We start from the raw sequence: 71,663 nt of genomic DNA on the forward strand, positions 1-71,663 counted from the left end.
ACTCCAGATGGTGGGCGTGGTGATGTACCATCGCCCCGCCCCCACTGGTTTTTTGGTTCTACCTTTTGATAGAATAAAGGTATTTCAGCGCAGTTTGTTTCATTGCATTACGCATGAAATTACACATTGATTGATATATAACATGATGGTATTATTTTTACAAACTGTGATTTTAGTCGTTAGTGACGTCACCTCCCCCCAGGGTGTCAACTTAGCAACATTTTATTGGAGCAGTTCTCAAACTTTTAGCACTGGGACCCACTTTTTAGAATGACAATCTTTTTAAAATGACAGGACCCATCATAAAGCAAATTAAAATAAACAGTTATAAATAATTAAAGTAAAAAAAAATAATTAAATAAGGGGAAGCCAGCCCTGTTCCACCAAGTGAATTTTCTCTGTAGCCTGCCTGCAATAACACCCCTCCCCTAAAAAGAATCAGTAATATTTTCACCCCTACCCAGTACCCAGTTCAAGTTCTTATATTTCAAGCATATCACTATCAGGACCCACCTGGTTTTACAAGTCTGAGAGCCCAAGCCTATGCCTGTCTACTCCAAAGTAAGTCCCATTATAGTCAGTAGGGCTTACTCCCAGGAAAGCGTGGATAGGATTGCAGCCTAAAACAGAAAAAGATTCACCTTACCCTGTCAAGCCTCTGTTTCATTCTTTTTATGGGGGTGGGGGGCTGCCTTCTGGAGCATTTGTTGAACTCCAGTTGCATCAAATCACGACCATTCAGGTGGCCTCACAGTTCCCTTTGCCTGACCTGCCCAGGAGGAAAGGCAGGAGGAAAGTTTGCTTACTTGTGAGTAAAGGCGACCATGTGGCTTAGTTTCGCTTTCCATAGGGTTCAACACATTCACCAGCTTGAAGGGAAGGACCTCTGGTGTTTTTTTTGGGCTGCATTCATTGGATCAGGACCATTCTTGTGTCTTTGGATTCTCAATGGACTAAGGCTCGCGAGTAAACACGTGATGCGGCTCGGTTTCACTTTCCATAGGGCTCCATGCATTTTTTGTTCTCTAGTTATTTGGCCATAACTTTTGATAGAAAGGAGATATTTCACTCTGGTTTATTGCATTGCGTTCTGCTGGAAATTCCACACCCAACGCTATATAACATGATGGGGTTATGCCTAACCACTGTGATCTTAGCGCGTCACCCCCCCAGTGCGTGTCACCTGATGCGGCCCACACCGCCCTAGCGACACCACTGCTGTTGCCTTGATCTTTTTGTACATTGACCCAGGCCTAGAGTTACTTCTTGGAAGCTGATGTGAATTTGGATTCTATTTGTTACACTTTGAGAGACCTGAACAGTGTCAGTCCTTAAACATCCAGCAGACCAACCTCAGTTGCCACTTTGGCAACATTTCCTTTTGGATGCTCCCCCCTTGCATGTTTGTATCCTGTTCTCCATACAGCTCAGAGCACTGCTAGTATGAATGCATGCTCACTATCATAAGGAAATATGTTAGCCAGGGCTAGAGAGCTGTCAGCCCCTGGGGGAACAATAAAAGGACAATTGTAATGGAGGCAGAAGTTGGGTAAGAGACAAAGTCATGATGTGGCCAATCCATTTCTTGAGGAATACAATCTGAGGACTGGGAAAAACTTGTTATAATGGTTTGAGAATCTCTGATCTAGGTATTGCTGTTCCTGACAACCACCTAAGTAGGAATGGACCCTCATTATTACACAAGTAAACTTTACAGTACTTACATAGCGTCAGAGCCAGGCTAGGGTCATGGAGCCACACTGAAATCCAGACCTGGAGTGTATGTTTCCCAACCCTGAGATTAGGGACTAGAGTGCAACAACAATAAACATACTGCTCTGTTCTCCAAGCAAAGACAGAAACCCAGCCCCTAGTATTTGTATTACATCTATTCTAGCCAGTCTCAGGAGCTGATATAGCATACCTCTGTGCCTGGAAAGGGCTCTGAAACGCAACCACCAGGCCCCATAACTCAGTGGGTTAGCTCCCAGCATCATACCACGAGAGTCAGGTCCCTGGTACATGTGGGCCCACAGAAAGCATAAAGCTTTGAAAGAGCTCTCACATTTATGTAACGCTCTGGTTATCCAAATGGTTGGGTCCCTTCCCACTCCTTATTATTCAGCTAAGTGAGATTTCACCATATGCCATTTCACAGATTAGGCATTTCTGTGTGTTTCAGGAAAGCTACTGTCAGGCAAGGCAGCATAAAAATGACTGTGTGTGTGTGTGACTGTGTATACATGTGAGTGAATGAGCGTGCAATTTCTGAGTCAAGTCCTGAACAAGCCTTCTGTATGCTAGATATTGCCAAAAGATGAGGAATCTCTCAGCTGACTTTGAGCTGCCTGTGCTAGCTGTTAAAAAACACTAGTGTCCTGAAGATGCAGAGCAATAGTGTGTGTGTGTGGAGGGGGGGGGAACACATTCCCTGAAAGTTGAGTGCTGCATGCTATTGGAGACATTGTCAGGGAATGGGGAGAAGCTTCTTAAAGTGGAGTTTATGCATGCTTTTGTAATTGGCTGAGGGAGTAAAACCTGGATGGATTGGAGAAGGGATACAGTGATGTAGTTGTTAGAACCTAATTAAGTTTTGAGAGTTGGGGGGGGGTTTAGTACTGTTTTAGGCATGACTGTGAGAATCCGACTGTGGGGCATGGCTATAGAGTGCTATGAAGACCACCTTCACTTCAAAATGTACCTGAAGGGTGCTCCTTATCTGCAAATCTTCCTGCAAGCCTGCAAATCTTCTGCAAATCTTCCTGTCAAGAACTTGCACTGAGGAAGTTTTAACACCCCCTTTTTAGACGAAAGATCCTCCTCTGGAATTTACTGCAGAGTTAATTGAGTCATCTGATTTCTGTAGCCCATTCCAGTTCTGTGGTAAGATCACCTTCAGAAACTGGTGGGGAGGGTTGAAACTGGGCAGAGGGAGGAAGGGCTGGAGGGCGGATCAGGTCCAGGAGGGGGGCAGGGATGGCAGAGGCTACCACCAAATCCTATCCTCCCCTCCCAAGCCTCAGGGCCTGACTCAGGTTTTTTGGTTCTTCTCCAGCTCAGGAGCTGGTGCAGATCTGAGTAGACCCATTGCGGCCACCAGGGTTCTACACCGGGTAAGGGAACCAACATTCTCTTAACCCAAGGAGTCCTCAGGTGGCTGCCCTGGCCCAGCAGGATACAACGGCAGCCGTTTCAGTGCAACTGTACCACACAGGGCAGCATAGGATTGGGCTGTCTGGCTCCAATCCTAAAGAGTAAGCCCCACTGAACACAATGGAACTTACTTTTGAGTAGACATGCATAGGCTTGTTCTGTGAAACTGCTGTTAGTTTTGCTGAATGTGATGCAGTCAAATTGGGACTTGCTTTCATTTAGAAATTTTCAGCAGTTCTGGAGGATACTGGCTAACTTATTTGATCCCAGTCTTGTGTAAACATCAAGGTTATGCCCATCACCTACATTCAACAAGATGACTGAAAGAGCTTTTCAGAAAGATGCATTGAAACAAATATATACAATGGGCACAAACTTGATGCTGGTGCTATGTTGCTGGGAACCCTAGGGCAAAGCCTTTCACTGGGCCTGCATTACCCCTTCTGCACCCTCTCTGATGGCACCACTGGTATTCAGAGTTCAGGGGTTGGTCTGGCCAGATGGTTCCTTTGATGAACATAAACCTCCAGTCAGCGTCCTACTTTGCCAGACTCTGGAGCAACCCTGCACACACACAAGCAAAGAACTGGAAATCTCAACAGCCCACAAAGCAACAATGGCTGATAAGATCCTGAGGTTAGTTTTAGTACATAGATAACTAGCATGAGACATAATGGTTATATATAAAGGTATCCAACAAATGCAGCCAGCTAGAAATGCTTCAAAGCAGAATCTGGTGGCACATATACAGCCTTCTTTTGTCCTATGGACTCTTCTCTAAAAAAATGAATATAGGAATTTAGATTTCTTTAGTTTAGATGGTTGGCAACCTTCAGTCTCGAAAGACTGTGCTATAAGCCTACAACACCTGGTATTCCCAAGCAGTCTCCCATCTAAGTACTAACCAGGCCTGACCCTGCTTAGCTTCCAAGATCAGATAGGATCAGGCATGTGCAACTGTTACCCTGCACATGCCTGATCTTGTCTGATCTTGGAAGCTAAGCAGGGTCAGGCCTGGTTAGTACTTGGATGGGAGACCACCTGGGAATACCGGGCGCTGTAGGCTTATACCATAGTCTTTCGAGACTGAAAGGTTGCCAACCAACAGTTTAGATGGGCTTTCTGTCTTTTCACCTGATCACTAGGTTGTTACTTTGTATCCAATTTCATCTGTAGCCCATTCTTACACAGTATGACTCGCTGCATATTTTTATGAATTCAGTGAGTGTTTCGTTTCAAAAGTGTGTTTTGTTTTTTACTCTGATGATGACGACGACGATGATGATTTATATGCTGCTTTAAAAAAATTCACAAAGTGGAAAGTAATTTGTTAGGAAGATGCTGGGCATATGTTGAATTTGGAGGTATCCTGACCCCCCAAGTAAGTTTTAACTAGCAATTTTTGCACATACATTATGTAGAAAACAATCTGTGAAGCAGAGGCTTTTGTGTGAGTCATTCCCAGCTTTGTGACGTGTGCTTTTCTAATTCCAATGACATCCTTTTCGTTATATGAAATAATTCAAACCATTTTTAGACATATTGCAATGCACCATAATAGTGCAGGAATGCAGCTTCATTGGCTTCTACATGCATGCTGTCTCCTGTCTTCCTGAATGCTGCATCCCTTCTCCACACTGCTTCCTATCTATCTCGAGAAACCTGGGCTCTCAGCAGGCAAAACTATAAAGTCAATGTTACAAGACAGTTGTGCAGAATGCAGTCATAATTAAGAATGCTCTTAAGTACATAAGTAGAGCCCTGCAGGACCAGACCAAAAGCCCAACTAGTCCAGTATCCCGTTTCCCACATTGGCCCATCAGCTGCCTCTGGGAAACTCACAAGCAAGAGAGAAAGGCAAACTTCTTTCCCCACATTGCCCCCCCAACTAGTATTCAGAGACACACTGCTGCTGAACCTGGAGATAATGCACAATGTTGTCAGCATGACTAGTAGCCATTGACAGACTGTCCTCCATGAATTTGCCTAATCCCCTTTTAGAATCATCAAAGGTTGTTGCCATCGCCACATCATGTGGCAGCAAATTCCACAGATTACTGGTGTTCAAGTAGCATTGATTTCAAAGTGAACATTAAAGATGTGCAAATCTCTCCCATTCTAATCAATGGAACTTAAAAGTGCCTATGTTTGGGGTTACAAGTCCCTTTGGGACAGAGAACTTCTTTCTCATTCTAGATCAATGTTTCTCAAACTGTGGGTCGGGACCCACTAGGTGGGTCGCCAGCCAATTTCAGGTGGGTCCCCACTCATTTTAATATTTTAATTTTTAATATATTAGACCTGATGCTACCATGGTATGTGACTGCATTTGGGGAAATGTTACAGATCTGTTCTTTTAACAGGCTATTGTGTATATGATAGTAAATGGGACGTACTCCTGGGTAAGTGCGGGTAGGATTGCAGCCTAATATTGTTAAAAATGTTCCTGCTCGTTGATGTCACTTCCGGTCATGACATCACTTCTGGTGGGTCCTGACAGATTCTCATTCTAAAAAGTGGGTCCTGGTGCGAAAAGTGTGAGAATCACTGTTCTAGATAAAGAAAATAGAAAGTCCCGCCCACCTCCCCACACACGCACACACCCTGTACCCTGAAGTGGAACAGTCCCTTTTGCTATCTCATTCAGCTGTACAGAGACCAGGCCACACAATCTGTGTGCAAAGGAGCCTTTTGTCTTTCTGCAGGAGAATCCTAAGTTCATCCAGAGCAGCAGAGTCAGACTGAAATATGCAAAACACCGGATGCCACAAAGAAAGATAAAATCTTGTTTCAGAAACTTGGTGCTGCTGGCATGGACAAAATGTACTGCTGCTTCCCACCATCTGTGTCACTGCAGTTCAGTGAAAACCTGCCCCTATGTTATGTTATGACCCCGTGACCTTCTAGTAATGGAAGTTTTTAAGGGCAGGGGGAACCACACTAAAATGCCAGATGTTTCCAATAAGTGAAGTTACAACTAGAACATAACGTACTGCACTGATATTCTATGTGCTTCAGTCTCAGCATACTTTAATTTTTTTCGCAAGGGTGTACTGGAATGAAAACCCCCATCAGAAACATTTGCCTCCCACAAGTCACTAGGGTACCAGTGCTTAAACAGTTACTCATGAACATTGTATTGAACTGTTCATCTGCAAATAATTTTTATGACTGTAACCTGTTTCTAAACTACTTGTTTACATGGTGTTCAGCCTGGTAATGTACTCTGCCTGCAGCTGGTACCTCTTCAAAGCAGTGGGGGAACATGAATTATTCTGTGGAGATAAATACTCCTAAAGTGTGTCACATTATTTTAGCAATCTCTACAGCTGAACCTGTAAATTTGGGCCTAAAGGATGGCTTACCATCTAATAGACCAGTGGTTCTCATACATTTAGCAACAGGACCCACTTTTTAGAATGAGAATCTGTCAGGACCCACCAGAAGTGATGTCATGACTGGAAGTGACATCATCAAGCAGGAAAATTTTTAACAATCCTAGGTTACAATCCTACCCACACTTACCCAGGAGTAAGTCCCATTGACTATCATTGTTAAAAGAATATACCTAGTAGCTCGTTAAAAGTACAGGTCTGTAACATTTCCCCAAATGCAGTCCATACCATGGTAGCATCAAGTCTAATATATTAAAAATAAAATATTGAAATGAATGGGGACCCACCTGAAATTGGCTTGTGACCCACCCAGTGGGTCCTGACCAATAGTTTGAGAAACACTATTAAATAGACATGATGCAAAAAAGGACAGGAAGGAAAGAGGGAGATAAGGAGGTACAGGTATAACTCTTGCATGATGTTATGTACTGACCAGACGGAATGTTCCTGGCAGGACACAGTGTGTGTGATCCGAGTAGTAGCTGGCCCCAGCCAGGTTGATGAAAAGGACCTCACCGTCTCACCTCTTCCACTGAAACAGCCAGGTGGAACAGATGGAGACAGTTCTGGGAGAGGAGAAGCCAAATGGTTGGCTTGAAGTGTGGAATTCCCATCTCATAGTTTATTCTCCTAAATATGCTCTTCTACTAATTCTCCCGGCTGTATCCTTTTTATGCTGTGTAGGTTTGCTGCCAGTGCTGAATGGATGGAACTTATCTGAATGACTGTAGCTTCCCTTATCTCTATAACATTGTGATCAGAGAAGCTGCCCTTGACAAACTTCTCCCTTCTGCAGACCTAGTGCAAATGAATCTTAAGACCAAACAATGAAATAGTTAATCTGATCTTGAATCACTGATGTGTGTAAGGATGCATGTTCAGGACTGTGCATGTTTAGGACTAAAAACAAAACTCAACCTAAACAACTACCCAAAGTCTGTAAGAAGATTTTGCAAAAGTGTCTTATATGCATTGGCAGAATATGAAGAGCTGGGTGGGGTAAGGCAGACTATTGAATAGGAAATAACTAATTTCTTGCTCATTTGTTGCCAGAGATATGGACACCACTGTGGTCTTTTGCTGAGCATTAAATACTTATTTCTTATTTCCTGCAGAGAATCAGAATCTGAATCTGAATCTCACCATACAAGCATATGCAACTGTTGCAAGGGGAATGCATTTTGCCATCACTTAAACCAGGGGTGTCAAACTTGTTTCATACCAAGGGCTGAACCACATTCATTATGACTGCTGAGGGCTGGAAGTGATGTCATTAGGCAGGAAGTGATGTCATTAAACAGGTCATTACCAAAAATAAGCACTTTTTCTCACTTAGGAACTCATTAGCTGCAAATGACAGAAGAAAAAATACACAAATCTTGATCATATTTCAAGATATGGGAGAGCCCAATTTTCATGTGGGCTGCCCTTGCAGTAGTAATACTGCTCAGCAGCTGAGAGCCTGAGGGCCAGATAAAAAGCTCCCACGGGGCCGCATCCGTCCCCCAGTCCTTATGTTTGACACCCCTGACTTAAACCATCCTATTGGTATTATTATTTTGCCATTATTTAAACCACACATTATTTTGAGTGTTGCACAAAGATAATGTATAAATACCAGTGAATGCATTGTAACACTGCTTCTAAAACATACAGGCTATCAAAAGTATTCCTGACACTGCAATCCTTTACACTTTTCCCTCTTTAACAGTATGTTTGCTATATGGATTTTTACTTATATGCATACTGCATATTAAGACCATCCCTATTTATTCATACCAAGATTCTTGATATAAATTCTAAGACCGTTTGGGGGGGGGGAAGGAAGGACAAAGGGCCCAATCCTATCCAATTTTCCAGTGCCGGTGCTGCTGTGCCAATGGGATGAATTTGCCTTGCATGCTCAGGAAGGAATTCCAGGAGGTCAGATTGAATTTTGGATTTCTCCTTCTGATCGGACAGAAATCCAGAAGAGTCCCCTCTCTTGGGTGTGCTCCTGCGGACTGTAGGGGAACTACTCTTCAAGACCGTTGAAGGGAAGAGGCACCCTCCTTCATATGAGATGCACTGCTTGATGGGAAGCACATCCTTGTGCTTTCAAGGCACATGCATTACACATTCTCTTTTACAACGAACCTGTTTCTGAGCTGTATTTCTACAAATTATGTGAATATGGGCCCTAAAGAAGATGAAAAAAACTTATGGGAAAAGTGGAAAAACAGGTAAAACGTAACTGAGTTGCTCATAGCTTGCAACTAAAGCTTGAGGTGCTAAACCTCATTATTGTGATGCTAGAGCTATATAATGTTATTAATTCTTGTTTATTCTATTTTATCAGGCCACAAAACACTTTCCTTATGGTGATAGTCATTTAGGGTGATTTTTGGGTGGATGTGGAACGGATTTGGAATGAGCTGGAATTTTTCACATTGAAATTAATGTACTTGTTGATGAAATTGTACTTGTTATCCAGATTTTCACGATAAGGGCCATTTTTAGGAACAAATTAGGTACAGACAACAGTGGAAGAGTGCACATGTGTACATTGAATTCAGTTCAATAGGACTTGCTCCCACCTAATTGTGTTTAGGATTGCAGCCCAAGTATCATTAATTTTAAGGAAAGTGTTTACACATTTAAATCCTCCAATTACACTCCAGGTGACCTAAAAGGTGTTAAATTTTGGTTGGATTTTGACCTTAATTTGTATCGCATGATGGGAAGAACTAGGTGCCCTTTTTCTTACATGCATGCATATATAAAAATTAGGTTGTACAATTGTACATTTAAAAACACCCAGTTTCATTATGCTTTGCTTTTTGTGTTTCTTTCCAGTGGTATATTGAGCATCATTCCATGGAAACTTAATCCTCTCTGCTTAATAATGGCTAAGCAAAACTATGTGTTAGCAAAACACAGCCTCTGAATGACTATTGGCTCCAGTTTCCTGGTAATTGTGGCCTGTCTGCATCCAGCTGGAGTTTAAAGTAGTAAGTGCTGATTAAACTGTAATTTATCCCTCCATTTGGTTTGTTTCACATGGGGTCTGGAGATTTGGCTTTTGTAAAGGGATGTTTAGATCTGTTTCCCCCCACATTCTGATAGCTGAAGGCTAGATTAGGCACTGTACTGAACACCCAGCTGCCCTTGAAAATGACCGCTGTGTGTTCTACTTGTAGTAGTTCTGTGATTATGCCCCACTTGTCTGAATGGGGAAATGTTCTCGGAGCTGCAGTGCAACACATTCAGTGTCCAGACTTCCTCTTGAGGAGAAATAAGTGACAATCTTTGTAACATGCACAATATACAGACTTGCACTTTGGGTAGACTAGGTAGCACATTCCCCTGCAAGCAACATCAGCTGAATAGGTTTCCTAAGGCTCCAATCCTGTACACCAGCCATTTTCAACCACTGTGCCATGGCATATTGGTGTGCCGCAAATGGTCCCCAGGTGTGCCACAGGAATTTGGGAGAGAGTAATTTTTTATTACTAGGGCCACTGGGGGATGTGAGCCCATTGGCAGCACAGTGTGCCTTATCAATTGTCAGAAAACTGGTGGTGTGCCTTGACCATTGTAGTACCTTGCCAGTGTGCCGTGAGATGGAAAAGGTTGAAAATCACTGCTGTACATACTTACCTGAGAACAAGCCTATTGAAATCAATGGGACTTAATTCCAAGTAAAGTTGTGCTGTACAACAGAAATTTTCAGACTGGGGCGTTGCAACACCCCTGCCTGTGGGTTCGGGCCTCTTAGCCCTGAAGGGGTGGGGGCAGCCAGGAGGCAGGGAGGAAGCGGCGAAGCGATCCCCAGGATTGCACTGCCCAGAAGGCTGCAGGGGCTTGGCTGTACTTATTACAGCCTCCTGCAGCCTCCCAGGGGTGCGGGGAGCCTTGCGCAACCGTTCGCAGGGCTCCCCGATGCTTCCAAAGTGAAAGTGGGGCGATGCGGCCCACCTCTGCTAAACTGGAAGCGAAGCGCGATTGCTCCACTTTCACTTCTGACGGGGCTGCAGGGACTGGGGTGCACCCACCAGTCCCTGCAGCAGCCTTCCCGGGGTGCGGGGAGCCCTGCGCAAGGTCAGGGAAAGTGAAAGTGAAAGTGGAGCGATTGCGCTCCACTTCTGGTTTTGCGGAGGCAGAGCGCGATCGCTCCACTTTCACTTTCCCTGACCTGGGGAGCTCTGCCGGCACTCGCACAGGGTGCTCCACTCTCAGCACTAGAAGAGAGCTGCAGGGACTGGTGGGTGCACCCCAGTCCCTGCAGCCCCCTGGGTGGCACAGTCCTGAGGATCGCGTCGCTGCCTCCCCCCCAACCCCGCTGCCTCCCTCTCAAGAACTTACTGTGGGTTTCAAACTCCTGGAGAGTTTGGAAACTGCAGCTGTATAGGATGGTGTAGAAAATTTTGAGTAGCATTTGGCTCTTCCTCTTGGTTTCCACTTTGGTCTACTCTTCCAGAATCTACAACTCATGCTGTCTTTGCCTGTTACCAAGGTACAAGTGAGTCACCTGGCACTCACAGTTCAGCCCCTCCACTCAGGTAGATGTACCGGATTCTAAGGGCCCCTAGAGGTTCTAATTCAGGATCATCAGGGAGTTGTTAAGAACCATTAACAAGCTCCTTGTTTATTAGCTCAGCAAAAGCCTAGGCTTTATCCTCCTTAGAATTCTTACTGCAAAGAGCTAGCCAATTTGAAGTCTATTATGCAAGAGCAGTTAATCCACCTTGAAATTATAATTCCCCAAAACATATTTCCCAATAGCGTATTATTGTTGTTGATGTTGATGTTATACATCTTAGCCTTATCCTGATAATCATTTGACTTATTTATTCAGCAAATTTTCATACTATCCTCATGGTGTACAAAACAGGAACTTTAAAAAATAAGAATGCATTTCATAACAAAAACAATTATAAAATCACAATGGAACAAAACAGTGGCACTTGAAACACCTCAAGTGTTGAGACCTCAAGTAGTAGCACCTGACATTATAACAGTTTGCAGTTCTCTGCTCTTGTTGCAATCCCTGGCTGCTGCTGCTGAAGGGTGCCAGGGAATGGGGGAACCTCATTACATTAGGATGTGGCTAAGCTATACTAGATACTGGGGGGGAGGGGGAAAGAGGAACTAGAAAGCATGGCTGTACTGTTGGCAGCCACCCCATGTTTAATGTAACATCTGGTTTAGACTCAATTAAAATTGGAGCCAGAGTTCCACCTGAAAGATTTACTGTAATGGGACGTCTGCAGTTCTGTGCACTTTCCTGGAAAGAAGTGGGACTTGCATGTGCGTAAACCTGTTTCTTGCATCTCCCTTATGAGGAAAGGCTACATCTTTTGGGCTTTTCAGTCTAGAAAAAAGGCCGCTGAGGGGACACATGACTGAGATGTACAAAATTATGCAAGAGCTGATAGAGTGAATTTAGTTGTTGGCAACCTTCAGTCTCGAAAGACTATGGTATCGCGCTCTGAAAGGTGGTTCTGGAATAGCGTCTAGTGTGGCTGAAAAGGCCGATTCGGGAGTGACAATCCCTTCCACACTGGGAGCAAGTACAGTCTGTCCCTGGCCTGTCTCCCTGGCTATGGGCCTTCCTTCTTTGCCTCTTAGCCTCAGACTGTTGGCCAAGTGTCTCTTCAAACTGGGAAAGGCCATGTTGCACAGCCTGCCTCCAAGCGGGCCGCTCAGAGGCCAGGGTTTCCCACTTGTTGAGGTCCACTCCTAAGGCCTTCAGATCCCTCTTGCAGATGTCCTTGTATCGCAGCTGTGGTCTACCTGTAGGGCGCTTTCCTTGCACGAGTTCTCCATAGAGGAGATCCTTTGGGATCCGGCCATCATCCATTCTCACGACATGACCGAGCCAACGCAGGCGTCTCTGTTTCAGTAGTGCATACATGCTAGGGATTCCAGCACGTTCCAGGACTGTGTTGTTTGAAACTTTGTCCTGCCAGGTGATGCCGAGAATACGTCGGAGGCAGCGCATGTGGAAAGCATTCAGTTTTCTCTCCTGTTGTGAGCAAAGAGTCCATGACTCGCTGCAGTACAGAAGTGTACTCAGGACGCAAGCTCTGTAGACCTGGATCTTGGTATGTTCCGTCAGCTTCTTGTTGGACCAGACTCTCTTTGTGAGTCTGGAAAACGTGGTAGCTGCTTTACCGATGCGTTTGTTTAGCTCGGTATCGAGAGAAAGAGTGTCGGAGATCGTTGAGCCAAGGTACACAAAGTCATGGACAACCTCCAGTTCATGCGCAGAGATTGTAATGCAGGGAGGTAAGTCCACATCCTGAACCATGACCTGTGTTTTCTTCAGGCTGATCGTCAGTCCAAAATCTTGGCAGGCCTTGCTAAAACGAACCATGAGCTGCTGGAGATCTTTGGCAGAGTGGGTAGTGATAGCTGCATCGTCGGCAAAGAGGAAGTCACGCAGACATTTCAGCTGGACTTTGGACTTTGCTCTCAGTCTGGAGAGGTTGAAGAGCTTTCCATCTGATCTGGTCTGGAGATAGATGCCTTCTGTTGTAGTTCCAAAGGCCTGAATAGAGCAGTGATTTTCAACCTTTTTTGTCTCATGGCACTCTGACAAGATACTAAAATTGTCAAGGCACACCATCAGTTTTTTGACAATTGACAAGGCACACTGTGCTGTTGGTGGGGGGCTCACATCCCCCTATGGCCTGAATAATAAATGACCCTCCCCCAAACTCCCGCAGCACATCTCTAGACCATTCATGGCATACCAGTGTGCCATGGCACAGTGGTTGAAAATGGCTGGGATAGAGAGACACCCTCTTTTCCCTCTCATATAATACCAGAACTAGGGGACAGCCATTAAAAGTGAGTGTTGGAAGAGGTAGGAGTTGTCTAAAAGAAAATGCTTCTTTACCTAGCATGTAATTTAGTCTGTGGAACTCATTGCCACAAGATGTGGTGATGGCATCTGGCCTAGAATTTACAGATTTGGAGGAAATGCCCATCACGGGTTACAAGTCATGATAGGTATTGCAAGCTTCTGATTTTAGAAGTAGGCTACTTTAAAATGCCAGATGCCGGGGAGGGCACCAGGACTCAGGTTCTATCTTGCTGTCTTGTGTGCTCCCTGAGGCATCTGGTGGGCCATTGTGAGATACAGAAAGCTGGACTAGAAGGTCCTTCGGCCTGATCCAGTGAGGCTGTTCTTATGTTCTTAACATGCATAGGATAGGCTTGCAAGAATGGCCCCTCCGCCCACTGAAGTTGCATGGGTGGCTTCCTCTCAGGGCAAGTATTGTAATTCAGCTGTATCTGTGCATTGGAAGCAACTAAATGATTGTATCATTCCTCATGCAGAATTATCCACACCAGTGGACGTTGACTAGGAGAAGACCCTGGGAAGCATCTCTCGGATTCTGAGGTGCAGTCTACGTCAGGTTGAAAAGCAAATTGGACCAGCCACAGCACCTCCATGGAGCAATCAGCACGAAATACAAAAGGACCATTGCATGCATGGAGTTGTTCTGTTATCAGTAGCGGCCTCTTTCATTCCAACTGAGGTTATCCTGGTCCTTCCATTGACATGAATGGGAGATGTGGAGTAGCTCTTTGCACATGTGCGTGGAATGTTGAATTGCTACGGATGGCTTTAAGACTAACATTCATAAGGTATAGCCCAAACTTTATTATTACTTTTAGAGTAGTCATAATATTTATTCGAGTTTCTGCCTGCCAAATCCCAGAACCTTCAAGTGGGTAACAATGCATTAAAATGTGTAAAATAACCATCATGTTAACAATTCACTTTTTAAAAAAATAATGCCTGTCAAAGGATCACCTGGTTATGGGAATGTTTATCTATTTTCATGAGGACAGTTTGAGATTGATACAATGTTGGTCTTGAATTTTTGGGCATGTAAAAAATTGTGTAAACATACAGGAAGACTGATGCGGAGGCTAGACTCACTTTGCAACATTGCACCTGGGTGTCTGCAGTAGTTTATGATTTGTAAGTAAAAGCTAGGCAACCCTGCTCAGCTTTTTCAGCTAAAAGCTCAGTCCTGAGCTTACATGATATAGTTAAGGAAACATTGTGGTGATTTGAAGTCCTGGATTATTCATTAAATTTTTACGCTTGCTAGCTTAATATGTTTGATTTGGTTCCCTTTAAAAATAAAAGACTTTCAGATACTGCCATAACAATGTGTTGATTAGTTCATTTCTAACATTTAGGTAGAGCTGGTCCGTGCATGAAGTGACCTGAAAATGTCAGGCTGAGCTGCACCTTGGAGGGCAATGGCAAACTGACAAGGGATAACTGCACCCCCACCTTTTTGCTTTCCCCGGTCCACCACTTGAATTGGCAAAAGGAACCACATGAATGGGCTCTGTGACCCCCACTTCCCATTCATTTTCAGTGAGCAGAAAACAGATTGGGGCAGCCATTAGAGGAAGGGGGAGGGAAGCTGCCATCACCTCCATGTTTCTTAAGAAAGCAACTGAGTGAGCAAAGAGAGGTGGATCACCATGTGATTTTCTTCCAACCCACACAAGGGGACTAGCATGCCCCACTCTTTCTGTTTATTTGAAATAACACAAGGATGGGAGGCAGCACTGGATGTGGAGGTAAGGGAGGAAGTGGGTGAGAAGACAGTCATGTCTCATTGCACTTCTAGATTGCCTCCTTCAGCCCCTCCTGCCTAGGTGGGTTAGAAGGAGGCAGTGGCAGCTACAGTAGCAGGTGTGGTGGATTTTGTGCGCTGCTTCAGGCATGGCTTGGCACGTGCATGCTTCTTAGTCACTACAAGGTGCTGATTTCCAATATAACTGCTTCTGTCTATTTCTCCTGAAGGTGGCTGAGCGTAAACTGATGGAGAACATAAAAGAAATGGAGGCTCAGAGGCATCCTTGTCCCCCGGTTTCGGACGATCAGCTAGTTCAGCTCTCTTGCCTTCAGACCATACCAGCGGCACCAAATCTCTCACTGAGTCCAGTGATTCTCCAGCCAGAACAAGCACTCTCTCAGACTATATACGTGAAAGCCCTCACCATACCATTTTATCAACCTATCCAGTCAGAATGCCTTCAGCGAAACAGCCAGCTGCCCACCAGCCAAACCAGCATCAATTTGGAGAGCAGTAATGTGCCTCTAATCCTGAGCCCACTTTTGAGTTCAGAGCGGGCAGATCAACCTCAAGCACTTGCTCAGAAGCAACCTCGGACAATCAGTATAGTTAGTGGTTTACCAGTCTTGTCACAAACGTCTTCCTCGTGCGCATCACTTGGAAGCCCTGGGAGAACCAAAAGTGCTGGGAAGTACCTCTGTAAACATTGTGGGCGTGACTGCCTGAAGCCCAGTGTTCTTGAGAAACACATGCGCTCACACACAGGGGAGAGGCCTTTTCCATGTACCACGTGTGGCATAGCATTTAAAACTCAAAGCAATCTGTATAAACACAGGAGAACTCAAACACACGTCAACAATGCCAGGCTTCCCTCAGAGTCTGACTGCAGTAGCCCTTTGAAAGAGAACGAGAAGGTCATCGACAGTGGTGGATCTCCACAAACCACAAAAGCCAATAACAGATACTGTGACAACAACTCAAGGGCAGCAACTAAACAAGCCATTTCAGAATCCACTGGTGTCATAACCAGTGAGAAGCACCCACTCAAAACTTCACTGTCAGCAGCAAGTGCTTTGTCCCTTGTCTCTGAAAGTCGGTGGATGACAACTGACAGCTCCTATAATGGAGGGGCAAATCAGAGTGAGAAAGAGGCCATGAAAGATCCAGAGGACCCACCCCAGAGAACAAAGATACAGGAGCAAAGGTCTCCAACAGTCAGACATAGTCAGCTGCAGAGGCAGCAAGCCACGTATTCCGAGAAGCTGTGGGACAGCAGATCTCCAGACTGCAAGCTAAAGAAGTGCGAGAGCACGGACTCGGGGTATCTGTCCCGCTCCGAGAGTGTGGAGCAGCAGATGCTCTCCCCCAGCCCACTCCACAGTGTTTGCAAACACAGCACGGAGTCCGAAGGCGAGACCACTCCTGGCAATAGCAGGTGCACAGCAGGAAATAGCTCAAGAGTGGATTTGGCTGAGAAAGCAGCCGCCACCTCAACGTTGGAGAAGAAGAAGTTAGAAGAGCATATCTCCAAACTGATCTCTCAGAATAAAGCTGTAGTGGATGACAGCCAACTGGACAATGTCAGGCCCAGGAAAACAGTCCTGTCTAAGCAGGGCAGCATCGACTTGCCAATGCCTTACACCTACAAAGACTCCTTCCATTTTGACATACGATCTCTTGACACCAACAGGAAAAAGAACCTTTCTCTTTGCTCGGCCAAGTCTATCTTCACACCTGTAGAGAAACCCAAGCCCTTGTTTTTCTACTCTGTCCCCACTCAGTTCTCAACAACCATAGACTGTGTGCCTGTTACCAGAAGTAACTCTTTGCCATTTGTTGAGAGCACAAGGAGGATGCAGGAGCAAGTGGATAGTTCAAAATTATCTTCTTTCACCAGAATGCCCCCAAACACAGGTTTCTCTGGTTTGTTGCACGGCAACAACTTTGCTACAGGTACAGCCGAGTCTCCTAACAGCCATCCCCGGGCACTTGTCAGGCAGGTGGCCGTTGATGACTTGCCCCAAAGTCGTGTGATAGAGTCTTTGCCGTCTGTGGAAGAGATGAAGAACCCTAAAAAGCCCGGAGCTGGAGGGGAAGGAGCAAACAGCAAGGGTAAGAAATCCAGTCAAAGGAAGCTAAAAATGTTCTCTCAGGAAAAGTGGCAGGTCTATGGGGACGAAACTTTTAAGAAAATCTATCAAAAAATGAAAAGCAATCAAGTGACCAAGAAACCAAAGGGAAATAAGATAGCGGACACTTCAAACCTCCCTTCAGATATCAAGGAAACAGCTATTTGTGAGGCAATTACTGTGCCAAGAGATGGCAGAAGCTCCATAGCCAGGAATCTGGTTACATCCCCAGTAGCCATTTCTCCAAAAATAAACTCTGAAGAGTCGGAAAGCCATTCCATTGGTAGTCCTTTATCACAGAGCGCTTCCTCCCAGGAGAGTTCAAGCAGCTTTGCAGAGTTCACGACAGCATCATACTCAGTCCGTGATTGTGAGCGCAGTGGACGGACTAAAACACTTTTTGGGCAGAGGTGCCAAGAGCTGCATGTGCTGAAGTTGGACCCAAGTGGCAACAGTCAGGCACTGCCTTTAAGTACCAGTGGCGAATTGAGGTTCCAGCTTTGTTGCACCAAAGGCCAAGCACATCATACCCTATTAACTGCTGCTAACCAGCAAAGGTGCAGTGATGAATCAGAGGAGAAATGCTTGCCAGGAGAACGTATTTCAACCAGCATAGGAGAAGACACCAGAGGAAAAGAAAGCTACCCACTTGCACAGGTGGCCGTACCACTGCTCCACAGCAATAGCAGTGAGCTTGTGCAGGAACCCCAAAAGTTGCCCTCGGAGAGAAAAAAGCTGAAAGTGGATGAGCTGAAGAGCAAAGAAAAAGTCATGTTACGAGTCAGTCTTGATCCCAATAACTCAGCAGGCAGAATTGTGGAATTGCTAGACCATTACAAAATTATCAATATTGCTCCAGTATTATCTGTAAACCACTCCGTTAAGGGAGAAAAGCAGACAGTAGTAGCAGGAACGAACACGCCGGGGAGCAGCATGGAATGTGAGAATGGCACCCAACATCCACCCAGGCCTTCCAGTGAGAGAGAGGATTCTGCTCACAATGCTGGTCCAGCAAGTGCATCGGCCCTTTCGTTTTCTGAACATCTTACAACTGAGATCACCAGTGAATACTTCTGTAGCTCCTACACTGTCCAAAAGGTGACAGAAAAAGCTTGTTCCATGATAACAGAGACAAGGATGTCATCTCAGAGTGGAGCCACGACACCGACTTTGTCCCCCATTCAGCCGCAAGTGTTGGATCAAGTCACTCCCCATCCAAAGAGGAATGAATTTCTTCCAAAGTATATCCTAAAATATCCAAAAGAGGGGAATACTGGAGGCATGCCTTTGATAATTGCAGGGAAACAGGAGAATATATCGTGTATTTCTCTGCCAAGCACGTCAGCCGCCACCCCTTATCCTTCCAGTAACAATAGCTCACTTGACACAAAGGCCACCGATGTATTTTTGTGCCCTTTGCAATTGGAACTGAGTCATCCAATCAGAACGACAGAATTAAAATGGGATGTGCGTACAACTTGGAAACCTCTGATGGCTTGTTCACCAACTATCCTAGAAACAACAAATATCACAACCAGAGTAGATGGGAGGCGTCCTCAGCAAATTGCGGGACTAGAGATGAAAGATGCGTGGAAAGGAACCAATAACGGAGACAACTCAGATGATGAACAACCAATGCACGAGGGAGGGGGGAGTGCCATGGTCCTTTCATCACGTGCTCCAGAGAAGAAAATATGCTTTACGTCTATGTATACTGGAGGCTTTTTCATATCGTCAGACATGACAGGGCGGAGTTCGGCTCTGCAGATAATACACTCAGGAAGCAGCTCAATAATATCAGTGTCCTCACTGGTTGAAAGGGCAGCTTTGTGCGGAGACACTGACAAGGAAATGAAGGAATGGGACTCGGATGCTAACGCTTTTCCAGCGTTGCAGGGTCTGCCCTCCTGCTCAGTTTCTAATTCCAGATGCCTTTGCCATTCCTCTGACATGCTGTATTGCCATGTGCTCTGCACTCAACAAAAGGACGTTCATACGCTGTCCCGACTGAGCTTAGGTTCTCGTGCAGGAAACGCAAAAATCCCAAGCTTGATTCCCTTCCCAACTCTAAATGCAGAGCCTCAATTGACTTGGTGTTGCCTAACCAAAAACCTCCCTGTGGAGCAAAAGGAGAAGGAAGACTCGGCTTATTTCTCCCTGCATACCTGCAGGAATGAAAATGCCATTTTGAAAGGCAGTTGCTCCCTTTACAAAGTGAAAAAATCCAGGAGACCTGCTGGTGAAGGCATGATACCTGGACCCTCCAAAGCACCACCTGCTTTTCTGCAGAAGCAGCAGATAGAGAAGGTAATGTCTTTACTCACTTTCCGTCCAAAATCAGGCATGTAATTTTTTTTTTCTTAGAATAAAATGGAAGAATTAATGTGTTCTTATAGCTTAGTGGTGACAATACTAGCCACTTATGGTAGATTCATGTCCTAGGCATTCATTTGCATGTGAACTTCTATGATGAGAAAATTGTTGGGTGGTAGAAAGTTGAATCCTCAATTGTGGTGTGACCCATGGAGAGAATGCAGTCTTTATTGTTGTTGTTGTTATTGTTATTAACAACAACAACAACAACAACAGTATTTATATACCGCTTTTCAACAAAAAGTTCACAAAGCGGTTTACAGAGAAAAATCAAAGAACTAATGGCTCCCTGTCCCAAAAGGGCTCACAATCTAAAAGATACAAAACACCAGCAGACAGCCACTAGAAAAGACACTGCTGGGGTGAGGAGGGCCAGTTACTCCCCTGCTAAATAAAAGAGGAACACCCTCTTGAAAAAGTACCTCTACCCAGTTAGCAGGGGAATTTCATTCATGAATTTCATTCATGGTATGAAATTGTTTCTCTAACAGAGGGTGGCCAACCTTTCAACTTCAGAGCACCTGGACCTTTAACAATTGTGTAGAGGAGGGAATTTCAGCAGGTGCAACTTGTCATCTGTTAAAGGTTCAGGACCCCTAAAGTTGAAAGGTTGGCCACCCCTATTCTAACAGCACACTCCTATGCATAACTACTCAGAAGTAAGTTCCATTGTGTTTAATGAGACTTACTGCCAGGAAAGGTTTTGTAGGATTGCAGCCTTATGGTCCTATGTTGGGTCAAACTGGGATTCAGGGCACACACACATTGGTACAGCATTATGTACCAGTGATTTTCAATCTTTTTCATCTCATGGCACACTGACAAGGTGCTAAAATTGTCACGGCACACTATCAGTTTTCTGACAATTGACAAGGCACACTGTGCTGTTGTGGGGGGGGGGCTTACATCCCCCAGTGGCCCTACTAATAAATGATCCCCCCCCCAAATCCCCAAGGCACACTTGTGGATCATTCATGGCACACCAATGTGCCCCAGCACAATGGTTAAAAATGGCTGATGTAGACATTATGTTGTGCAAATGGGGGGGGGGGCAGACCAGAGCATACTAGCCACACACCAATGCCAACATGTTTGCTGGCCATGCCCCCATGTGTCCCTATGCAAAGAACTTACCTGAAATATCTGTAGAGGGCTGTATGTGTTGTTGCTGCTGCCCAGAATGGCTCTCATGGCACGTGGAAGGGGCTGGTTACACAGCATTTTGCGGTGCCTGCAATACTTACCATGCTGCCCCCTATAGCTCTGCTACTGACTGAGAATAAACCATTTTCAACAAATTCTGTTTAAATTATAGCACGTGTGTGTAGTTTCAACAGAGCCCTTTTTCTCATCTCTCCTCCTCAGCACAGGTATATAAGCAGGCAGTTGGAGAACAGGCATGTTTCTATATCCCTCTCCCTCCACTTGGTCAAATTACACAAGGAAGCAAGGAGAAATGGCACTCTTTTTTTTCTCTGTGGGGAAGGATCATAGTTCTGTGTTTCTCTACTTGTAGATTTAATTAGGAACTTTTAATTGGAGTTGTAAGAGGGTATACAGGGTTGTTCAGATGGTTGTAAATGTTGATAGCCGACAAGAGATTTATCTGTTTACATTTCAACTAAAGATGTGGTCAGAGCACAAGTACATAAAATAGGATGTTCCAAGACAGATGTCTATGAACAACCTGGCATCATTCTTCCAGGATCCAATTGACAGACTTAGGCCCAAATCCTAACCAGCTTTCCAGCACTGGCATAGCTGTGCCAATGGGACGTGTGCTGCGTCCTGTAGTTGGGTGGCACTCACGTAGGCCTCCTCAAAATAAGGGAATGTTTGGTCCCTTATCTTGGAGCTGCATTGTCCTTATGTTGATGCTGGAAAGTGAGTTAGGATTGCACCTTTAATTTAACCTTTAAAGCCTTTCCACGTGTCTGGTTTTCAACATGTTTCAAATGCCAGTACTCATAAGGCTGATCAAAGCTCAGAACCACTCTGAGATTGGGACTATGTGATGTTCCTGTTTGCTTCAGAGTTTAGTTTCTGGAGAAAAAAAAGTGCATGAACAGTGATTAAAATCTTCACAGGGTGTTGGTAGCCTATCTGTGGCATGGTTTCCGCAAGTGGCCCTAGAGGCAGGGTGTTGTGACATACTTAGATGAATGCAGGAAGGTTTGTAGTCTGGTTAGCACAGAGTCATGCCTGCACTCCTGCATGAACATAATATGTGTGGACACATGAAGTTGTCTTCTGCAGAGTTGGATCATTGGTCCATCCAGCTTAGCATTGTCTGCTCTGACCAGTAGCAATTTTGCAGGGTTCCAGGCGAACATCTTTCACATTCCTTCCTGGAGATGCCAGGGGTTGAATGGGGGCACCTTCTACATCAAGACATGTTATTTGTCACTGATCTATGACCACATCCCCTTACCTTTCCCATGCTACACTCTTGCCTTGAAATAATACACTAGATGCTAAAACATCCCAAGGTACCATGTGTATATGCTGCAGTGAGCACTTTAGAGGCACACTTTCACACTTTGGACTTGAGTTGTGGCATACAAAAAAATTGGCTTCCAGTGCTGTGGGGAAACTTGCCATTCATTACATAGGCTGTCACCAGCTAGGAAAGTTTTTCAACACAAGCCACATTGGAAACTGTCCAGTACAGTACATCATTGCTTAATCCAGTGGTTCCCAAACTGCGAGCCATGGCTCCCCAGGGAGCCATAGAATCCATGTGAATTCCATGGAATCCTTGCCACCCTATACAAAGGATTAGCTCTAATGGGGAGCCAGGGCCGATGGCCCAGTAGGTCAAGAAGCCATCACTTGAAAATGTTTGGAAACCACAGGTGTAATCCATTCTTGGGCTGGTTTTTTAAATGCCAGGTTGAATCATAAATAAATGAGTTTGTACTGACAATGAATCAAGCTGAGGCTTGGGTTTGAATCTTCTGAACTACTGGATGAAGAGTGAAGAAGTGCAAGGAAATGCTGCATCCTCTGATGATGCTTGTTTAGAATGCACTCATAGATCCTCTGTCAGGATCCTTGGCTCTGAGAGCTGGCCAAGACCTGGAGTACACAAGGTGGGTAGCCACCAGGTGGGTAGCCAGGTAGCTGTCAGTGTAGAGGGATGTTCAAGTGACCTCCCTTATCCCAGACTAAGAATTGCAATGGAACTAGGAGCAAAGGATTGGCTCTCTGGATCAGGGACATGCGGTGGGTGGGGAGGCAGGTGAGGCCGAACTTCCCTACCGGAGTCCTTCGGAAAGCAGCGTTCTTGTGCGTGGCTTGTGAGTGCTTGTGCGCCTCACATGGTGGTGGCGTTTTTTGAAAGACTCCAGTAGGGAGACTCTGCCTCACTTGGCTCCCCACCCACCACCATGTCCCTGCTCTGGATCTGCCTGATGCTTAGGTTTCTGGGCTTGGGTCCTATGGGCGGGGCTCAAACTGCTCTGGTTGTACAGTACAGGAAGCAGAATCAGTGCCACCCTTGAAAGATACATGTTCTGTCCATATATTTGGAGTGTGCTTGTGTTCACTGTCAGAGATTCTGAGGAAGAGAGGAAAGAAACAATGCACTCACTTGGGCTTCCTGTCTGTGCTCCATTGTTTAGCTTATGTCCAAAGGTCCTCACACAATCATGTCACAGCTTATCTGCATCTAGACTGAAAACAAAAAAACTTCACCAAGGTAGAAAATAAGTGGTTGACCATGCACAAAATAGTTGTGTGAACTGTCCCTCTCAGTTTAAATAAGAACAACTGGTTTGTACATGGGGAAAATCTTACTAGAACAGGTCATTTTAAAAATATCTTTCTAATATAAATAACTTCTGGAAAATGTTCCATAATGTTCTTGTGTATTGGACTGTATTTGTCATATCTTCAGCTTGCGGTTTTATTTTGTCTGTTGCCACTTCACAGCTGAACTTTCCAACAGCCAGAGGTGATGAACTGTTGGAAAACATTGCAGAGCAAGAGAAAGCAAGAGGAACGCTTTGCAAAACAAGAGAACTCACAGCGCATAAAGCCAAGAGGGGTTGTAAAAGGAGAAAGGTGAAGATCAACCACAGACGGTAAGAGGCATAACTTTTTAGTCTTAATCTAACAGAAAATTTTTTTTCCTTTGATATGTGCAGCATTAAGGAAATTAAAGTTACCGCAGCATGTAATTTAACCCAAATCTTGTGCATGTGGTTATTCTAAAAAATGCAGTAAGAAAACCCTAGAAAAAACAATGATGTGTTCCCCTTTAAGAAGTTCACAAAGTAAAAAGGTACTTTGTTTGAGAATATTCATAACCCTTTGTTGGTTGAAGCTTTTCAAGAGAGATCAAAAATCAATCAATATATTTTTCACGTTCTTATACTGCCTTTCCTCCAAAGAGTTCAGGGCGGTGTACACAGCTGCTCCCCACCTTTGTCCTCACAACAACCCTGTGAGGTAGGTGAAGCTGAGAGAAAGTGACTAATCCAAGGTCACCCAGGAAGCTTCATGGCTGAGGGGGGATTTGAACCTGATTCTTCCAGGTCTAAGTCCACCTCTCTAATCACTACGCCACCCTGGCTACCTGCTTTTGCTTGGATGAACCCATAAATGGAACATTTTGTTCTTTTATTTTACAAATGAAAATACTTCAGACATGAAAATAAGAGGAGAGTTTTCATTTTTGAGTGATCATTCTGGTAAAATATGAAAAGCAATCTCGTAGATATAAATAGATTCTCTTTTCAGAAGAAATTTTGGAATTGTTTCTATTCAAACACTTATAAATTTGTCAGACCTATGAAAGGTGAATCATGAAAGGGGCCATAAGGCAGTTTAAAAAAAATAAAAATTAACTTTTTTTCCTGCACAGATATAAGGGGAATTGTGTTCACAAACATATTCCGCTAAAAACCAGCAGGCTGAGCAAGCAGTACTGGCTAACAAACAGGGCTGTGGATACACCAAAAAGGCTTCACTCTCGTCCCCACAGACCTGGCAGCCATAAGTGTTGTGGAAAATGCCCCTGTCTTCCAACAACTTCACAAGGTAAGGGTGGGGTAGCTTTCCAGTTCCTTTTCCGAAGCACATCACTACTTCAATTGCAGGAGGTCTGGTCTAGAGGGTAGAGCCTCCATTTGCCTGAAGATAACATCCGAAGGTCGCCAGTTCGAGGCCACCGGCACCGTGCGACCTTGAAGCAGCTGACAAGCTGAGCCGAGTTATTCCATCTGCTCTGAGCGTGGGAGGATGGAGGCCAGAATGTGAAACCAGATCAAGAAAGTAACACCTGAATGTTGTGGTTCTTGTAAGATAGAACATTCTTTCAAATTGTAAAAGTCCCTACGGGGATTTAATAAGCCTGCCTATGTAAACCGCCTTGAATAAAGACCAAGAAAGGCGGTATATAAATACCTGTATTATTATTATTATCCAGTACTAAGAGCCCAATCCTATCTAACTTTCCAGTGCCGATGCAGCTGAAATGCAGCCACTAGGTAAAGGAACAAATGTTCCCTTACCTTGACAAGGCCTCTGTGACTTGACAAGGCCCACCACCTCAGGATGCAGCACATGCTCCTTTGGCACACCTGCATCAGAGCTGGAAAGTTGGAAAGGATTGGGCCCTAAATTGCCATGTGGCAATGCTGTGGTGCTGACTTTCACCAAAAGGATGCAGTAACCAGTAACACCTAGCAGATGGAGCTGAGATGCTATTCAGAATTATCAGCTTGCACCCTGAAGCCCTCCTCCCCATACTTCACTGCCTTCAATCTGGGAAATTTTGCATGTTGGTTGGAGTCACTTAGCAAACAAAGCAACAAAAAATCCCTGATCATGATCTAGCTAGACCAGGGCTATCAAACTCATTTCATACTGCGGGCCAAATAGCATTCATGGAGCCTGCTGGGGGTCAGAAGTGACATCATTAAGCAGGAAGTGATGTTATTAAGCAGATGATGGCCAGAAATAAACACTCTGTTCACACATAGAAAATTAGCTGCAAATACCTGAAGAGAAAATGTGCAAATCATTTTTCATAATTTCAAGATATGAGAGAGCCTAATTATTACACTGGGAGAGCCCAATTATTATGCACACTGCCCTTTAAGCAGTAGTGCTTCTGCCATGGCATCACTTTGCAGCTCCATGGCTGAGAGGTGGCCTGCAAAGTGATACCTCAGCAGAAGCTGTATGGTGGTCTGTATGATAATGGGCTCTCCTAGCACCTTGGCAGCATCTCCCTCTCTCAACCCTCTTGATCTGCCCCTTCCCCAATGGTGTTCCTTCTCTTCTGAGGCCTCCTTCTGTCTCTTCCTCCCACCTTCCCAGAGTCTTGGCAGAAGCAGTGCTGCTGAAAGGGCAGCACTGAGAGCCCAATTATCACAGGAACTGGATAAAAGAGCTTCTGGGGGCCACATCTAGCCTCCATGCTTTATGTTTTGACACCCCTGAGCTAGACTGTTCCTATCTTAAGCTACTTACTTTGCTCAGAACTATTTTCTTGAAGACCTAAACACAGCCTTTGTTTGGTCTGTGGAATTTTCAGCTTCTGAAAATACAGTTCAGCAGCTAGAACTGGCCTGTTTTCTTATCCATACTTAAGTGCAGACATTTCATACACCATTCACTTACTAGACAGCTGGACAGCAGTTTCTCAGTTGTTGCCCAAAGCGAGAACTGAATGATGATGCAGTGTAGAGGACGTTTTTCATATCAGTATTCTATTGACAAAGAGATTGTTGACATTTTCATCCACCTTCCTTCTCCCCTTGGATATTTATCTGTCCCCTTCACTCCTGCACTTCAGGTGTGGGAATAACTTTGCTTTTGAAAGGCTTGAGGCTGTATTAGAGGGAATTAGATTGCAGCTGTCCTGCTCATTATTTGTTCTATTGGCCATATTTTGATTCTTTTCAGCTGCTTTACTTGGTCTTTGACTATTGTTTTTATTATCTTTAGTGGTTTTTATGTAGTATTCAATCATTTCTAAGGTCAGCAGGTTTGGATGTTACTGACGCAAACAAGATATAAGTGTTTACAATAAATGAATACAGGTATGAGTCTCTTAGCAATGTTCTGACCAATAACGGACCACATACGTGACTGTCCATCACTGGTTTTCTGTACAGTAGCTGAAAACTTCTTACCTTTGTGTTGGTGATGTTGGCAGTAGGAGGCCTGAGTGGCCCCTTCCAGTTGTGCTGGGCCTCAGAATGGCCCACAGAAGCCTCCAGAAGTTAATTCTGATTTTTGGAAACCTACTTCCAGTTTGCTGTCGAAAACCAGAAGTAGCTTCCAGATGCTTCTGCTGGCCATTCTGAGGTCCATGGAGGCTCGGTGCAACCCGGAAGAGGTATCTGGGGCCTCCTAATGACAACACCAGCAGCACAAACACAACACCACCAACACAAAGGATTTTGCATAATGACATAATCACTTAATGATGGGGTTTAGAGAATGTATTCCCATTGTTAAGCGACATACCTGTGCATGAAATTTTTGATCAAGTTTGGAATATATATATATTTTTTCCTAGTCTTCAACAGGAAGAGGGTGAATACTGAGAAAGTAATATCTTTTTTTTGCTCCTGTAGCAGAACGACTGAGACAAATTAATATGGACATCCATCTGGCCTTTTTGAAAGGATGCTTTTGTTTCTAATTATGTGTACTTCTTTACTGTTTGTTATAACTTCAGTCAAACATTAAATGGGTACCACTATTTGGTCTAATCCACACACACATAGACTGAACATTTGCTTGGCACAATGATCTTATTTGCTTTTGTGGCAGCAAAAGTATGTCAGTCCTGTCTGGTTGTGCATGTGAATTTCAGCAAAGAAATTCATTGTATGGTTTCTTCTGCAATATTATTTTTACAGATGCTCTGAATATAATTGAATGCCACAGGGCTTTATACATATTTTGGGTGGTTTCATTTTTGCTCAGATTGGCACAAATTACTGTCTGAATTAGCTGTGCAGTCTCAGTTGAGCACTTAGAGCTGTGGAACATGCAGCACCAAATATGTAGGTTGTTCCCAAACATACCCTGGTCATGGCGCCAAAATACCCTCCCACGGTTCCTGGTCATGGTTAGCACCATAGGGGGATGAGATGGCTGCCAGAATTCCTCCTAGATTGTGTGAGTTCTCAGCCCTATCAAGATGATGGTACCTGGGAGAGCTGGCCCCCCAGCACATAGTTTGGGAACCACTGGTTTAGGTAATGAGTTTGAGGAACATTACCTATGAAATAAAACCTAACCAGAGATGTGAAAGTTGTTTGCCCGATTGCCAGAAACAGAAATATCACAACATGCATCTTCCTGCTAATGAAGCTGATATCATTGTTCTTTTCCCAAACAGGAAACAACCCATGTCTACAACAGGAAGCATCTTGCAACATAGCCGATAAAGCAGCCTTCCACGTGCCCAAAAAGAACTGGATGAAAGAAGTAAGGAGTACCTTTGGAACAACACATCTTTTGACAACTCAACTAACCTTAAGCAAACTTTTGCTTGAAGCAAAAAAGCAAAAAAGTTTGCTTAAAGTTAGTTGAGTTGTCAGAAGATATTGAGTGGTCAAGTAGAGGATAAACTAATCATTTGCCAATGAACAGTTATAATACTTGTGAAAAGGACATTCATCTTGGTAGTGCTGTAACAGAATGAGCTGAAGAGAAACAGAAGAGAGTCTACGTGTAGACTTGGGTTGAGAAGGATCATTGCAGGAAATGCTGGGAAGGACAAGGTTGTAGCTGTGCTAAAGAAGGCATATCCCAAGTAGAGTGCAGCAACAAGCAGAGTCACAAACATGTTTTGGCTTTTCCGGGATTGCTGTGAGGCTTAGGGATAGTCGAAGGTGAGCACATCTGAAAAAAAATTACTTTGGATGGAACATAATTCCACCCTTCTGTCTCTGGGCTAAATTCTGATACCATCATAGGTATTATTATTATTTATTATTATTATTATTATTAACAATAATATTTATATACAGCTTTTCAATAAAAAGCTCACAAAGCGGTTTAAAGAGAAAATCAAATAACTAATAGTTCCCTGTCCCAAAAGGACTCACAACCTAAAAAGATACAAAAGAACACCAGCAGACAGCCACTAGAAAAGACACTACCGGGGTGAGGAGGGCCAGTTACTCTCCCCCTGCTAAATAAGAGAGGAGCACCCACTTGAAAAAAGCACCTTTTACCCAGTTAGCAGGAGTATCATAAAATTAGTATCCTGATGAAAAAGGCAAAAAACCAACAGCCTATTTATTGTGTACAAATGTGCGGTCAGGAAATCCTTAATTCTGTAATTATTACTGTAGGTTACAGTCTATTTTTAAAAAAATGCAGATTCGTTTTTTTACATAACATTGACTTCATGCTTTTGATTGGAGGTATGACAAGAAAGGAAATGTTATAGGGACCTTTGTCAGCAGTTCACCCACAGCCCACGGGCAATATTTATATTCTTCTTGCAAGGTGAATGTTGTCAGGGATGCTCTGAATGGAACCCAATCTCATGAATGAGTGGGGGAGGGTACCAAGATCCACACAGTTGCCACTAAAAATAGCAGGTTTCATATGGTCTTCAACCCACTAGGTGTCTGCCAAAAGTCAGTTTGATATTATTTAACATCCTTTGAACATGCCCCCAGCAGAATTCTGAGAGAGATCATCATGGATACAGTCAGTATAACTCACTACTTAATTTTCCACAATAAGGTCAGTTGCTTGGATTTGAAAGTGTCATAGGATAGAATGACTTGATAATCTCTCTCTCTCTCTCTCTCTCTCATAGGATGTTTCTAAGCCTACTAATGAACAGTCAAGTGACATCCTCTCCCTTCAGGGAATTGCTGTAGTTCCAGCTGTGCCAATGGCATCATATTCCTCTGCACTAGCCAGCAGCCTGGATGTTTGCTCCTTGGGAAAACTTCAGAAAGAGCCATGGTCAGACACTCCTCCTGACCATTCTTGGCCTTCCACTGGGATATGCAGTGTCGACTTCATTGATACAGGCAAGATCCATTCACATCAAAATGTGGGTTCAGAGGTTACTAGTCCTATTTTTGCAGAGTTAAAAACAGACTGCAAAGATGCACCTCATGCAGAACCAAAATGCCAAAGTGTTACTGTCTTAAAGCCACCTGTCCCCATCACTGGAAGCAAAGTACCCGCAGGTGAGGATCTGTCTCCCTCTTTCACAGAGCAACTTGCTCCAACCTTCCAGACTTCGTGTCCTATTTCATTTGGATCAAAGATGTTTTCTGAGCCATCAGCTTCAAGTAATTGTTTACCTGTTTTAAGGCATGTTGAGGAGACAAGCAACTCTACCGCCTATCTTGAATGCTCAGACAAGAACAGCAGTTTCGTGCAACCAGATGACCAACAAGGAGAACCTTGTGAAACTGGACTTCCTGCTTTCAGGAAGGTCTCAGCTAACTCTGGAATATTGCCCAGATCTTTCAAAAAACAGAGTCTGGAAATGACAAACAAACAGACTTGTGTGGAATATGACGACACAAGCAGTGATGATGAAGATAGGCTAATTATTGAAATATAATTAATAGCTCATTTGCTATTGAAGATTTTACATACTGGGGCATGAGTGTCCGGAAATGCCATAAGACCAACCAACCATCATTTTCTGATGCACCTTAAGAGTGGAAAAGCCATCCCTGCCCTCATCAGACAATATATGAATCTTTGCCAAGGATTAGGCTTCTTAACATGTATTAATGCTTTTATGTGATCAAAGCAGTTAGTCACATGTTGAAGTACCTACAGTACCTTAGCTTCTTTCTTCATCAAGCTTCTCTGTAAATTCAACTCTACTTTGTATCATACAACTGATGGCAGAGATCACACCTGGTGGTGGGGCAGCCCCAATCACCTTTCTGAACTGAGAAATTTAAAATGGTCCTTGGATACAACTCTGGAATAGATCTCTCAGCTTATTTGCTGTAACTTTTTTCCACCTACAGGGTTTTGCATGGAGATAGATGCCCCGAGGGCACCTCACAGCTTTTCCATTTTGCACCTGTTTATGCTTCCTTGTGATAAATCAACACAAGCATGTCCTGCTTTGTGTTTTGTGCCTTTTCTGCTTAGACCTATTTCAATAATTTATACTCCCCCCCCCCAACCATACTTCTGGGGGAAAATGGGTATTTATTGTCAGTGTCAATATGTTGAGGTGTTTTGAAATGCAGGGATCTTAGAAATCCTGATTTTCAGGTCAAACAGGGAATACTGAAACTATTTGTTTTTCCCCACCCCACTCTTGAGTGTACAAAGAAGATTCTTACATGGTACCCCCATTTTTTTGCTAGCCCAACCTGTGCACTAAACAGTAAAGCACCTTTTGCTGAGAAACTTGAGAATTTATCAGTTTCCACATATGCAAAGTCTGGTCGTTCAAACTGTATTTGCCTAAATATAACCTGTTTCCATTATAACACTAATTTTGAGGTGATAGTAACTTTAGAGCTCAGTTGCACTGTTGTATTATAGTCAAGTTTTATATTTAACCTTTCATATGATTTTTGAAATTTTTTAAAAAATTTTTGTGACAGAGTCATCATGGAAAAACAATCAACAGGCTGGTTATGAAAATAACTTCTTGTCCTAATCTCATGGTTGTCTAGATGTGCAGCAGAAAAGTTGAACAGTTGTGAGGACGTAACTAGAATGAATACACAAAATTAAAGAAAAAAATTAAACTCTTCTATTGAGCATATCATAGGTGTAGTACCAGAAGCAATCAATTTTGATCTGCCTTGAGAAGGATTTAAGTACTGGCATATATATATTTTTACTTTACAAAATTGGTAGTATTAAGAGCTTTGTACTGATTTCTTACTTTCTAAATATGTAAGGCCAACAAGGCCTCAAATTGTTTTAAAATGTCTATAGCAAGAATAACTGCCACAGCCCATGGGGACATGCGCAAGTTGTAATGAAATGAATGAGAGAGATGTATGCATCTCCTGTTCATTTTTTAAAGGGGTTGCTCAGTATATTTTCTTGGTGGATCTTGCTAATTTTGCCATGCTTTTATTTTCATGAACTGTTGTGTACTTAATAAAGATGCTGTAATATTTCTGCTGAAGGCTCTGACTCATGACTGAAAACCTGTATATTTTTATGTTGACATAAAGCCAGGGCGGGGGTACAGATCTATGCTTTAAATCTAGAGTAACCTGCCAAGATCATGGCTGATTGTGGAAAACACACTCCATATTTGTAGTCATGCTTACCTGCCCTCCACCTACTTTCCATCTTTCCTCATGATGTACTGTGTCCCTTTCAGCCAGGGCAGTTAGTAAAGATCTCTGTGCACTGCCTACAACTCTCAGCCTTGCCTTCTTGCCCTCATGTTAACAGGCAGGTCAGACTACCCAAGGATGTGTAGGCATAAGTATATACATCATATGTTTTTGTTTTTTTTAAATTAAGCTACAGGAGCTGAATGCTGCAATACCACCTTAAATCTACATGCTTCACACAGCTGCTGTTGCTTGGTGGGGGAAGGGAAGAAAGTACCCCTGCAGGATGTTCAACCTCTATGTCACTGAAAATCCTCCTTTCTATTTCTGAAATTTCAGTCCTATTTAAATCTCATATGCACAATCTGAAATGTTTTTTTTTAATCCATTGGAAGTCTTAGCACCAAACTTGTTGAGCTGTCATTGAGAGCAAAGAATTGCAGCCTAACAGGCATACCATGCCACATCCTTGGTTGCTGAACAACAGAGAGGTGGGGGGGGGGGGAAGGAAGCAGCAGAGATGAATCATGGTTGTTACCATCAACCACTCCCTCCAAAGACGCAACGGGTCAGCCTGCATCACCAGAGAAATAGTATTGGCATGGAGGACTGACAACAATGCAGGGTTAGAACTTTTACTCATCTGAGGTGTCTAGTAGCCACTATGAGATTTAGGCAGATGGGCCCCTGGCCTGAGCTAGCAGGGCTCTTATGTCTTCCAGTATGACACATTCTTATCTGTAAGCTGCCTTGTGTATGATTTATTACAAAGGGGGGTGAAGGAGATATAAATGTCCAAACCCACATTTACAGGGCTTGCCAACAGGTATTTAAAAACAGGATTCTTCTCCAACTCTGGCAGGATACCTGGGGCAAAACCTCAAGGGAGGGAGGAAGAAAAGTAAAAGTGGTTTAATCCCCTCCTTTCTGGAGTTGAAGCTCACTGGAGAAGTAGTTCCTAGAAGTCACTGATTCACATGCCCTGACACATCTCGTGCCATTTATGCACTTCCACACACAATGATAAACTACAAAACATTCAAAGTTGTAGTTAAGGGGAACTCCATTCATGACATTGTGCCATGTCTGAACAAGTCAGTAGCACTGGAATTTGTAACCTGCCTCATTAGTTTACTAAAATGAAAACACTAGCGTCTGAAATGTTTATTAATAGACATCCGTTTATTAAATCAGAGAGAAATAGACAGATGACCCCTATGCCACCAGCACACAAGCTCCACCAACTTCTTTGATTTTCTCTTCTGCTTTTCTGCTGAAGAACTTTGCTTTCACAATTACTGGCTGTCTGGGCAGTTTCCCCTTGCCCAGGACTTTGTAATAACCCTGGAACGACAGTGAGAATTTAGCAGAGCATGTTCAAATGTAATACATACCAAGTCCCTTGGAACCATCACCAATCTACAGTAATCCCAATGAGATGCACAGAGCACTGTAAAATGAATTATGCCATATAGGAAAGATATTCTGCAGAACCAGGGATCAATGCTATCAACATAACCACAACCCTATTCATAGTCACAATACGTGCTCAAGCATTTGCCTTAGTATTTTTCATTTTGTGTTCTGACTGATAAATACCCAATATTATACATACGGGCTGTAGATGCAGAGCCATGAACTCGCAAATACTTAACATGAATTTAAGTTTCTCAGTGAAATAATGGAACACTTTTCTGATAATGTATATGGAATATCAACAAGAAAAACAAATTCTCTACTTGAATGTAGCACCTTTCCCTCACATAATCCAGTTTTTCCTCACAACAAAGGCTGACCATGTTTTGGTACAACTGAATCAAAAGAGTAAAGCCAAGTATTGTTTATACATATTCTAAATGGCCATGAATTGAAAAGATTGAGATCAAGAATTTACTGGTCAATTAAGCTATATCTTACACACGTATTGTATCAAGACAGTATATGTGAAGTGCTCTGCATGCTGAAGAAGTGCTTTACAAATGCTATTTGTAACTCAGACAATACTCCCTTCCCCTGCTAAAATTACTTAAAAGGTAGAGATCAAGGGGAAAAGGCAAGTAGAATCATTAGGTGCAAAATGAAATTATCTAAAACTAGCAACTGCCATACACTGAGAGCACGTCTTGGTCAGGGAAAATGAGATGCAAGAAAGCTTCAAAAACACAACTGTATCATGCCTGCAAAGCCTCAGGATTTGTGTTGAATAAATGCCATGTTGCACCTATTGGGAGACTACTTTTTGATCCCTATTTTTGCTACCAATCTACAGTGTTCTGGGGCCATACATACCCTGCACTATAAAAAGAGATAATGATTAAATATATTCCTGGTATCAAAAGGATATATAACTTCCTGATCCCCTGTTGTTTGAAGACATGCCCACGTTTCACTGACTGTCACATGTTTCAGAAATCACCCTTATGAGCTAACTATTAATTTAAATGGACTGGCCCACAGCCAGTAATATCTGGAGTTTCTTTTCAGGGCAATGAAATGTGTTATGAGTCACATTTTTTAGTTCCGTTTAAAGCAGTTCCTACATACACATCCCACCCACTGCCCAATATTTTTTGCAAGTACTATGCTAAAAGCCCTTGGCCATTTGCTTCAGCATAGGAAAGACAGGATACAATAACAATAGGTGCAAAGTTAAGACAGCAGTTCCCAAATGTTTTAGCACTGTGACTCACCCTAGCCTCCCTAGTCTGTCATGACTCAATGCTCCTTTTGGTGCAACCATACAGGAGGGCTCAGAGGCCTCTTCCAGATCATGCTGGGCTGGTGATTCTGCTAGCCTCAGAATGGCCCAAAGAAGCATTTGGAAGCAAGTTGCAGTTGCTTCTGCAGGCCATTCTGAGGCCCACGGAGGCCAGTAGAGTGAATCGCTGGGCCAGCATATCCTGGAAGAGCCCTCCGAGCCCTCCCAATGCCTCTGGAATGGCTTTGATTTTGAGCTGCCCAGAGGCAAGGGTGGGTGGGAGAAGGGCAGCTAGTAACCTAGCATGCATGGGCTCACAACCCACACTTCGGGAAACTAAGATCACTGCACCTCTCTTGTGGCTCAGTCTCAAGTCACATTTTAAGAACTAAGAACAACTTTGTCTTACACACATCACAGCAACATTCAGAAGCTGCCTTGTAATGACATGAGAACATCTGATGTCCTGGAAAATGCCCATGATATTGCTTGATCTCTTCAACCCACTTTTACGAGACCACACTGTGCAGTTTGAGACACAATGAGCTGGCTGCAGTCCACCAGCCACTGCAGCTGCCAGGTGTCCAGCAACCCCATTGTTTTGGCAGCCCCTGACAGACAGCAGGATGAAGATGTTTATAAAGCACTAGGCAGCTGCCAGACATGGCTGGTGACAATATTTGACTTGCACATGCATTGGTGTATAGTTTGCATGCATATGAAGTTATACAGGCCTAGTTCAGACTTCAACATGCCCATTCGATCCATCTCCCCAACTGTAACTAACAGTAGCCAACCTGTGCAGGCTTGTTCTAGGAACTTTTAAAATATCAAGAAACAATGATAAAAGTGAACTAGCTACATCCAAAAGATCTGCATGATCAAAAAAGGTAGGTCCAAATGACAAGAATTAGTCATACTTACTGAGCGCACAACATCAATGACAGGTGCCAACCCAGCCTGATTGTTGGCATATTTAAGTCTTGTCTGCTCACTAACGAGTGTCCAGAGCTTATCGAGATTGACTGTGGGGCAGAAGTGCTGGTTCTTCTTCAGATGGTAATGTCTCATCCCAACCTTTCCAAAATAACCAGGGTGGCTAAAAAGAAGATAGACAATGTGAAAATCACCATGAGATTCATTTTGAAATACAAGCAACAACATACATTATCAACAGAATATTGGCCTAACTTAACCACTTGAAAAAGAACATGTTTTCCTCATTTTGAAGTCAGTATATTCTCTCCCACATGCCTCACTGGATACACAATTTTGGGTTCTGCACAGCTTTGTTTCCAGACATCCAGTTCTCACAGGTACCTAAACATCCACTCTCCCTGCCTCCATTTCCAGGCTCCATTTCCAGGCTCGCAGCAGCCAGGAAGAAGAAAGATGCTGGTTCCCAAGCTCAATAACCAGCTAAGAGACCGCAATGTAAGTCAGGACTTCCCAGCTTCAAATCTCACCTCTGCTGTAAATTATTATTATTATTATTATTATTAACAGTATTTATACCGCTTTTCAACAAAAGTTCACAAAGCGGTTTACAGAGAAAATCAAACAACTAATGGCTCCCTGTCCCAAAAGGGCTCACAGTCTAAAAAGATGCAACACCAGCAGACAGCCACTAGAAAAGACACTGCTGGGGTGAGGAGGGCCAGTTACTCTCCCCCTGCTAAGTAAGAGAGGAGCACCCACTTGAAAAAGTGCCTCTTACCCAATTAGCAAGGGTAATTCACAAGGTGGTCTTAAGGCAAACAATTCCTTTTCAGCCTCAGCTTCAATATAGGGGTATTACTTAATTACCCTACAGAGTTGTTGCGAGAACTATGCCAACTTAATTCATGTGAAGCTTCTGAATCCTTGAAAACACTATTCAAATGCTAAGAATGATGAAGCTGAAAGCCCCATCATTAAACCCCTGGCCATAGTCATAAAGTCATTTTTTGATCACATCAGTGCAATCTTTGCATTATTTCCTACATATTATTCAAATCAGATTGCACTGTTAGGTAAGAGAACCAACTTTTAATCATTAAGGTAAATAAAGAATCTTCTGAGGCCTTCTCCCTCTTGCTTGCAATGCTGCTGTTGTATTGAGCTCTTGCAGTTTTCAAAAAGACAGAATTTCATTCCTTCCTTTCACATTGTCGAAAAACTTGCACCTAGACCATTTCTGCCTCTATTATTAAGAAGGTCACTCCAATTTAAAATAGAACCCCAACTTTGGCCTTCAAGACAGGCCTGTTGCAATGATTATGGAGATAAACAAAGCACTTCGTGGGCACAATGTAGGAAAAGCGCTGTATGCAAACTATTGCTCCTATTCTCTGGTCTCTCACATCTCTCAGTCAGAGGAACAGCCATCTGTTGCTAACTTGGTGGCTGACTACACTATTACAACAGTCAGTGTTTATAAATCAGTCGTTGCTCTCTGAGAACCATAGCACTCCATAATAACTGTTGGTATCTAGATGGGACTCCTGTCTCAGTGATATCATAATAAGCAGCTTTCCATGCTCAATTCACAATTAAGGCAACAGACTGAGAGTGCAATTTTATGCACACTTTCCTAGAAATAAGCCACACTGAACACAACAGAATTCACTCCAATGCAAAGAGGTATAGGATTGGATTGTATATTCAAGGACTGTGTATATAACTAGAATGCAGCTTGAGAATATCAGCATTTTGAAGTATGCTTGAAACAGATGAGGATCTACAGGCTATGAAAGAAATTATCTTGGTAGCCAAAGTATGGAGGGGAGGGGAGAAGGAAGAAGGGAGAAGGAGTTAAAGAAATCGATAGCTTACTATTTGTCAAAGTTGATTCTGTGGTGGTGCATGCCCCCAGCATTGCCACGCCCTCCAGGATGTTTTCTGTGCTTGCCTAAAGAGAGATAGCAAAAGATTATTTTTTAAAAGGCACACATCAAAGCACTTAAAATCAGTTACTCTGAAGATACTATCTATATAAGTGTGTACAACACAACCAATGCTGATTAAGTTACTTTAAAGTATAACGAGACCAAGCTGAATCCTGCAATCTCATGCACTTTTACTTGAAAGTAATTCTCATTGAATGTGACAAACAACAAGAGATGCAAGCCAAACTAAGCATGCTATTTGTGTCATTGGCGCGGAGGGCAGGTGGACAGTTGCATTTTTAGTAGGGAGGGTTGAATACTCCCAACTCCACACTGAGGTCTAATCACCCATGTCTGTCCCTCTTCCCTCCTCCTGTATCTATTTCTACTTTTAAAGTTAACCCCAAATTAGATGCACCATTAAGTATATTATTGTGTAATTTGGCACTTAGCATAACTTTAACTGATCCTAAATTGTATTGCGTTGCAAGCCTGCTAAAACATACAAGTGGATATGATGGCCAAGGCTTGCATTCTAGCTTCCATTTCCAAAAGCTAACAAGCCCCATTAAGCTAACAAAGTGGTCAGTTCTACCATGAATGCTTGTGTTTGCAGGGCAATAAGGCTGATCTGAAGTGCAGGTTGAGGGGGACTTGGTAATTGGAGGAGGGGGGATTCCATATCTGCCCAGCCACACTACCCGACTGCTGACCCATCCTCTTTTCATACACTCTCCTTGGAAAGTGAGGAAGATGACTGGGGGAGGAGGGTTTCCCTTCTCTGTCATCACTGCCAAAGATCACTGCAGCAGAGCTAAAGAAGAAAGTAGCAGCTGCAATCTTGAGCCATTAGGGAGGAAAAATGCCTCCTTACCTTTTCCCCGCTGACATTTCTACAAAACAGACCAGTGTGGGTCTGGTCAGTTTTGAACAAATGCTGGTGGGAAAGGAAAAGGGGACAAAGGTGGTAGTGGGGGGGCACACAAGTTTGCCTGAAAAACCAGAGAGAGAGAGAGAGGGGAAAATTGGGCCACCTCAGAAAGCCACTGAGCTTTGGCCAGGTCAGTCTGTTACACATTGCATTGGTCTATCATTCTCAGACAGTAAGTTTAAGTTCTGACCAGCCTCTATTTCAAAGGTTCTGGAATCTGTCATTTAAAACGTTAATCCGTTTGTGTCAGGCGTAGATGCTTTCCCCAGCTGAGATGTAGGATGTGCTTCATGAGCCAGGTTTGATAACCCTATTTTGCCCAGACGACGAGACAAGACCTCCCACATTTCATTACTCTTATGCTATTCTTACTTGTTGCTTCTCTATAGCACTGTCATTTCACAAGACTGTGACTGTCTTGCATTCACATGTCACTAAAGGGTTACATGCTTTCCTGAAAACAATTTCACACTCGGATTAAGAAGAACTTAATGCTGTCTGTTCCAGTCAAGCTTTATCTGAGGCCTAGAACATTCCGTTCCCATGGCTTATGTTTTTCAGGCCATCGAAGCTAGCCCTCACAAACCTGACTGGAGCAATCACGCATTAAAAAGATAACAAATCAGCCATTAGTTATTTGATTTTTCTCTGTAAACCGATTTGTGAACTTTTAGTTGAAAAGTGGTATATAAATACTGTTAATAAAATAATAATAAAATAATAATAATAATAATAATAATAATAATAATAATAATAATAAAATTGAAATGCTTAGTCTGTTTTATTTCTGTGCATTTGCACCCGAAGTTTAGGAGTAATAAATGAAGCAATAAACCATTACACAGAAATGTAAGCTTAGGGGATAGTTAAAGAGAATACTTTCACCCAAGATGTGTCACCTAAACTTCCCGATAACTAAAGCTGAAGATTTTCAGACACCATGAACAACAAGCCACAAGTCAATTTTATAAGCAGAGCATCCTTAATATTACTATAACAATAATTCTTAATACATACCAACACGACCATGGCCATGGCTGACGTGACCTCTCAATTTCCTGGTCTTCCTCAGTCTGGAAGGCTTGAAAGAACAACAAAAGAGATACACATGCCTAACAATGAAATAACAGAGACATACACCATTCAGCTCTCCTCCTTGCTGCCGCCATCAAGTCTCCATTTCTTCAGCCCATTCCCCCTGGATAATGTGTGATTTCCCTTCTCTCCTCCATGCCCACACCTTCTTGTACCCTTCTTCACTTTTAAGGATCTTCTCTTCTTTGGCTGCAATCCTATACACACTTTCCTGGGAGTAAACTGCACTGAACACAATGTGACTTACTTCTCAGTAGACAGACATCAGATTGTATTCTCTCCCTCCTCCTTGTACAGTACATAACAGCCACTTATGCTTACAGCCTTGCTGTATGAACAGCTAATAAACAATGAATTGCTTTTATTCCCCTTCCCAGCATTTGTAAAATGACCAACTCAATAAACACTTTCTTGCTGCAAGTTCACCCTGTCTCCCCCCTCATCCTTTCCCACTGAGCTATGCTGTTGGCCACTGCCACACAGAGACAACTTACAAAACAGGTTTCCTCCAACTATGCATGTTATCGTGTGCCTGAGAAGCACACCAGGTAAAACACACACATTTAGGTCCCTCAGTGGTAATGTCTGCTACTCATCTAGCCAAAAGAAAATGTTTCTTTATCCAGCATGTAATTAGTCTGTAGAATTCCTTGCCACATGATGGCCTAAATGCCATTAAAAGGAGATTGGACAGATTTCTGGAGGAAAACTGCATCACAGGTTACGAGCCATGATGGATATGTGCAGTCTGAGACTAGCTGGTCGCTCATTGTGATGGGGGGTAGGAACTTTTTTCATCCGAACTGGCCATAGATGGCAGTTTTTTCACCTACCCAGACTGGCGAGGGAGGGAAGGTATATTCAGTAGGTTTCGTGTATTAAAAATCAGTCACTTTGTTAAATAAAGTGACCCAAATTAAACCGAAGTTCAGTCTGGTGTCTTTGTTGGGGTGTGTGTGGGTAAATAGAATGCCAGGTGCAGAGGAAGTGGCAGTGAGATGCAAGTATCTTGTGTTCTTCCTGAGGCATCTTGAGGGCTGCTGTGAGATACAGGAAGCTGGACTAGACGGGCCCTGGGCCTGATTTAGCAGGGCTCTTCTTAGGTTCCATCAAAAGTATACAGGGGAGGAATACAGTGGACAGAGGGGTGTTCTTTTCTCTCACACACAACACCAGAACCCAGGGACAGCCACTCAAATTGAGTGTTGGGAGAGTTCAGAAAGATCCAAACAAATTATTTACCCAGCATGCAATTAGTCTGTAGAACTCCTTGCCACAGGATGTGGTCATAGCATCTAGCCTAGATGCATTTAAAAGGGGGTTGGAAAAATTTCTGGAGGTGAAGCCTATCACGGGTTAGAAGCCATGACGGTATGTGCAACCCCCTGGTTTCAGAAGTGGGTTACCTCAGAATGCCAGGTGCAGGGGAGGGCACAGAGATGCAGGTCTCTTGTTGTCTTGGGTGCTCCCTGAGCATTTGGTGGGCCACTGTGAGCTAATGGCATAGCTGGAGGGGGACAGAGCGCTCAGGCTAGCAGGGAGCCTCAGCGAGGCAGGCAAGTGGCCCCTCCCTTCAAAGCCATTCCCCGCGGAGCCATTCCCGTATGGCTCCGTTTTGCTCCCCCCGCCAGGAATGGGTCTGAAGGGAGGGGCCACTTGCCTGCCTGGCTGAGGCTCCCTGCCAGCCTGAGCGCTCTGCCCCTCTCCAGCTATGCCACCACTGTGAACTGCAGGAGTCTGGACCAGATGGGCCTTTGGCCTGATGCAGCAGGGCTCTTTCAATGTAGGCCAGAGGCCATCACCACATCCTGTGGCAAGGAGTTCCACAGTTCCTCATGCCAATGAACAATGGTGGCTGAATGGAGCACAGCCCGCCCCCCAAGCAGTGGGCCCCCAACCTAGGTGTGTGGTAGGGGGGTCAAAGAGGGGAGACCTACTGACCCCCCCCGTCCTGCTTGCCTGCTGCTCCCCTGGCCTGCCAGCCACTGCCTGCCCTTCTCAGAGCAGCCCCACTGGGCTGTTTCCATGGAAACGCCTCCTAAGGCCCCCCCCCTTAAGAAAGACCCTCGGTCCATCACCCTGCGCCTCCCACATACGCTCATGCTCCCCTCTGCACCTACCATCTTGTCGGCACCAAAAGAGAAAGGAAGCTGCAACTCTCGCGAGATTTCACTCAAAGGAAGGCTTTCTCTCTCAAGATTTCCCTCGGAAGGTTTTCTCTCGCGAGATCTCATTCAAATGAAATCTTTCTCTCGCGAGATTAAACTCGTACTCACGCGAGATTTCATTCTTTCTATCGCGATATTTCACTCAAAGGCTTACTCTCGCGAGATTTCATTCGTTCTCTCGCGAGATCTCATCTCAGTCACGCGCATAACGTTTGAATAGAAGGTTCGTGAGGCGAGCACGCGAGGCGGTCACGTAGCTCATGTTGTTGGGCGGGGAGGTATAAAGCAGTCATCCCAGCTCGTCCCGCTTCCTGGAGGGGAAAGAGTGGCGCGCTCCTTAAAAAGCCCGGGAAAATTGATTGTTGCCAGTGGTTCGGGAGTGTGGCGCCGCTCTAGGCTGCGCGGTCTCTATGGTGAAAAGCCGTTGCCAGGAGGAACCGGAACTGCCCTTGAGGAGTCGGGCTGCGGTGGCGCCGCAGTGTTTTTCGTCCAACCGGACATTTCCGGTTGTTAAGCCGACTTTGCCACCGGAATCGCACGTCCCACAGTATTGGTTGCCCGGCACGTGGGGTTTGGAGCCGGAAGTTTGGCTTGGCTTTCACTGGAGCCCCGGCCGTTTGGGTTCTGCGAGCCTCCTGCGGCCTTTGAGCGTGGCGCATGCGCAGTGCCCTGGAATGTTGCTGGCTCTTTCAGAGGTGCTGCTGCAGGGAGGCTCCTGGTGGCTGCAGAGTCCGGACCAGGCGGGAGCCGTGTGTGTATACACAGTTGCCTTTATATATGTCAAAGAAATTTCTTAAGAAAGCTACAAGAAATATTTTCTTATTATAGAAAGTTATATATGAATCTATTTGTATAAATTAATTTATAAATTATACTTATAAAGTATAATATAAATTTCTTGTAAATGCTAAGAAATAAAACAGAAATTAGCTGTGGGTCTGGAGTTGAAGTTGCTGAGCGAAGAAGGGGCAGCCTGGCCATGGCCAGCCTGGGCGTTCTGCTTCTGATCTCTGGTGAATGTTGTCTTACAGAAGGGTCTTATTCCCCCCCTGAATTTTAACAATGTTTGAAGAGACACTTCGCCAACAGACTGAGGCTAAGAGGCAAAGAAGGAAGGCCCACAGCCAGGGAGACAGACCAGGGCACTTGCTCCCAGTGTGGAAGGGATTGTCACTACCAAATTGGCCTTTTTAGCCACACTAGACGCTGTTCCAGAACCACCATTCAGAGCGCGATGCCAGAGTCTTCTGAGACTGAATGTTGCCACCAACCATATCTTGGAGCAGCATTACCCTTAATGCTGGAAGGTGGGTTAGGATTGCGCCCTTAGACTGTTCCACAAATAGAATCTGATAAATGGGGGAAAGGAAAATGTGGTACCTATTCCACTTTTAATACCATCCGTCCTCCAAGAAGCTCTTGGTGGTGTACATGCTTCCTCCCCTCCTTTTGTCTTCACAGTAACTGTGCGAGGTAGGTTAGGCTGAGAGATAGTGACTGGCCCAAGATCACCCAGGAAGCTTCATGGCTGAGCAGGGATTTGAACCTGGATCTTTCAGGTCTAAGTCCAATTTCAGAACCATCCTCTGTACGTGCCCATAATACAAGAAAATTTCAGGTGTTGATAAAGAGCTGGCCAACAACCAGATCAGGGTCTCCACACACTTTCTCTGCATTTGGTGGGTGTTTAGTGGACAGAGGAGAAAGTGTAGACCTATCATGAGGAGTGACAATGGAGACCCTCTTCCCTGAGGTTTCACTTTTCTGTCCAGAAGAGATTGCCCAGATGCTTTTTACTGCTTTTCAACAACCAATGATTTAGCATCAGTGAAAGAAACAAGGGCTGATTTAATTAGACCACAGATGAATTCAAGCTTATGAAAGAGTTTGCATAAGTGCATCGATTGAGGAGTTGTATAAACTTCTGGCTCAGATGCTGGATGTGTCAGAGAAAATAAACACAAAGTTGACAAAGCATCCCAAGAAAAATATCTTGGTCCAGGGAAAAAATTTGAGAGGATGAGAAAAATGTCATTTGCCAACATCAGTCTGATTGAAAAACTGGGGAAAGAATAGTTACCTTTGCACATTTGATATGATGGTATAAACAAAAATGTGATCTTTTGTTTAATTCATTCCAGATGTGGACTGCAGAACAAGAGGCAGGAAAAGTGGAATTGTGGGTACAAGCCATAATTTGCTCCACGCCCAGGGAAATGTGTTCCATGCTTCAAAGGAGTCTGAGTGCTGTTGGATCATTTGGGTGCGCTAACTTGACCCCTGCAATGCTGACAAATGGGCTAGGAATCAGGAGGAAAAGCAGAACATGACTGAAGAGGCTTATCGAGAAAAAAGAAAAGAACTCTTATCCCACCCCCCAGCTGTATGCCTGTGGGGGCAGGTGGGAAGGTCTGCGGGTTTTCTTAACAATGGGAACAGAGGTCTGCCGGGCAAATGGATACTGTACATTTTCTGTTTCAAAGGATTTCACATACACTATCTCGGTAATCCTTACAATAGCCCTGTATGGCTGGCAAGCATTCTTATTTGAAACAGATACTTCCCATCCCACTCTCTTACTGCTCAATTCTACAAAGGTTGATTCAAAGCTACTGTAAGTCCCGCTGAGGTCAATAGCTTGTCCTCATGGAAGTGTGCATACAAGATGGCAAACATAGTCACTGGAGTACAGGTGGAAAAATATTACTGGATCATAATTGAACAAGATCTAAGAGAGGTTCTCTTCTTGTTTCGTATTTTCCAGTGGCATTCCTTGCCACTGTGCTACCAGGGGGCATACCTTGGGGTGCTACCTGCTCATCAGGATGTACCGCCACCCCCGGGTCCACTGCCTCCCCTCACAGAGGCCTTCTGGAGGCTCAAAACCACGTGCAGCCTCCCTGGCCCTCAGGAGGCCAAAAACCATCACTTCTGGCTTTTGGCATCCAGAAGGGGGATACAGCGGACCCAGGGGGTGGCACCTCTGGGGCAGCACCTGGGCACAGTGGGCAGCAGATGCTACCCCAAACCATCTGCAACCCTGAACCATGTGACCCCCTGAACCCCCCCGTTAGGTATGCCATTGATTTTTTTCAAGGATCATATTTGTTTGGGTGGATTACAATTTGTATTTGAACATAGTCTCTGCGGTTTGTTGTGCACCGGTGTGAATTCTCCTTCACGTATCAGAATGTCATCAAATGTCATCATTAGAGGTGTTTGAAAATGGTGTTATTGACCTTACTCAGAAGTAAGCCCATTATGTTCAGTAAGGCTTAGGGCGCAATCCTAACTCACTTTCCAGCACCGACATAAGGGTAATGCAGCTTCAAGGTAAGGGAACCAACATTGCCTTACCTTGAGGAGGCCTCCATGACTGCTCCCCAACTGCAGGATGCAGCACATGCCCCACTAGCACAGCTATGCCAGTGCTGGAAAGTGGGTTAGGATTGTGCCCTTAGGGTGTAAACCTATCTCACTGGAAACAAACACCTCTAGTCATCACTCAAGATTTTGCATCACTCAAGATTTAGCAACCAGTACCAGGTTGCTGGAGGCCCTGGGGAAAACCCATGGCACTCCCTGTCCACCCCTGATGGTGCACTGAGTGTTACCATGCTACCAGTACTGAGGGTTCAGGGGCTGGGCTGGCCCGGGCTGGCTGGCTGGGGACCAGGCACCCCACCACCACCACCACCACCATAGTATAAAGGATAAAATCAGACGCTTGAGTGGGCGGTAAAGTGAAACATTTTTTTTAAGTCTCATAAAGCTAGGTGGGTCCAGATAGGGTAGCATTTTTAAAAGTGGGTGCCGGTGCTAAAAAGTTTGGGAACCACTGAGTTAGGGGAAATTGTATGCTGGAAGTCTGGAGCCAATCTTCAGGCCTCTCCCTAAAACAGTGAAAATCACACCAAGAGTTTAGAGACATACAAAAGAGGAAAAGATAGAAACACAAAAGGCACAATCCTAACCACTTATGTCAGTGCTTTCCAGCACTGGCATAGCGGGGCCAATGGGGCATGTGCTGCATCCTGCAGTTGGGTGTCATTCATGGAGGCCTCCTCAAAGTAGGGAATGTTTCTTCCCTTACCTCAGAGCTGCATTGCCCTTAAGTCAGTGCTGGAAAGCACTGACATAAGGGGTTAGGATTGCGCCCAAAGCCTGTCATCAGGTTGACTGCACATGACATACAGAAGATAAGGGGAGATTTGTGGATCAGTGGCCACAGGTCTATCTGTATGTGCTAAGACTGCTTGAAGTGTTGGAGAGATGGTGGGGCTAGGAGGTGCCAAGGCCCAGCTGTTCCCTGTTGCAAAAGGCAGAAAAGAGTTCAGTAAGCAAAAGCAATCGCTTGAGGTAGTTTTGGGGAGGTAAGCAAGGCAAGCGAGCCAAGATTGCTTTCCGGGGGAGGGGGAATGGCTTCTCAAGAGGTGGTTCAGTGGATGCTGGAGCAGCTGTGGGAGCACTAGTGAGAAGGAAGCGGAGAAGAAGGGAGAGAGAGTAGTCTGATATCTGTCCTGGATGCCTGCTGAGACAGTGGTTCTTGGGTACAGAGGGAATGGGAGTGCTTGACGCAGCACCAACAGGCAGCTCATGAGCACAGGCAAATAGCATATAGTGGATACAAGAGGTTTGTGATCCAGCTTTCTATATCTTAAATGTCCATAGGAAAGCATGAAGGCTATCAGGGCAGATCTTAGGAGCTCTGAAGCCCGATGCAGCAAAGGTTTTTGCAGGGGGCCCTCTCCCACAGCTCCCCCACTCGTCCCAATGAGCAGCAGGTATGCCCAGGGCCAATAGTGCCTGCCATCAAGCTTGACACCACCCAGAAGTAGGTGGTGGTGATGTGATGACATCACCAACAACCGCTTCTGTGAGACCCATTTTGGGCCAAATAGACAGGGTGGGCAGGCCTGGGCGGGCCAACAAGGGGAGATGCTCTGCTCGCTGCACTGGCCTCCTGAGCAGCAAGATCCTGGCTATGGCAGTGGGTGATCCACTCACCGCCACAGTGCGGGGGGCCCTTAACCACGGGGCCCAATTTGGTGAAATTGGATAAATCTGCTTAACATCGGCTCTGGAGGCTATTGTGGGCTGAACCAATCCAGAACTTTCTTTTGTGCCCTAATGGCCCTTGACCATTCACCTCCTTCTTGAGATAGTGCAGCACCCATTTTGGATGGAGCAGTGCTTTGCTTGCTGTGGAGGCCAATGCTTCAATTAGTATGTGACTCTTGATTAGATTTGGCCATGGCAATGGGCAGAGAGGGTTGGGTCATTGTTGGTGCAGCTAACAACTTTGTTTGCTCCAAGACATTCCCAGGTTGTTGCTTGTTCTAAGGTTCAAGTCTGCTGACCAAAGCAAGGTGCAGCCAGCCAAGGAATTTTCCAAAAGAAAACAAGAGGGAAGGCTTTGCTTAAGCCAGCCAGCTACAAAAGGGTTTTCTCCGACAAACCTTTAGGTCTTTTCCTTAAGGCCTGTGGGACCTCAGCCTTCCTGCCATTAGACAAAATCAAAATGCCATGAGACCGGGCTGGACCATGCTCTCCTGGCATGCATCCAGCACCACACACACATACAGATACCATACAAACATATCAGAGAACGTGTCAGGCAACAGTCTACTGCTTGGTAACACCCTTTCCCCAGCTATCCTCCCCATATATGAATTCAGCAACCCTCTTCCCACACACACAGGCTACTCACGGTCCTGTTGCACATAATGGCTGGGCTCATTCCACATGGTGGGGGAGAATTAAAGGCTCCATTGATCCCTCTTGCACACTTGGGGATACATGGATCAATGCCCTTCATTTTTTTCATAGTGTGAAGTACATACAACCCTCATTATAGCTGCTCATGTGTGAAGAAGCTGACATCCAAATGTTGTTTGCTGCATCCTCCCTGAGAAAGCTGGCATGCCTGCTGTCATATGTGGCTTCAGGGATCTCTTCCAATCGAGCCTGTGATGAGTAATACAGTTTCCATCTCATGCCTATTGCCTGACCATCTAAAAATCTTACCATTTCGTGCTATTCTCCTGGAGTGACTGTTGCATCACAGGAAAAAAATTCCATAATAATATTAGAAGAATCCTGGTCCTAGTTGTGGGGGGAGGGAGGTCCCCTGGGGGCTGGGGGATAAGAATTGGCCCTCAGTTTGACTGTACTTGTCATAAGAGGCGACTAAACAGCCACTGGGTAGGTGGGACCAATTTAAGGTGTGGGTTTAACCTTTAAAGCCCTATACTGCTCTGGGCCAGGGTATCTTAGAGATCGCCTACTCCCGTACAATCCAGCTCGTCCTCTTAGGTCATCAGAGAAGGACTTTTTGCAAGTGCCACCGCCTAGGGAGGTACGTGGGGCGGGGGCAAGAAATAGGGCCTTCTCAGTAGTGGCACCAACGTTATGGAACTCCCTTCCCCTTGACTTAAGAATGGCTCCCTCTCTTGAGACTTTTCGGCGAGGCCTGAAGATCCTTCTGTTTAAATAAGCCTTCTGAGTTCTCGGCCTTTTTAACATCTGTTTAACATCTTTTAATATTTTTTACAGGCCTGATTCATTTATGATTTGCTGCTGCTCTATGCTCTTTTTACCTGACTATTTTTTATCTGACTGCTATTTTTTATGATATGTGTTAATATGTTTTTATTTGTTTTAAATTATGTTTTTAATCTGTTTTAACCTGTTGTGAGCTGCCTTGAGTCCCTTCGGGGAGAAAGGCGGGGTAAAAATAAAATTATTATTATTATTGTTATTATTGTTATTATTGTTATTATTATTATTAGCCTGGGAAGGCAGCTCATCTGAGAGAAGGAAAACTCTGATCCCAAACCTTCTCTGCCTTGTGGCTCTATCCAGTTATGGAAAAGGCTTCAGGAGTCAACCTCAAGGCAAAATCAGAAGCCGGAGTCCCTGAGACAGTTCACGACTGTATACAGTCATGCTCTGGCAACTCCTGTGACGCCGCTGGAACCAACTGTATTGGCTTCTGCCTTTCCATTGGGCCATTTCAGTGATGTGGAGAGGGGGGATTTGTTGCATGGATAACAGCCTATCCTCCGTACCTCCTTTACCCAGCCTTCGTGCACTGGAGAGGACACTCCAACTTCGCCATATGGCATCGGCACAACACGGGAAGCAGCAGTTTAAGAGGCAAAGAAGGAAGGCCTGTAGCCAGGGAGACACACCAGGGACAGACTACATTTTCTCCCAGTGTGGAAGGGATTGTCACTCCCGGATTGGCCTTTTCAGCCATACTTGAACCACTTCAAGTATGAACCATACTTCCAGAACCACTTTTCAGAGCGCGATACCATAGTCTTCCGAGACTGAAGGATGCCAATGGATGGATCTGCTAGATCAGGCCAAGGGACTATCTAGTTCAGCTTCCTGAATCTCACAGCCACCCACCAGATGCCTCAGGGGGCACTCAAGACAAGATATCTATATCCTGTTACAACTTCCAAAGAATGTTCCTCTATCCACTCTATCCATCCCATGCATAATTTTATGTGTCTCAATCATGTCCCCCATCAGGTGCTTTCTTTCTAGACTGAAGAGCCCCAAACACTAGCCTTTCCTCATAAGGGAGGTGCCTCACTAATCATTTTGGTCACTTTCTTCTGCACCTTTTCCAGTTCCTCTGTATCAATTATGAGCTGACCAAATGTGGTGAACTTGGCACAATATGTGGCCTTATCACCGATTTGTACAATGGCATAATGATATTGGCCATTTTATTCTCAATCCCTTTCTTAATGATCCTGAGAATGGAATTGGCCTTTTTCATAACCATTACACACTGGGTTGATACTTTGATCAAGCTGTCCACTGGCACTCTCAAGATCTGTCTCCTGATCCGTCACAGACAACTCAGAACCCATTAGCCCAAGGGTTGCAGCACCACAATCCACCTTGACCTCCTCTGTGGTGGGTTGCAACACTCCTGGTGGTGCCAGAGACCTCTCCCGGACCAGCAACCCACAATACAGACCTCTGTGAACCTTGTAATGGTCTTAGAAGCCTCCATAAGCCACTTTCGGTTTCCAAAAGCAAACTGGAAGCAACTTCTGAAAACCAGGCTTATGGAGACTTCTGAGGGCCATTCTGATGCTGGCAGAGGCCTACAGAGTGGGTTGCTGGGTCGGGAGAGGCCTCCAGAGGCTCCAGTAGGTAATCGGGCTTCCAAAATGGCTCTTATTTGGAGTCAAACCAGCACCAGAATGGGCAAGAGGGCCCAGATTGAGACCCACTGTGCTTGGGCTCACAACCCAGCAGTGGGTGGTGTCCCACACCCTGGGAAGTATTGCATTAACCTATATGTGAGGGCTGAGAGAGGGCAAGAGGAGGAGGAGGGAAGGGGCAACCTTCATTGAATGACCAGCTACAGTGGGACCTAGTAGGGACTTAGTAGTAAGTAGGGCTGCCAAGGATTGGGTCATCCTGGTAAGCCTCCCAGCTGCTGCTTATGACCCTCCTCCCTCTCGCCACTGTCCCTGCTTCACTCAGTCCCTTCCACCCCCTCCCGCGCTTTTTACAGATGGAAGGGGGCAGCAGGGGAGTGTTCAAAGAGAGCTCTGACACATGCACATACTCCCCGGAAGCAGCCCCATTTTTTCTATGGTTGGCTTTTTAAACGGGGGAATGGGACGGGACACTCAACTCAAGTCCATTAGAGTCACTAAAGGGTGCCTCGGAGACTTGGAAAGTGCCCCCGTTAGAACTCTTTTTTGAGTTGAGTCATGGGGGGCGGTGACTCGGCGACTTGGCAACTCAAGTCAAGCCATGCTGGGTTTTCCTATCCCTGCAGAAGAGTGATGTATAAGTGAATATAGAATACACTACTAGGTCAGTCAAGCACTTCAAAGATGTCAGATGTATGTTGGGACGGTTCATAACGTCTCCCTCTCTCTAACACACACATACACACACATACCAGTTCTTCATTTATTTTACAGAAGCTGCAGAATTCACTAGTAGTTGTACCTGTTCTTTGGCGCCATCTACTGGAACTTTCCCCCAACTCAATTAAATACTGATGGCCTACTGCAGGGGTGCCCAAAACCTGGCCCCAGGGGCCACTTGCAGCCCTCGGGGGCTCCCAATCAGGCCTGCGGGGAGCCCCCAGTCTCAAATGAGCCTCTGGCCCTTCAGAGACTTGCTGGAGCCCATGCTGGCCCGACGCAACTGCTTTCAGCATGAGGACGACTGTTCGAGCTTTCACCTGAGCTGTGGGATGAGGGCTCCCTCCGCTACTTGCTGTTTCACATCTGTAATGCAGCAGCGGCAGCAAAGGAAAGGCTGGCCTTGCTTTGTGTAAGGCCTTTTATAGCCCTTGAGCTATTGTAAGACCTTCATTCATTCATATAAGTTCCATCTCTAATAAATTCATTTATGTAAATTTATTCAAATTTTTAATGTAAATTAATTCTTTTTTTTCCTGGCCCCCGACACAGTGTCAGAGAGATGAGGTGGCCTTCCTTCCAAAATGTTTGGACACCCCTGGTCCACGGTAGTGTCAGCAGTTCAACATTGTTCCTTGGCCTTGAAACACCAGCTTTTCCTTTCTGTTTTGTTTCCCATCTTCCCTGCTTTATGAAAAACATGAAGCCAATGGACAGTCAACGGCTTAGACAAACGTTGGTTTGCCTGAGTAATGAAGTAGCATCGTTCTTGGTTCTGTAGCTTGGTATCACCTACAACAGGGTCGGCAACCTTCTTTGACATGTGGGCCAGACGTTTGGCAATGACCTCTGGACATTTGGTGATGTCAGGTCATTGCTGAATTTTTGGCTTGCCAAGCTCCACACTGCGTGGAGTGTGACTTGGGTGGCAAAGCCTCCTGCCCAATTTGCCGTGTGCTGGACAGCCAATGGCAGAGCTGCCCCCAGCACCTCCACAAAGTTCAGGCTAGCCTCCCGTCCCTGTCATCAGTTTCCCCCTGTTTGCTTTACCACTCGATATTTTGAAATAGTGGTGTTGGAACAAGGGAGCCGAGAGGAGTAGAAGTGGACTGGTGCTTCTCCGGTTTCCTTGTTCTGGCCCCGTTCCGCTGCTCTATTTCAAAATATAGGGCAGGCAAAGTGACAGGCAAGATGTGCGGGGCAAATTGCAGGAAAAAGACAAGGTGGCTGAGGAGTACAGAATGCTGCCCACAACTATTTGCTCCCTGAGGCAGCCCACCTTATCTTGCTTTATGACTGCGCCAGTCCTGCCTGACCAACCTCTCTGTTCAGCCTGTTCCCCTCCCCTGGCAAAGCAAGCAGGACTTTTCCATTGCCCCACAGCACATGAAACTGGGTGTCCAGACCAAAAGAAGAGTGGGACAAAGCAAAGCCTGCATCCTCTGTTTCCACCAGGAAACAGAGTGGGTGTCAATGGGCAATTTTCACAATGGAGAGAGGTGAAAAGCGGTGTGCCCCAAGGATCTGTCCTGGAACTGGTGCTTTTCAACCTCTTCATAAATGACCTGGAGACAGGGTTGAGCAGTGAGGTGGCTAAGTTCGCAGACGACACCAAACTTTTCCAAGTGGTGAAAACCAGACGTGATTGTGAGGAGCTCCAGAAGGATCTCTCCAAACTGGCAGAATGGGCAGCAAAATGGCAGATGCGTTTCAATGTAAGTAAGTGTAAAGTCATGCACATTGGGGCAAAAAATCAAAACTTCACATATAGACTAATGGGTTCTGAGCTGTCTGTAACAGATCAGGAGAGAGATCTTGGGGGGGGGGTGGACAAGTCGATGAAAGTGTCGACCCAATGTGTGTCTGCAGTAAAGAAGGCCAATTCTATGCTGGGGATCATTAGAAAAGGTATTGAGAACAAAACGGCTAATATTATAATGCCGTTGTACAAATCTATGGTAATGTTCTCTTTTGCAGCTGTGGGGCTGTTAAATGAGCAGGATGGCTCAGCAGGTTGTAGCATAGCAACCACAGCTACGTGAAACTCTCCTTGGAGCTAAGCTTCTACTCACTTGGGTCTGGGATCCCAAGGGTGTATACAGATGTAGCTTTACAACAGGAGTTGCAGTGAAATTTTTTTCCTGTGGGGCAAGCTTCCTCTGAATAGAACTCCATGGTGTGAAGGGCAGGTGTATGCACTTTGCATCAAACTTGCCCCCCCCCCAACCTCATTCTGCTGCAGGTTTTTCTATATTAACGTTTACATATTCATATTTAAAGCTTGAGGGGGAGCATAGTGACTAAAAGACAGGGCTGTGAATCCAGATTTCCTATGTTTAAATCTTTTTTTGCCATGAATTCACTACATGGTCCTAGGCAAGCTGCTTCCTCTCAGCTTCAACAGTTGCAAAACCGCTGTAGTAATGGAAAAGGACCGTTTTAGCAAGGCCTGGAAGTATTTAGCAAGTAATGGAAAATGGCTTTTCCATTGGAAAAGTAAAGGAAGTTACTTTTCCATTGGAACAGTAACGGAAAATGGATTCCATTTAGCAAGTAATGGAAAATGGATCGTTTTAGCAAGGCCTGCCAAGATTTTGGACTGACGATCAGCCTGAAGAAAACACAGGTCATGGTTCAGGATGTGGACTCACCTCCCTGCATTACAATCTCTGCACATGAACTGGAGGTTGTCCATTATGTACCTTGTGTACCTTGGCTCAACGATCTTCGACACTCTTTCTCTCGATGCCGAGCTAAACAAACGCATCGGTAAAGCAGCTACCACGTTTTCCAGATTCACAAAGAGAGTCTGGTCCAACAAGAAGCTGACGGAACATACCAAGATCCAGGTCTACAGAGCTTGCGTCCTGAGTACACTTCTGTACTGCAGCGAGTCATGGACTCTTCGCTCACAACAGGAGAGGAAACTGAACGCTTTCCACATGCGCTGCCTCCGACGCATTCTCGGCATCAGCTGGCAGGACAAAGTTCCAAACAACACAGTCCTGGAACGTGCTGGAATCCCTAGCATGTATGCACTGCTGAAACAGAGACGCCTGCGTTGAGAATGGATGATGGCTGGATCCGAAAGGATCTCCTCTATGGAGAACTCGTGCAAGGAAAGTGCCCTACAGGTAGACCACAGCTGCGATACAAGGACATCTGCAAGAGGGATCTGAAGGCCTTAGGAATGGACCTCAACAAGTGGGAAACCCTGGCCTCTGAGCGGCCCACTTGGAGACAGGCTGTGCAGCATGGCCTTTCCCAGTTTGAAGAGACACTTGGCCAACAAACTGAGGCTAAGAGGCAAAGAAGGAAGGCCCATAGCCAGGGAGACAGACCAGGGACAGATTGCACTTGCTCCCAGTGTGGAAGGGATTGTCACTCCCGAATTGGCCTTTTCAGCACACTAGACGCTGTTCCAGAACCACCATTCAGAGCGCGATACCATAGTCTTTCGAGACTGAAGGTTGCCAACTAACTATAAATGGAAAAGGAAAGTGGGTTTATGATGTGACAGGCATCAGCCAATCAGTACCGTGCACAGTAATTCTGCTTGAAGCTTCCTGGATGATTTTGGGCCAGTCACTATCTCTCAACCTAACCTACCTCACAGTGTTGTTGTGAGGGGAAAAAAGAGGGAAGGAACCATGTACACCATGCTGAGCTTTACATAAAAATGTGAAAAGAGTTAAATAAATAATAGTTCACAATAGAGCATAGTGATGGCACTTCCAGAGCAGTCCCCAGTGCTGAAATAACATTATGTGTGAATTTATATAGAGTAACTAAGAATGCAAATCCTATTCAAGTCATTAGGGTTAGTGAGATAAGAGAATGGATGCTTTTTCCAGCCACAGGAAATTCTGAAGAAGGTCTGCTCAGGGAGTAGCATAAGCATCTTGTCAAACCAGGATTAAGATACTTTTTGGTAACTATGCAGAGTAGGAATCTCTTGCAATTGCCACCTATTTCCTGGCAAGGATCCTAGCTCTGCTAACTGATCAGAAGGAGGGGGGAACCTTCCTGGTCTTGTGCCTTTAATAGTAGTGGAAACGGCATTGTAACATTTCACAGCATGGAGATAAGTACTGTATTATCACCTGCTAATGCCCACATATCAAGCTTCTGTTACAGGAATAGCTACCAAAGCTGATTGGAAGCCTGAGCTTCCGCATGTCTAGCAAGGTGTATAGCAAGCTCAACACGTAGAGCTTCCCCCCGACAGGATTCAGTGATTGAGGAAGTGTCACTAGTTACATTCTTGTCTGATATACCCCTATTAAAACTTTCAGACATTCTTGTCCGATGTGCAGCACAATCCTGAGCTGCACATGGGCTGGTGCAAGTCCCTTGCGCCGGCCCAGGAGGGTTGCAAAAGTGCCGTAAGGCATGTTTGCGCCTCTTTGGGAGTTGTGCAGAGATGTGTTAACCTGCAGAGGCTAACACAAGTCTCCGCCCCAACAGAGGCAGCACGCCTTGTATTGGTCCAGCTGGGCCTGACGCAAGGCTCTGGGGTGGGCGGAGAGGAGGCAGGAGGGAGGCATTCTGCGGTGGGTGACCCCAGGGGTGGGCGGGTGGGGAGTGGGAGGCAGGGCTGGGATCTAGCAGTTATGCTGGATCTCAACCCCCGTTCCTGAGGAGTTCGAAGTGGCATGATACCACTCCTCTCTCCTCGAACTTGTGCCACTTCAGGAGGTGGTGCAAGTCTGAGGAGACTCATAGGGACCAGAGCGCCTTACCCAGGGGTAAAGGGAAAAGTTTTCCCTTGCCACTGGCTGAGCCGATTCTGACCCCTATCCTGTGCTGGATACAGCACAAGCCTCTTGGCTTGCCTGATCCAGCGCAGGATAGGATTACTCCTTTAACCCCTCATAGCTAATGTACACAGGGGTGGAGAGAGAGAGAGAGAGAGAGAGAGAGAGAGAGAGAGAGAGAGAGAGAGAGAGAGAGAGAGAGAGAGCAGGGCTCGAATATTGTCATACATGCAATGAAAACAGAGCATGCAGGAAAAAATTGCAATGCAGTAGATAAAGGGCCCAATCCTATGCAACTTTTCAGTAGTCAGTACCAATGCAGCCACAGTGCAGCCCTAAGGTAAGGGAACAAATGTTCCCTTACCTTGTGGAGGCCTCCATGATTGCCCCCTCACCGCAGGATGCAGTGCATGCCCTGTTGACATGGGTGTTTCAGTGCTGGAAATTGGGATAGGATTGGGCCCAAAGTCATCTTCATGATCTAGTCAGGTTTACTGCCCCTTGTCTGATAGATAAATGGGGGGGGGGGGATATAGAACCAGCAAGTTTGTGAAAACTGCCATCCCCCCTCCCCGAAATACTAGGGTGGCTTTTAAAAAAAAAAAAAAAAACAGGAAAGAAAGGAATACAACTTAATTGAAAAATGACTGGAAAGTATATTTAGCCTGTGGTAAGCGTTTTGCAACAGAAAGACATATTAGTGAATGGAAATGGTTACCAATTTCCTTTCATCCAAAACATTCAACTTATTACACTAGTTAAAAAAAAAGGCAAAGAAATAGTTGTTTGGTAAAAGGCTCTAACTTTTGATCACTTTGTTTTGCATAGTTCAGAATTTTTTCTCCCCACCTTCTCAGTTGGAATAAGAAAACTGTAACTGCTGCTACAAGCAAGAGACCAGGCAAAGGTATGCGAAAAGAAGCTCCTTGCATTTATTGTTGGTCGGGGAAGAAGCTCCCTCTGTTGGTTGGCAACCTTCAGTCTCGAAAGACTATGGTATAAGCCTACAGCACCCAGTATTCCCAGGTGGTCTCCCATCCAAGTACTAACCAGGCCTGACCCTGCTTAGCTTCCAAGATCAGATGAGATTGGGCATGTGCAGGGTAACAGTTGCTGCATTCTGTTAGAATGAGGGTATTTTTATCTCCACTTCCTCCAAGGATTTCAGGGCAGCACATGTAGTGGTCCCGCCCTCTTATACTCACAACACCACTTTTCAACACTGCTCTGGTCCCTAATCTGTCAAATGAATGGGGGACGCCTGTACTGGCCCTCTGTACCTGATTGTACCTGCTTATATTCACTACTGACCAGTGCCTGAATTAGCATAGAACAGGATCAAGAAGGGGCAGCATTTTAAAAATGTGATGGAAATAGCTTGAATCCCTTTCCCCTAAGACTGAGCAGCCTCAGTGCATCTGCCCCATCTCCCTGCCGTAGACTTTCATTTTCCACCTCTGGTGCAATGGCCTCTTGTCCTTCGGTTAACATCTAGGGTTGCCAACTAACAAGGACAAGCCTGTTATTTTGCTTTTAACAGCTGCTTGATCTGGACAGGTGAAACTTCTCACAAAATATGGAGGGAAAACTTTTCACTGTCTAATGCACCAGCAGCTTACTAATGCACCTTGCTTGAGAATACTGCAGAGTAAATGAGCACAAAATACAGAGAAGAACCTTTAGTATTACCACAGAGTCCAGGCAAAGGTCAGTGGCAATTGCACCAGGACAAAAAAATGAAAGGGGTGGGGTGGGAAGAGGCAAAGTGCATTTCTGGGAGTCGGAGAGCACTGTCCCACATGATGATGATGATGATGATGAATATACATATCATTTTCCAACAAAGTTCACAAAGCATATGACAGACAAAATCAAATAACCAAATGGTTCCCTTTCCCCTGGGGGCTGGGGATAAGAATAGGCCCTCGGTTTGGCTGTACTTGTCGTAAGAGGCGACTAAACAGCCACCGGGTAGATGGGACTTGTCAGCCTGGGAAGGCAGCTCATCTGAGAGAAGGAAAACTCTGATCCCAAACCTCCACTGCCTTGTGGCTACATCCAGTTATGGAAAAGGCTTCAGGAGTCAACCTCGAGGCAAAATCCGGAGCCGGAGTCCCTGAGGCAGTTCATGGCTGAACACAGTCACGTTCTGGCAACTCCTGCGACGCTGCTGGAACCAACCATATTGGCCTTTGCCTTTCCATTGGACCATTTCAGCGACGTGGAGAGGGGGGATTTGCTGCATGGGTAACAGCCTATCCTCCATACCTACTTTACCCAGGCTTCACGCACTGGAGAGGACACTCTGTTCCAGAACCACCCTTCAGAGCGTGACACCATAGTCTTCCGAGACTGAAGGATGCCAACTACTCCCTGTCCCAAAAGGACTGACAATCTAAAAAGGTGCAGAAGAACACCAGCAGATAGCCACTAGCTCATGGTTGCACAGCTCTGAGCCAAGCTCCATGTAGCACAGAACTCGGCAACCCAGGGCCTAATTCCATCCAATTTTCCAGTGCTGATGCAGCTGCAATGCAGCCCCAAGGTAAGGGAACAAACATTCCCTCTTGTTGAAGAGGACTCCATGACTGCCCTTCCACCATAGGATGCAGTGCATGCCCCATTGGCATGGCTGCATCCATGCTGAAAAGTTAGATAGAACTGGACCCCGACATTCAGCCATGATGTATGACATCATTGCCAAGCCTCCGACGACAGCGTCATGACATAGTCGTAATGCTGTGCACAAGAAGAGGTCCACATACTGGCGCAGACCCCTTCGAAGGAATAATTGCGCTTCGGTGAAGAGGGATAGCTATTCTCTTTCTAAGAGGAGCACCACTGGAAAAAGTGCCTCTTTGCCCAGTTAGCAGGGTACAAGAGACAGCACATGAGATTCCTGAAAGAGAAATAGTAATACAGTCTGCGTTGATGTTGCTGCCATGAATCTAATCAGAAGTGGGCCTATGGGGCGCTGTTCTTTATATTGATGGACTGACAAACAGAATTACTAGTAGGTGAAAAGTAGCTTTCATCAACTCACCACAGGAGTGCAGTGATTGGTGGGTGGGTGGGTGAGCTACTTGCCTTGAAGGCACTCTTCCCCCCCCCCATTGTTTTCTGTGAAATTCAGACTATGAGCCCTTGGGGCAAGTCTAGGGATGCTAGCAATGTCTCTGTTTTCATCAATGAAACATTGGAGAGTCCGTAGCTACACTGACAGAAGAACGTATGACTGTTCATTCTTTGATTTGCCTCTGCCTGACAGGAAGCGAGTCACAGTTGTCATCTCCTAAAAATTTATTAAGGCCAGTATGAAGCTGGGAAAACTGTCACCTCCTGCGGCTAAAGGAGTCGTGATCACAGCCTGACATCTCAGCTGCAAATGTGCAAATGCAACAACCAATGTTTGACTTTGATCACTGCTTTGTCCCCCTTGCAAACCACAACCACCCTGGGTCAAGATTTCGCCCTGGTTTCTCCCAGGTTTCTCCTTGGCAGTTTTTCATTCTGGCATCATTCTCTTTCTCTTGATTAAGAAACAAACCATGTGTCCAAATGTACCATTTTTTTTCCCTTGCAGTATGTTTCTAGGATTGCGAAACTTTATTATCCAAATATTTGCGTCAGCTGCTGTTAGGAGAAAGATTGCCACATGGCCTGTATTGTTCTGCACCAAAATTAGCATTTTGCAGAGGACACTGTGAGCAAAACTGTTTGGGAAAACTTTGGAAGACGAGGGGTATTTTTATTCATTAACTAGCAAAATGCAGTGATGAGCTGGGTGCTGCATGGAGGGAAGACTGGCTTATTACAGGGTCCCCAAAATATATTTATGGATAGACACAATGAGTCCCTTTCAAATGTGCCTTCAAAGGGGACATTTCTTAATTGTTTGCACAATTTAAGATCCTAAGCCCTGTGGGATAAGGCCACTGGCCCATCCAGCCCCGTATCCCCACACAGTGGTCATCCAGATGCCTATAATATTATAGAGCAGTATTTCTCAAACTGTGGGTCAGGACTTCGCAAGCCCATTTCACGTGGGTCCCCATTCATTTCAATATTTTATTTTTAATATATTAGACTTGATGCTACCATGACATGTGACTGCATTTGGGGAAATGTTATAGACCTGTACTTTTATCAAGCGACTATGTATATTCTTTTAACAATGATAGTAAATGGGACTTACTCCTGGTAAGCGTGGGTAGGATTGCAGCCTAGGAGAATAAAAATTTTTCCCTGCTTGATGATGTCACTTCCGGTCATGACATCACTTCCAATGGGTCCTGACAGATTCTCATTCTAAAAAGTGGGTCCCAGTGCTAAATCCTCAGAACCACTGTTATAGAGGATCTCAGGTGGGCTGGGGCAGGTTAACTGTAATGCCATGGTTGAACAATCCTATCTAGGTTTCCAGTGCCAGTGCAGCCGTGCCAGTGGGGCAAGCACTACATCCTGTGGTGGGGAGGCAGGCACAGAGGCCTCCTCAAGGTAAGGGAACATTTGTTTCCTTACCTTGGGGCTGCATTGTGGTTGCACCAAGACTGAAAAATTGGATAGGATTGGGCTCTGACTCTCTAAATAGTCACTGCAATGCTTGCAGTTATAAAATTGCTTGACTAAGATAAAAATAGGATAACAAGGTTCACAGGTGTGCTTGGAGCAGGTGAGATTTGAAAGGTCAAGGAGAATTATAGAAAGCCTGTGATATGGAAAGTCCCTTAGTAATCAGACAGCTCTTTCTTTCTGTGTTGAAGGTGGCTGAGAGGAAGTAAGGTCTTGCTCGGGTTTCCCCCTGAATGCCACCTGTCAATGTGAGCTGCCTTCAAGTATATAAATAACTATCTGATCCATTTTGGGGGCTCCTGTCCAAGGTGAGCAGACTCAGCCTTCCACTAGCAAAGTAAAAACTGCAGTTAGTTTTTGTCTTTGTGTCTGTTGCTTTGTTGCTTACGGCCAGATGACAAACAGGTCCTGTGAGACACCCCATGGGGGTTTCATGACACCCACAACCAGAAGATGAAAGAAGTAGCTGTCTCTGATGTTCTCCTAACACCTGCATTCAGAGGTGTTCTGAACCAGAAGTTCCATTTTCACTTTCTTACTCTGTTTCTGCAAGTTTAACGAATTGCTTCTTTCTCTCCCTTCTTTAGATGTGTCACTGTTATGGAGCAAGCCAGACTCCTAACAGTGGAAGAATCCTTAAACATGGTCTAGGTAGGCTGCAATCCTATACACTTACTGGGAAGTAGGTCCCACTGAACTCAATAGGAGTTATTTCTGAGCAGTTGTGCCCAGGACTGAGTTGTTACAAAGGTAAGGGGACATTACAGGAAATGTACTTTTGCTGCCTCTCCCGGTCTCCTCTCCACTCATCTTTTTTAAATTGATTGAGAAGCGCATGTGCAGATGTGACTGAGAAAGAAGATCGTGCTACCCCCAGAGGAATGGCACCCTGGAGTATCTGCCAGGAACACCACCTGGCTTTGCCTCCTCTGACTGCTTGTCCCTGACATGGACGAACTTATCATTTTAATGCCAGAGCTATTAAAGTCCTCACCCCAATTGCCCAACAGATCAATAGTCTCTATATACCTCAATGAAACCCTACAGTCACTCTTGCCATTCATTTCCTAAAGGTTAATTTTAGCATAGTATATTTATAAATACAGTATCTGTGCCAATAAAATAAGTGACAAATCAATATAGTAGAATGTCACCGGGGGTGGGGGGGAGCCTACCCATTCATCCACCTCGTCAAGCGACAGCCCACAAATGTGAAATAAAATTGAAACATAAAAGGTGATCAGTTTCTAATAGGAATGGGCACAGGTGTTGCTCAGGCATAAGTTAGGGGAGATGGCGAGGGGGATCTGAACTCCAAAGCATCACTGATTACAATCAAAGCCACTCCTATTTGAGAACCAGAAAAACCAGTTCCCTAGCACTTTAGCATCTAGACATTGCAGCTGGTGTGCTGCTGCACCACTCCAACATTTAATAACAGATTTTCTCAGGTGCAAAATGAAACACATGGCACATGGGGAGTGCATGGGTGAATAGCATAAAGCTGACAGAGAGTTGGCAATGTCATGTAAACACTCCGTAATATCAGCATGAGCAATAACATGCAACAAACATTTTAGTAAACACTATGTTTACTTAGTGTAGTTCCAGCATTTGGAGAATGCAGGCATCGATCCCGCTACCTCTCACATGCTAAGCGAGCGCATTACCATTTGAGCTAATTCCCCTTGCTTAGGCCCTCAGTTTGGCTGTAGAATAGGCCAAGAATAGGCCCTCAGTTTGGCTGTACTTGTCGTAAGAGGCGACTAAACAGTCACCGGGTAGATGGGACTCTTTAGCCTGGGAAGGCAGCTCATCTGAGAGAAGGAAAACTCTGATCCCAAACCTCCACTGCCTTGTGGCTTGTGGCCCTCGGTTTGGCTGTAGAATAGGCCCAAGAATAGGCCCTCAGTTTGGCTATACTTGTCGTAAGAGGCGACTAAACAGTCACCGGGTAGATGGGACTCGTCAGCCTGGGAAGGCAGCTCATCTGAGAGAAGGAAAACTCTGATCCCAAACCTCCACTGCCTTGTGGCTACATCCAGTTATGGAAAAGGCTTCAGGAGTCAACCTCGAGGCAAAATCCGGAGCCGGAGTCCCTGAGGCAGTTCATGGCTGAACACAGTCACGTTCTGGCAACTCCTGCGACGCCGCTGGAACCAACCGTATTGGCCTCTGCCTTTCCATTGGACCATTTCAGCGACGTGGAGAGGGGGGATTTGCTGCATGGGTAACAGCCTATCCTCCATACCTACTTTATCCAGGCTTCGTGCACTGGAGAGGACACTCTGTTCCAGAACCACCATTCAGAGCGTGACACCATAGTCTTCCGAGACTGAAGGATGCCAACCTGTTTACTTAGAGATTGCCTACTCCCGTACAATCCGGCTCGTCCTCTTAGGTCATCAGAGAAGGCCTTTTTACAAGTGCAGCCGCCTAGGGAGGTACGTGGGGCAGTGGCAAGAAATAGGGTCTTCTCAGTAGTGGCACCAATGATGTGGAATTCCCTTCCCCTTGACTTAAGAACGGCTCCCTCTCTTGAGACTTTTCAGCGAGGCCTGAAGACCCTTCTGTTTAGACAAGCCTTCTGAGTTTTCAGCCTTTTTAAACAACTTTTCAAAATCTTTTAATATCTTTTTAAATACCTGGTTGCTCTTTTTACGTGACTACTTTTTATCTGACTACTGTTTTTATGATGTTAATATGCTTTTATCTGTTTTTAAATTATGTTTTTAATTTGTTTTAACCTTGTTGTAAGCCGCCTTGAGTCCCTCCGGGGAGAAAGGCGGGGTAGAAATAATAATAATAATAATAATAATAATAATAATAATAATAATAATATGTCTGGCAGAATCCTGGTCTCATAGAATCATAGAGTTGGAAGGGGTCTCTTAGGTCATCTAGTTCAACCCTCTGCTGTACGCAGGAATATGCTTGCTGCATTTTATTTCCTGTCATGTGTTGCTCTGTGATGTGCCCTCGTGCCAATCTTGATGCATTTCTATGCACATGCAGTTTGTTCTCCCTGGAGTATACACAAGTATAAAAGGCTGCAAGTTCTTGCATATTGAATAAAAGTACACAGGAGACCTCTGCTAATATCACTATAATATAATAGTTATTGCTAATAAACCTACAGTGTAAGCCTATGGATGTGGCATATCTACTTAGAAGTAAGTTCCATTGAGTCCAAAAGCCCAATCCTGTGCATGCCTACTCAGAAGTAAGTCCCATTATAGCCCATGGGGCTTCCTCTCAGGTAAGTGTGCATAGGGCTGCATTCTTAGGGCCAAATCCTATCCAATTTTCCAGTGCCAGTTCAGCCCTGCCATTGGGGTCTGCACTGCATCTTTCGGTGGGGCGGCAGTCACAGAGGCCTCCTCAACGAATGGAAACATTTGTTCTCATACCTTGGGGCTGCATTGTGGCTGCACCTGTGCTGGAAAGTTGGATAGGATTGGGCCCTTAGGGTGGTGAGAAAAAAAAACAACACCAAGTGCAGCTTATCTGAGTGTTTGTCTCTAGTTCTAGTCCATTTAGATTTAGGATTGATCTTACCCTAGAGGAGATCATACCCAACCACTCACAAAGGAGGCTGCTGCAGAACTTTCCCAACTGGCCTCTTTCATTCAGAGGGTTGGCCACTGTTGGAACTGGGATGCTGAACTAAAAGGGCCCACAGCTGGGCTCTTCATACGTAGCATGTGTATTCCTACTGTATTCACATTATTATTTATATATGTATACCACTTTTCCACAACAGCAAAAAAAACAAAACAAAACAGATTACGTATATAGCAAAAGAAATGAAAACACTAAGAGGGGCTCTCTGGCTATTGTTGCCTACTTCTCAACTCTGCCCCCCATTGCCCCCCCATGACCTCACAAGCACTAAAACAGTTTTCCATTTTCCTGCACTCCCACTTTTTTGGGGTCCTGTTCCTGTACCTTTTCAATACAAAGAAGTGCATACAAAGAAGCTTTTTCTGGGATGGTGGTGATTATTGGTGGAAAACCAGTCACCTACTTGATTTTGTCTAGTTGCAGATAAAGTCGCGGAAATTGGGCTTTTAAATAGGTGCAAATTCTAATACAGAGGCATTTGGTAAAAACTTCCTACATAAAAAGCCTCTGTCCTGCATGCAATTGGTAACTGTTCACGTGCTTAGGTATGTTTGGAGAAGGAGGAGGCCACGAGCAGTTTCTGGTGAAAAAAAACAGTGGTAAAGATGCAAAAAAGATGACCGGAGCTAAATTGCATAACTAGTGCCACTTACAGGCCTTCCTTTAGGATTAGATGTCTTCTCCAAGTGCTTCAGCCCCAGCAGTGCCTGGTTGTCGTTAGGGAGAGGTTACTCCTGCTAAGTAGATAATTGGTAGGGGAAGCATCTCTTGACAAAGTTGTAACCCAGCAGGGAGCCATACTGTAGAAACATCCCTGGCTGAGCTGTGTGGCTCCAGGCCTTTCTTCTTTCTGCTCAGGCTCTTGGGTGGGGTAGTCAGCTTTCCAGCCAGCCTCCAGAGTTTGGATCTCAGTTTTGGTTCTGTTTGTGAGCTAGTGCAGGCTCAGCCTAGCCTGCCTGTTGGAACATGGGGCTATTTGCCTCAGGCAATCGGCTCTGTGAACAAAGTGTCAGCGCTCTGGCAAAGCACAATTTGCTGAACAATACCAGATGTCTTAATTCACCAGGTATTATGGTGGAGATCTTCTAAAAAGGACCGTTTGTAATTTGTACAACAGCCTCCTTGTGGAGAACAGGGCATTTTACTGACCTCTTAGAGACCACATTTCCAACGCAAGTTGTGATTCATATCCAGGACTGAGTCACTGTAACAAATCAGAACAACACAGGAAAATTAATTTCATAAGTAAGTGATGGAGTGTTGCATTTATGGAATGCTGTTATTTCTAATATGCTGCAGCAAGTGGCAAGGTGGCTTCCAGCACTGTGGCTTTCATGTGCAAGCTCCAATAACTCCTGCCTCTTCCACAGGCTGGGAGACTTTGAGACTATCTGCCCAGAACAGTAGTGGTGGCAGCAGAAATGCCTGGAAGATGAGGCAAGTGTTCAGAATGTGGGAAAGTAGGTACAATGCTGGTGCAGGACACTAGGGGGCAGTGTACAGGGTGACCAGATGTCATAACCGCAAAAGAAGACAAGGCACACCAAAATGTAGGACATCCAAGAAAAATGTAGGACATGACAAAATAAAAGCAAAAAAACACTCGTATATTGATCTCATGTGGTTAATTTAAACACTATATCCCGTATTAAAATTAAACTATATTACATATGATTTATTATATATAATTTACTAACTACAAGAAGGTTATGCGCTACCTGCAGGGGTTCATTCAGGACATGAGGCTAAAAAAAAGGACATGTCCTGAAAAAAGAGGTCATCTGGTCACCCCGGCAGAGTACTGTCCAGGAGGTGGAAGCTACCTGTCTCAGAATTTTACTGTGTGTTTCCACCTTGCTTCCTCTCTCCCCCTCTTCTCTCTCTCCTCCAGATCTCACAAGGTGCAAAACCTCTTTGCGTGAGCTCTGACCACCCGCATGGAGTCAGCCATGCCCTTTGAAAGCTTATTGCTGCCTCTGCTCCTGTTTCATCGCTAGCAGCAAACTAGTGGGAAGCAATGGGTAAAAGGGTTTTCCACTATATAACACAGCTTAATTTAGACCCTTTTCCCAACACTGGAGAGCATCTCTACTTCCCTTTGCTGTGCTGCTATTGGGGAGGAACAGAGCCAGCAGCTGTGGCATTGAGACATCAGCCTATTTCATTTGACACCATTGGCCGCAATACCTGGGATTCCAAAGACAAGAGCTTGTCTCTATTGTTGCACCAATGTTCTCAGATCAACAGGATAACAGTATTTGGAAAGATAATGCCTAGATATGGTTGCAGGGAAGGACCACAGCTTAGCTGCACTGCTGGAGTTTTTGGAAAAAGCCCTATGTTCAGTTTCTAAGCAGGGCTGGGAAAGATGCCTGTCTATCTGAAACCCTGGACTGCCACTGCTACATAATGCTAAAATAATTTTTAAAAAGTAGGCAATGCTCTGATTCAGTAGAAGGCAGCTTCATATAGAGAGTTGTGAGCTATATGCCCAGGAAATTGTACATGTCAGGCAGATCTGTGTATTAGTTCAGTTTGTATTACAGTACAGTCTCTATTAATGCTTACTAAGACGAAACAGCATACAATGCCACCTTATTTATTTCCATGTGTGCACTTTCTGATACAATCTGATGCATCAGATTTCACATGTTCTCTGACTTCAAGACAGGGTCAGCACCTCAAGCTCCTGCCTTGGAAAGAAATGTGGAATCTCCCAACATGGGTATTTCTTTGTAAGATGTTGAGGGGGATGGGGAAGAGATGGGGAGGAATTCTGAGAAGCCTGGATTCCTTAGTGTTCTTGCTGCATGTAGAAGTGAAGAGGGGGAAAACATAACTTAAGTAGGGAGATCAGAGGACAAGGAATAGATCACAAGGCTGACAAGGTAGGAGAATGGGGGGGGGGGGGCTGGAATATTATGAGGAAGGTTCAACCTTGCATATAGCCTGCCGTGCTGACCAATATTTTGTGAGCCTGTTATAAGACTAATTTTTTAAAAATTAAAACAAATTAAAAATTAGTCTTTAAATTTTAGTTTCCTTAATTTTAGTCCTTAATTAAGGACTTAAGTTTAGTCCCCCTTAAATTAGTTTCCTAAAAATTATATGAAGAAATGCCAGTGCATTGCAAGTTGTCAAAATTCATCTTTGGCAATTAATATACTGGAAAAAATGGCCTATGGCAGCTATATGGTGGGTGCTTTAAATCAGGGTTGCCAACTGAGTAGATCAGTGATGGCGAACCTTTCGGTCTCGGTGTATCAAAAATTCAGAAAATGACTCTGTTGGCATGTCAACACCCCCCACCCCTACACCCGAATAAGAGAAACAATTCTAAATGCTGCTTCTCTCTGAAAGGAGCAGTGGGCAGTTAGAAGCAGGTGCTGCTCTTGTTCACTTCAAACAGGATCCCTGGGACTGCGCAGACAGCTCCCATAAGTAGGTAGATGGGTGGGGACCCTCACCCCATGACTAAGAAGGGGGAACAGAGGCAAACCCGCCTCTCTTTCCCTTTACTTACCGGAGCATTGTGTACAGCTTGTCTCCCTCTTCTGTGCCACTTCTCTTTGCTTGGCAGGACTGAACGGGGGGGGGGGGAGAGAGGTGGAAAGCTGCTTAAGGGTCAGCAGCAGCAGCATTTGTTGACTAGAGCTGCAAGAGCATCCCCATGAGAGGGTAGGAGGATGTGAAAGTGACGGGGGAAATGGAGAAGACAGTCATATGTGCACCCTGGACTTCAATAGATTCTAGGCAAGCAAGCAGTGTGCTGGAAGTGCCAATCAGTGGCTCATTTATGATCTCATGCCACAATCCTAGTGCGAGACCCCATTAGGGGTGGGACCTGATTTGGTGCAATTGGCGAAGTTGGGTTAAAGCCAGCCGTGTTTGCAACATCACATATTTCTTGTATTTGTGTTTGTTCCATTTCTTTGGTAACTCAGGCAGGGAGAATAGCTGTTGTTGGGTGTTGGTGGATACTGGTGTGTCACCCAACATGCTGTGGTGTGTCACCTTTGACATGCATGTCACAGGATCACCATCACTGGACTAGGCAAATCAATCTAGCTTGCTCTTAAACCTGAAATAGCAAGCTTGATACCTTATGGTAGGACAGTTAATGTTTCACTAGTATAGCTTTAACCAAAACTGTGTATAGGAGGCAGGAAGAGGTAAAAAAAAACAAACACATCACATCACTCTGGGTTTTACTTTTAAATTAGTGGAAGACAGGCAACTGCAGACTAGATCAGAACTGCACACGGGATACATCATATTCAGCAATGTGCAATAGCGTGTCAATAGTTTTACAATGGAATGTATATCCCTGTTTTTGTCTGTCAAACATTGAAGCATTTGTACCAAGTGCATCCCTTGGGAACATGCATATGATTAGTCCACATGATGCTTTGAGGAAACTGTGTGTGTGAGATTTTTCTGCACTAAAATAATTTTCCCAGATATTCTGTTGATCTGGGCATTCTGCCTAGAATCTGTGTGCTTTCCTCTACTTTGGCTGGACAGTAAGTAAGTAATTTAATACACTTCTCCCAGGAATAAATGGGCTATTTGGTTCACTCGCTAGAGACCATGGTGCGAGACAGTTTAGGCCACATTCTGGGGAGTTTTGACCCTTCTGGCTGGACCTCCCTCAGCTGCCTTTAAAGGGCTTTGGGGATTGTTATGGTTTCACGTGCTTTGACAGACTACTTGTACGGATTCTGGAAAGGTCAGTGCTTGTTTCCTGGAGAAAGATTGCCCAGCTTATTTACTCAATTTGATGCTGATTTAATGGACTCTCTAGTGGGTTTACCTCTTGGCAGTTGTTTTCATTAAAAATATCACTCACCTCAGATAAACTGCCCAGTTGTTCCATGGCTGGAGGACTAAGGCCACTGTGGTGACGCCAGTTCAGCATCCCTCTCCCTGGTGTCACTGTTTTGGTTTCTGGAATAAGAATGGCCTTCCATTATGGCTGTTTTCTTAACTGATGCTAAGAGGACCTTTTAGTCTCCTGTTCACCAAATCTGAATGATGTTAACACAAAAGAGAAAGTGGAAGACAGGCATCTTTCAGTCAATGCAGATTTGCACATTCTGTTTACAAGATCAGGAAACCTAAATAGGGCTGTTAGAGTAAGTCTGTTTCTGGACTGAGCAATGGAGGTCACGACGAAGGCTTGGTCTGGTTCTGTTTGTTTTACTGCCTCAGCCCCACCTCAGCCTTGCTGCGCAGCTGCTACTTGCTTGGCTGCGTCCCAAACATTTTAGCACTGGGTCCCACTTTTTAAAACTGCACGTAGTCTACCAAGACCCACTAGATAAAAATTTATTTTGTATTATTAACAACAAATTATTAATTAATAATAATCGGGGTCCTGAGCTCCCAAGGCTGCCAAGAGACCTTACATATAGTATGCATGTGTATATAGACCCTCTCTAGAAATGGAGGTCAAGGACTCTTCCCCCAAACCTTTTCAGTCAAGAGAGCAAAACTGGAAGTGGAGAGCGATCGCTTTTGCAAACACTTGCGCAGGGCTCCCCACACTCCCGACAGGCTGCTGCAAGGACTGGTGAGTGCATCCCAGTCCCTGTAGCCCTCTTAGTGACATGACCCCCCAGGATCCTGGGGATTGCATCTGCCTCTCCCCTGCCCCCACCCCTTAAGGGGAAAGTGGCCAGGGCTCTCTGGCTGGGGCTTCGCGATGCCCCAGTTTGAAAAGCCCTGCAATAAATTATTTGACATGCTCTGCTGTGTGCTGGTATCCTCATATACCGCAAAGCAGTGTTTCTCAAACTGTGGGTCGGGACCCACTAGGTGGGTCACAAGCCAATTTCAGATGAATCCCCGTTCATTTCAATATTTTATTTTTAATATATTAGACTTGATGCTACCATGGTATGTGACTGCATTTGGGGAAATGTTAAATGTACAGACCTGTACTTTTCACAAGCTACTATGTATATTCTTTTAACAATGATAGTAAATGGGACTTACTCCTGGGTAAGTGTGGGTAGGATTGTAGCCTAGGATTGTTAAAAATTTTCCTGCCTGATGACGTCACTTCTGGTCATGACATCACTTCCGGTGGGTCCTGACAGATTCTTATTCTAAAAAGTGGGTCCTAGTGCTAAATGTGTGAGAACCACTGCCCCAAAGGATCTGGGCTGTTCTTGTGGTTCTCAAGATGTCCATCTTGGCCCTGTCCCTTGGAGTTCTATCTTACTTCTCAGCAAGCCAGTCTTGCCTCACTGGCTACCTAGGTATTGATCTTGAGAAGCTGGAAGTGGGTTCATCATTGGATTGCTGCTTGGACTTGGTTTGGTTGCCTAGGGTTCCCAGGTCAACATCCTGAAAAGACTGCTGGATTTGCTTGGGAAGTCCATGGAAAATTAGCTTCCTGGCACTAACTTGGCTAGGGCTAAGTCTGTTTGGACTATACCACTTGTGATGGCACCTGTGATGCCCCTTTTGTTTTGTAAATTCAAAATGGAGGAGGGTCTATGAGCTGGTCTATATGCAGCATAGGTACTTCCAGAGCAGTTCCACTGCTGTAAAATGTTGTCACCCTGGGGTAACCAGATGCAAATGAAGATGGGGAAATTCCTCTGTCTGAAATATCTGTTTCAGTGCAAATGTTAAAGGTACAGAAGCCTTTTCCTACCTTGTATCTGATCAGCCCAGTTAGTAGTTAAAAAGAAATACTGAACAGCAGGAGAGTCTTTGAAGAATTAGGATAATGATAAATGGAACCTGACTGCAGAGGCTTGGGAAGTCCAATGACAAAATGACAATGACAAAAGGTTCTGTCTCTTTCCTTCGTGGATGTTATGGGAATTATCCAGTAGGTACCACTGACAGTCCTAAAGTAGCAGTACATGCCTTTGCCCCAGGAGTGCTGATTGCATTAGCTGCAGGGGGGGGGGGGGACACAACCACATTTTCCTGGCAATCACTGTTTGTGTCTGAATGCTCAGAAAATGCACCTTTTTTTGTAACAATGGTACTGCCTGGAGGGAATTTTTCAATCAATGGGTGTCAAGAGGGAGTGGTTAGCTGGTAAACAAAATGGTAGGCTGTACAATCTCCAAGAAGCTGCCCTGGTCAAACACATTTTCTCTTTGGGAATTCTGGAAAAAATTAATCAGAGTGGAAGAAGGATACTGAAGCTCAATTTCCTTTCCCCATTGAGAGTAAAGTTTTCATGCATATGAGTTCCAGAAGCGTTCTGAGAGAACATCCACCCCATTACTCATTTTGACATGGATGGGTTCAGCAATGTTGGTGGGGCAGTGGAGGAACTACAGAAACACATAGAGTTTCGTGGAATCCTGAGAAGTCTGTATCACCACATAACAGTGCCCTGCTGTTTTGGAATTGGCATATGGAATGTTTATGGGAGACCTCACTTGACACAGGCTTATTGTTCTCAGTGACAAAGGATTTTTGTTGTTTTCTGGTTTAGGATCCCTACCAAGTGGTTGGCTAGTGCTACGTTCTTTACATTCCCTTCCCTGCTTTATTCCCTCCGGTCTCCCTGTCATGTCCAGAAGCAGCCATGAAAAGCCACGGTACTTAAAGCTCTGCCCACCGGTTGTGCCTCAACTTCATCCAGTATGGTAACATACTTCACCAGCCAAACCAATTTTTCCCAAACCATGAACTGTGACGCTCACAGGGCACTGCCCAGCCTCTTCTGCCTGACTAGCCATAAGAACATAAGAACAGCCCCACTGGATCAGGCCATAGGCCCATCTAGTCCAGCTTCCTGTATCTCACAGCGGCCCACCAAATGCCCCAGGGAGCACACCAGATAACAAGAGACCTCATCCTGGTGCCCTCCCTTGCATCTGGCATTCTGACATAACCCATTTCTAAAATCAGGAGGTTGCGCATACACATCATGGCTTGTACCCCATAATGGATTTTTCCTCCAGAAACTTGTCCAATCCCCTTTTAAAGGCATCCAGGCTAGACGCCATCACCACATCCTGTGGCAAGGAGTTCCACAGACCAACCACACACTGAGTAAAGAAATATTTTCTTTTGTCTGTTCTAACTCTCCCAACACTCAATTTTAGTGGATGTCCCCTGGTTCTGGTGTTATATGAGAGTGTAAAGAGCAT

At 44.9% G+C, this 71,663-nt stretch overlaps 2 protein-coding genes, 1 non-coding gene and 1 pseudogene across 3 annotated transcripts; 1 reads left to right on the forward strand and 3 right to left on the reverse strand.

Moving 5' to 3' along the window:
• Window positions 1-15,080: 15,080 nt before the first annotated feature.
• ZNF831 (zinc finger protein 831) lies at window positions 15,081-30,211 on the forward strand. Its single transcript, XM_066624718.1, has 7 exons — window positions 15,081-15,143; window positions 15,370-18,685; window positions 18,773-19,578; window positions 23,578-23,729; window positions 24,512-24,687; window positions 28,010-28,098; window positions 29,447-30,211. The coding sequence occupies exons 1-7, from the start codon at window positions 15,081-15,083 to the stop codon at window positions 30,209-30,211; spliced, it is 5,367 nt and encodes a 1,788-aa protein (XP_066480815.1).
• Window positions 30,212-33,077: 2,866 nt separating this feature from the next.
• LOC136648941 (large ribosomal subunit protein uL15-like) lies at window positions 33,078-41,707 on the reverse strand. The gene is made up of 5 exons (XM_066625276.1): window positions 41,628-41,707; window positions 39,430-39,493; window positions 37,429-37,504; window positions 35,539-35,713; window positions 33,078-33,260 (listed from the first exon to the last, which is right to left on the reverse strand). The coding sequence occupies exons 1-5, from the start codon at window positions 41,628-41,630 to the stop codon at window positions 33,132-33,134; spliced, it is 447 nt and encodes a 148-aa protein (XP_066481373.1). The 5' UTR covers window positions 41,631-41,707; the 3' UTR covers window positions 33,078-33,131.
• LOC136650654 (small nucleolar RNA SNORA3/SNORA45 family) lies at window positions 36,980-37,107 on the reverse strand. Its single transcript, XR_010794470.1, has one exon. It is a non-coding gene; the product is annotated as a small nucleolar RNA SNORA3/SNORA45 family (small nucleolar RNA).
• A 14,635-nt stretch (window positions 41,708-56,342) lies between the features above and the next one.
• On the reverse strand, window positions 56,343-56,462 carry LOC136650354 (5S ribosomal RNA; annotated as a pseudogene).
• Between the last annotated feature and the right edge of the window lie 15,201 nt (window positions 56,463-71,663).

Source organism: Tiliqua scincoides, chromosome 4, assembly GCF_035046505.1.
Source record: "Tiliqua scincoides isolate rTilSci1 chromosome 4, rTilSci1.hap2, whole genome shotgun sequence".
Lineage (NCBI taxonomy): Eukaryota > Metazoa > Chordata > Lepidosauria > Squamata > Scincidae > Tiliqua > Tiliqua scincoides.

What these genes read in the sequence shown, in the direction of transcription:
- LOC136648941 (XM_066625276.1), bottom strand. An exon ending in AGAATCAACTTTGACAAATA is followed by an intron (nt 35,714 to 37,428) that starts GTAAGCTATCGA and finishes TCTTCTTTTTAG; the next exon opens with CCACCCTGGTTATTTTGGAA. An exon ending in TCATTGATGTTGTGCGCTCA is followed by an intron (nt 33,261 to 35,538) that starts GTAAGTATGACT and finishes CTGTCGTTCCAG; the next exon opens with GGTTATTACAAAGTCCTGGG.
- ZNF831 (XM_066624718.1), top strand. Translation starts at nt 15,081, where the DNA reads ATGCCCCACTCTTTCTGTTTATTTGAAATAACACAAGGATGGGAGGCA. An exon ending in CACCGATGTATTTTTGTGCC is followed by an intron (nt 18,686 to 18,772) that starts CTTTGCAATTGG and finishes TGATGGCTTGTT; the next exon opens with CACCAACTATCCTAGAAACA. An exon ending in AAAAGAACTGGATGAAAGAA is followed by an intron (nt 28,099 to 29,446) that starts GTAAGGAGTACC and finishes TCTCTCTCATAG; the next exon opens with GATGTTTCTAAGCCTACTAA.